Source organism: Mytilus edulis, chromosome 6, assembly GCF_963676685.1.
Source record: "Mytilus edulis chromosome 6, xbMytEdul2.2, whole genome shotgun sequence".
Classification (NCBI taxonomy): domain Eukaryota; kingdom Metazoa; phylum Mollusca; class Bivalvia; order Mytilida; family Mytilidae; genus Mytilus; species Mytilus edulis.
The window spans coordinates 22425524-22491115 of record NC_092349.1 but is presented as its reverse complement, the minus strand read 5'-3'; the positions used below and the strand labels follow the sequence as shown (position 1 = coordinate 22491115).

Here is a 65592-nt window from a genome sequence, read left to right as displayed (position 1 = left end):
AGGTTAGGACTACACCCATCTGTAGACGGGTTAAGGCATCCATTAAAAGGAGTCTCGATCTGCACTGTACATGTTAACACCAAAGTGGTGACTAACTACAGAGTAAAAACGAATACGTAAAACAACCTTAATCAGCACATGAAAAAGCACAGCAGAACAACGTATTATATGTTTGCCGAAGAGATCAACGCACAAAAGTGACGTCACATATACATTTCTAATTTCTTCCAAAACAAATAGGATAGACTTCAAGATGAGGTTTGTAATACCGATATAACAATGAAAATTACAATACTTAATAATATAAAATTATAGTAGTAATTATAGAATTAATTGAATTATCTAGCTTTGTCAGTATTTCTTCCAAATCAAACTGTAAACCACATACATCGTATAAATTTAGTTGAATCAAACTAAAATCTTAAAACTTGATACTTGATTTAAATTGGCTTTTAAAAAAATTAATCAATGCAATACCAACTCTTTTAATTTGTATCTTAGTTCGGACTTGGGAAACCTGGGTAAAGTGTAGAAAATGTCAAATATTTTTAAACTATTGCAAGATGAAAGAATCTTAGAATGCATAAAATTTGGAATGTTTTAGAATCCACATCTTATTCACGCCAACTATAGACAGTTTCACAATAACTTTGAAGACCAGTTTTCATTGCAGATAAAATGTATTTCAATATTTTAGAAAGAGGATTTGGGGAGCACTTGGAAAACTCAGCAACATACCGATGTATGCATGGGCCCTTATGTAGTTTGGGTATCTTATACAGTGATGGAAGATCCAGTTCTTCAGCTTTGGGTGGAAATCCGAAGTAAAATAAAACAAAACAATGATTATCCAGGATTTCCTCTTTAGTAAGTGTCGTGGGGTTCTTTTTCCAAGTAAATTGTCAATACCTGATTTATTTAGCTCACAGTTTATGTAAAGTGATTTATTAAAAAAAACAATGTTGTTTGGGGCTTTATCTTTGAGGACAACAACATATGCATGGAGGTAGGACAAATGTTTTGCAACATTTGTTCCCTTAAAGATTGCCGTAGCAAGGGTACTGTTGTACCAAGATAGATTCTCAATTCTGATTTGTATCAACGACCTCATAGCCTCAAACCATTTGGAAAGAATATCTTCCTCTTCTTTCTCGCGTTTATTCATTTGCCTGGCATAATTCTCGACTGAATCCATCAGAATTTTTACGTTGTGTTTCCAAATAATGGATTTAGGCTCACCATATTTCGGACCTTTGGATAACACATATTCGCACGGAAGTGTTATTGACAATGTTGAGATCAGTTGGATTATATATGAATGGGGAACTAGCACAGGCACAATCAGGAGGTTTAGACTTGAAGTCGTCAATATTGAGATCATGCAAAACGTGTATGAAATTGAAAATTTTTGTTGCAACTAGTTTGGTATAGGTATAAGAAAATCAATGATTGGTACAGACTGATTTTTAAAATAAAGATGTGTTTTTGATTGAACTGTTTTATGATGAAGGATATTGCCAAAGTTAACGGCATCGAGACTTGTGTTGCAAAAGGAAATTGTAAGAACGGATCTTTTCTCTTTTTCTGAACCAATTTATCTGACGTCAGTCTATTGTTCTTACTGTAGATTATTTTTCAAGAATCCACTGACAACAGTATTAACTTGAGGGAATTTGTTTTATAACTTTAAACTTTTAACGATATTTTATCCTCTTAAAAATGAGTTGCATTTGTAGGGTCCGAACTCGTGCCGATTTCTTCATAATCAAAAGAGGCTTGAAACCGCTAAACAACGAGGTCCAGACATAAATCATTATTTGAATAAATCTATTAACGCACTTAGAAGAAAATATATGTCATTAAATTGTAGATGAGTCTTATTGATAATTCGCTTTTTGTAATCTATTGACATAAATTATGTATTGGTTTGTTCATGTTAATTTATTTGTTTTATTTTGGGAGTAATTTTTTATTTATTTGAAGAAATGGATAAATTGTATACATTGTACAATTCCACGATAGAATAAACATCCATATACCCATTACACATCATTTTTAACGTACAATGACTTTTAATCTTCTACTGTTATCGTATAATCGATCAATTTTTCTTTGTTTGATTATAAATGGTCGAATATACGTCATCATTGAATGGACTATTATTTGAATAAAGTGTGTTAGATGAACCACGATCGTTACGCTACTTCTTCGGTCATGTTGACAGTAAAAACAGAAACAAAATCATAGCCATTACACGAAAGTTGTAGTGTCCGGCTAGAATCGTGATTTTTCGAGTGATACGGTTTATTTTTTTCGAGTGTAGTTCAGGCTTTAAAACATGCGATAAGTTAAATTAACTGCTATTTCATAATTATAATATTTTTTTACACTTCTACAATATTGTGGTCAAGACGGCTATAAACATCATAATTGTTAGTTTTTCAAATCAATACTATGAACAGCTTGATTTTAAGTTTTAAAATCAACATATTTATTCATTTAACATCCGTAGCAAGAACAATTCTGTTGGGGATTCAGAATGCGTATTACTGGTAATATTAGTTTATTGACCGGTTGACGATAGTTAGTAAATGTAATAACGCCTAAATAATATGGAACATCATGAAATTGCAGTCTTGTGGCGACAACGCTTCTATTATTTTTCTTAAATGAGCACGACAAAACGATAGCCAGTCTCTAGTTAAGTGTACACAGTGATGATAATAAAAGTTTTAAACGACATTGACTGGCTGTACAGACCTTACACGGTCGGGAAATCAGTACACAATGACAAGTTGCTCAATACTATACATATAACCTTCAAAGGTATTATTCTAAATGTTCAAAACAAGATAAACAATTCTGTATCGGAAAGTTGGAAAGACCTAATAATAATAATAATATTAGTAATCAGAACAAAATCTAAAGGTCTTTCCGCGGAAAGGTGGAAAGACCTGATAATAATCAGAACAAAACCTATAGGTCTTTCCACGGAAAGGTGGAAAGACCTAATAATCAGAACAAAAAATATAGGTCTTTCCACGGAAATGTGGAAAGACCTAAAAATCAGAATAAAATCAATAGGACTTTCCATGGAAAGGTGGAAAGACCTAATAATCAGAACAAAAAATATAGGTCTTTCCACGGAAATGTGGAAAGACCTAAAAATCAGAATAAAATCAATAGGACTTTCCATGGAAAGGTGGAAAGACCTAATTAAGTTCCCATTGATAAAACTCAATGTTTACATGAAGTTTAAATCATGCTTTGTCTACATGCAGTCGATAGTCGTTGTAGGCCTTGTGTAGGTTAAGTGTACACAAAACTAGGCATTCAGAACTTTAATTTTCCCATGTATATTTAAAAAAGAAACGATTTTTATAGAAAATTGATACTTATAACACTTATAAATAAATTGAAATATTTATTTGTTATAAAAACACTTTATGTAGCCTTAATAACCCCTTATCAAGACTCATCCACCATCATTGCCGAACACATAATTCATTTGAAATAGTCTTCCCGAATCGACTGGACGTACACACTGACAGAAATATTTGCCACTGGTCTTTACTCAAACACCGATTCACTCGTAAATGCATTACTGAAAAAGGGCGAGGTTAATTGTTTGTTTGTGTAGTATCTCTGACCCGTGAAAATAAAACTAGAAATAAAAAAAATATTGCCCCCTCTCTTTGCCAAATACTCCTTGGAATTTTTTTTTAAAACAAACATTCAATAGAAATGTAGTGATCCTTAACTTCGCAATTTTTTTTCTTCGTCTGTAAGCACGCTACGTTTTTAATGCGTAATCGAGACATCTTTAAAATACTGCATATCATCCAAAATGACTTTCTTTAAAAAGACCACTTAACTTTAAAAAAAAAGGAGGGGTTGAGTTTTTCGATGGTACCAATTCATTATTTAACACTATAATGTATGGGGAAACTTTGGATTCAGAATATTTGTTCAATCTAATCATCTGTATGACCCGATTTCTTTTAAATCAAATTGTGGAAAAATCCCTCCCTCCTTTTTTTAAGTCAAGTGGTCTTTCCCTAACTGCGAGAAAAGTTGTTAGAAAATTTGATTTCGGTTCTACGTAATGAAAAATTAAATGACATATACTATAGTTTACATGTGTGAACAAATCTTATGTACAGGTAGCTAAACAAGGTGTATAGATATGGACAAATTTGATGTGAAACTAGTGTACATTACATTAAAACAAATGTAAACATGTTTACTGTACACGGCGTTTGGTGTGAACACGGCCCTAAACTCGGTGATGTGTTAGTGTAATTCACACGTAAACTAAACACAATTACGTTCCCATTGATAAAACTCAATGTTTACGTGTAGTTTAAATCATGTTTGTCTACATGCAGTTGATAGTCAATGTAGAACTTGTGTGATTCAGTGTACACAAAACAAGGTATTAAGAACATGCATTTTACCATGTATATTTAAAGAAGAAACATTTTTCTTTAATAAATTTCATATTCATAACAATTATTTATGTAGGTTTTTTTGCGAATTATTTGTCTAAATAAAACACTATACATTAATTGGTTTGTTATATATATAAAAAGAAATTGAAAGCAGCCTTATTATGGAGCAACCTTTTAAGTACATGCGGGAAAGGGCTTATGGTTTTTATATTCGACACAGAGGGTTTTTTTTTGCGCATAGCACGAACATTTTTATTTAGTGTATAAGCTATCAATCAAAAAATTTTGTTTCAGAATTTTTTTTCTTTTTTTTTCTTTTTTTCAATCAAATCTTTATTGCCATAAAACTACATATTTATAGTATGTGACACAACATAACAAAATGAAAATAAAAAAAAACAAGATATACACAATAATAGTAAATATTTTAAGAGTCCTCAGTTCAATAGACTGTTTTAAAAAGGATCCTAGCTTATTTACCTGAATGTGTGAAATTGGGTTGAGTATATATGTTAGTTTATCTATGTCATTTAAAATCATAAAGTGGATATTCTCATTTATCCAAAAATCGAAATAAACTTTTCTATTATTATGGTTTCTATTACAATATAAAAAGAAATGAATTTCATCCTCAATTTGTTAACAGTTTTTGCATAATCTTTCTTCTCTTGGTATTTTAAGCTATCTTCCCTCTTCTATTAATAAATTATGGTCACTTAATCTAAACTTTGTAATCAGTTTTCTGAATTCAAGTTTTGAGCAAGTTATATATTTTTCTTCTGTATTATTTATTTTTTAACAAGTATTTAGATAGTGAGTTTGCTATTATCCTTTATATCTGATAGTTTCAATGATATCATTTACTAGTTTTTCATAAAAATGCTTCAATTTTAATTTTATTTGTTTTCTTATATTTTTAGTTTTCTTTTGTGTGGAATGTTTTTAAAGTGTCCAAATTCATACCAGTCTCTTCTACTATATGTTTTACAGATGAGAAGCAAGCACAAATTCCTGCCGAGTTTAAGTTTTGAGACAAAAAAATAATTCTTTTAAGAAAGGATTAATTTCATCAGAATGTAATCTTATAAGATACAATATAGATTGAAATTTAATATTAAGTTCCAGAGGAAGTCTCCCCAGGTCAGCTCTTGCACCTAAATTTCTGTCTGGTTCTGCTGATTACCAGTTACTTAAAACAGTTTCAATGTTCTTTTGGAACTCAATATCTACTGTTAGAAGATTTCCCTGATATTGGATATGTTTAAATATATTTTCTTCTCCCTGATAAATTTCAGGTATTTCTTCTTCTTCTTCATCTTTTAATTTTAATGATTTTAATATTTTCCAATATTCTTTTGTGTCTTTATCTATTTCATTTGTTAATAAGTCATATATCTTTTGTTTATAATCCCTTTTCTTCTTTTTAACAGCTTTTTTTAGTTGTTTACAAAGTAGAAAATATCTTGGTTTTAATAAATTTTGGTCTGGTCTATGCTTTATTTTATATCCTATTGAATTAATTTCTCTTTTAGTCTTTATAAATTGCTTCATCTGACAATGCTTGTTTGTATTTTTTCTTCTTGAGTTTATAAGGTTTATTAATAGTCTTTACAAACATCAGTTGAAATCTTCTCCAAAATATTAGTTAATTTATATGTATACTCCTCAATCCCACATTGGTTGTCTTTGCATGTTTTTAACTCTAAATCTATTACGCCCCTTTTAGCATTTTCTATTATTAATGCGTCAACTTATACATTTTTAGAATTTTCGAATCATTGGTAAGATTACATTTGTTGCCATTTTTTTTCCATCTAAGACTTTCTTTTTATCAAAATTTAATAAGCAGTCTATGTATAGTTCTATCTGTACATAATCTGACAAATATGTAAAATTATTTGACTTAAAGTATTTCACTGAGGACAGGAGACTAGCACTGACAATTGCGTAATCTACAGTACAATAACCATTGCTTGACATACAAGTAAAATAACCAAGGGAATCTCCTACATATCTACCATTTAATATGCGTAGTCTCGAAGATAAGCACAGCTCTAATAAATTTAAACACTGTGTATTTAGAGTTAAATCTTGATTTCTTCTATCAAGTTTATTATCAGATTTGTATCCATATGGTAGAACATTGTTAACATCAAATAAGTTAATATGAGGAGAGTCTTCTTCAATATAATCTGGATTTTTTGCTGTCCTTGCATTGAAATCTCCTATAGAGTCTTTTGTAGACGAAACGCGCGTCTGTCGTATATACTAAATTTAGTCCTGGTATCTATGATGAGTTTATTTTCAACCACTGGGTTGATGCCACTGCTGGTGGAGATTTATTACCCTTAGGGTATCACCAGCCCAGTAGTCAGCACTTTTTGTTCTGACATGAATTATCATTGATATTGTTATATTTATAAATTCACTGTTTACAAAATTTTGTATTTTTGAAATACTAAGGCTTTTCTACCGCATAGATTACCATAGCTGGATTTGGCAAAACTTTTAGGAATTTTGGTCCTGATGAGTCTTTTGAAGACAAAACGCGCGTCTGGCGTATATACAAATTTTAGTCCTGGTATCTATGATGAGTTTATTGACAACCACTGGGTCGATGTCACTGCTGGTGGATATTTATTTCCCCGAGGGTATCACAAGCCCAGTAGTCAGCACTTTTTGTGCGGACATGAATTCTCATTGATATAGTTATATTAAAAAAAATTACTGTTTACAAAATTTCGAATTTTTTGAAATACTAAGGCTTTTCTACCTCAGGCATAGATTACCTTAGATGTATTTGGCAAAACTTTTAGGAATTTTGGTCCTCAATGCTCTATATCTTCGTACTTCATTTGGCCTTTTTAACTTTTTATGGATTCGGGCGTCATTGATGAGTCTTTTGTAGACGAAACGCGCGTCTGGCGTATATACTAAATTTAGTCCTGGTATCTATGATGAGTTTATATATAAGTAGTATTTTACCTTTACTAGATAAAGAGCATATTTCTTCTTTTAGAGATATTAGATCATAATCGCAGTGGCTTGATTAAAAATGGTATATACACCGCACACATAAATGTATCTTGGGAGAACCCGAAGAATGATTTATCTAGTTTAAGCCATATGCGATTTTTGTAAATAGATGATTATTCTAAGATTACAATTCCCTTCCAAAAATGTTTTTAATGTAACTGATAATACCACTACTATGACGTTTTGCTTCTTTTTTTCCCCTGGATTTTGAGATAAAATTAAACCCTGGAATTTTGAACTCTGCGGTGTCTCCTTTCCATGTCTCAAATAGAATATTTATATCATTATTTAATAGATTGAAAAATATTTAGTCATTAATCTCTCTCAAGAATGAAATTGACAATTGTGTTTTTTTTTTTTTGTATTCATAGATTTACATTTTTCTATTGATCTGAAAGCTGATTTTTCTTTTAGAATATTTTGTCATCAATTTTAGAATCAGAATATTTTTATGGAAAAAAACGACCCCCTTATTTTAGTTGAATGGTCATTCCATGAACCCCTAATCCAGACTCAAAGCATCATAATTGTCAAACACATAATTCATTTGAAAAAGATTCCCCTGATTGACTGGACATAAACAAAAATATTTGCCACTGGTCAATCAACGATTCACTCATAAATGCATTTCTAAAACACGCTAAACATCTCAAGCATTCTTCTTCGTTTGTAGCCTACGTGATGTATTGCGTAATTAGTGACGGATTATTGAAATGTTCGTGGTCTCGGGGAGAACTTGAATGACGCTGAGAATAATAATTTAACTTTATAATATCTGGCCACATCCGAACCTTCAATCATTGCAAGAGTTTTTAATATGGAGAGAACCTTAATATATGGCATCTACCCTGAATACAGATAACGATATGTAAGTGTAGTGTCAAAAAATATCTAATGTATTTAATTTAAGTAATTAGATACTTTAAGCCCCTTTAGTAGCTTTGACAATGTGAAACTGTATAATTTATTGTACTTTTTTATATTACGATATTCCATACAACCGACGCCTGTGCGAGTGTAATAGGTGTTTTTTTCGAACCTTGACCTGGTCAAATATACAAGTTAATATTAGTATTTGATGGTGTGACGCTGCGGCGTTAATGACTAAATGCTACTAGGGCAAAAATGCCACACATGTGTCACGCATGTGCCTACAAACGCATATGTCACAGGTGTGTTACATGCGTAATACACATGTTTCTTGCCACGCATGGGAATCATGTGTAACACACGCATGTGAATCACATGTGTCAGAAATACACCTGTGTCACGCATGTGTTGGATAACGCATGTAACACATGCGACATTTGCATGTGTTACACATGCATAGTAAAACGCATGTGTAACACATGTGTAAATTACAAAGGCAAATTTTCTTGACATGAAGTTAAATTAAATTTTTCACATGATTTTTACGATAGATTATTCACGTAAAATTCACATAAAAAAAAATTAAATTAAAAATTAAAAAATTAAAATTGTTTATTAACATCTTATACCTTGCAAGACATGTAGTCCATTGAAAATCTTAACTTACTTTAAACATGTTAAAAACAATCTAATTTCAGTGAAATTCATGTGAACAATTCACAATAACAAACATGACAAAGTTCATGTGAAAAAGTTATATTTAATGTTAACTGAATTAAAACATGGAATTCATTAGAGAAATTTAACATTCTTGAGTTCAATTTTTGTAACATACAAGTATGAGATACAAATTCACCTGAATTTTATGTATTCCAATATTAATTACATTTTCTATTTGAAGAATTTAATCATTAATTTAAAAGCTGTTCACCTTTGTCTGAAGATTTTCCATAAAAGGGGCACATATAATCATCAAAAGATTTTATTACTAATCTTTTTATTTGGCATACATTATCTCCCTTGATAGTGGATTAGATGCAACTACAAAAAGTTTTATATTTATTTCTTGTAGAGGCATAAGGGTGGCATTTGTAAATATATATGTGTGTATACATCTTTGATTTCAAATTTCAGATACCTAGATTAATTTGAAGGACTAATATAGTAATATAGCTTTATCAGAATTAAATATCTCAATGATTTTAGGATTTAACATTTTTTTCTAGAGGTTAGTGATGTATAAACCAGGGTGATTTAACTCACTAACTGAATGAAGTCCGTTGGTAATGTTTGTGAGTTTGAAAAATGTCTTTAATCCTTATAATTCTTAAACCAAATCTGAGAATACTATAACAGTTACACATATTTATATACATGATATATATGTGTTATAGTAGTCTCAGAACAAACAGGTGCTTCATACAGTAAGTTATGGCACTTGATTATAGATTTGCATATCTTATTTAGGGTTTTCTTATTTGTAACCCTTGTGTTATAAAAATGACTGAATGTATATATATAACATTGTACATGCATGACATGTGAGGCTATCAAAATTAAAAATCACCTGGTTTGGTTGTTCAGTCAAACAAACGTGACCAATTAACATTGCCAATACATGATTGTTGATCATTCTGATTATCTGTCCAAGTACAAAACTATGCTAACAAGAAAATACACATGAGCATATAGAAAGTACTTCAAATTCAAAATGTTTCAGAGTGTAACTGTTTGAGGTCTGAGGTTATCTATCCTGTTCAATGCGGCTCATGATGTTTAGGGGAAAGAAACACTACTATCGTGTTTAAATCACGACAAACACTTAGTCTACATACTTCGTTCCGTACGGTACTGGATACCAATTAAAGTAGTAGTTAATTACAGCCATAAATGCAATAAATTGAGAAAAGTCAAAAGAATGAAGGATAAAACAACAGTAACCCGTTGGACTTACGATGACATAAAACTAAAACTAAAATTGTGCCAGTGACGGATCCAGCAATTTTCATAAGCAGTGGCTGATCTGAAAATTTTCATAAGTGGGGGCCCATTGGCTGCCTAAGAAAAAAGGGGGGCGCTCCGGTAATGCTTCAGTGATTCCTTATTTAATCAATCATTTTTTTTCTCAAAAGAGGGGGGGGGGATACATGAGTGAATTCAGGTACTGTGAATTATAAACAGTTAGGAACTTCAACATTTGGCAACTTATGTTTTAGAATATTTCACGGCAAATTTTGTAAGTAAAATTTTGATTTGATTGGTCATTTTGACAAACATGTGAAGATAAGAACTGGTGAGCTTTTTGTTGAATATAATGAGAAGATAGTGTTAAAAATGTTTGCATAGTTCATGAGTTGAGAATTATAAAACAAAATATATTGTTTAACCTTGGACAAACAGATCAAGTCCAACATTTACCCCCCCCCCCCTTTTGGATCCGCCTATGATGTAATTTTAAATGAAGGAGGCGAATGAGGCAGTAGGAATTTGAAACTTCTAGCTGTCTATGCGGTATGGGCTTTGCTCATTGTTGAAAGCCGTATGGTGACCTATAGTTGTTAATTTCTGTGTCATTTTGGTATCTTGTGGATAGTTGTCTCATTGGCAATCATACCACATCTCCTTTTTTTATATTTATAGGACATTTCCTAATAATATTACAAGGACAATCCAAATTGTCACAGATTCTTAACTGAACTTCTGTCAGATTTATAGTAAAATTCCTAATTCACTGACAACTGTTGGACACGGTCACAGGCAGGGGCGGATCCAGAATTTTAGAAAGGGTTGGAGCAAAGTTTTTTAAAGATTTATTTGAAGAAAAATGGGACTTTTTGGGGCTAAAAAACATAAAATAAGTGTAAAATGCATATATTTTTAATGGTTCCCTATTTGGGCATGTATATTTTAAAGTTGGTGTAAAGTGTAAGGGTTGGACATTTTAATATTTTATGCTGTATTCTCCCTATTAATTGTGTTTCATAAAATGATACATGTAGTATGGAACCAAAGCTAGGTACTCATATATAATTACATGTGGGAATTGTCAGTAAAAAATAGACATGGAAAACTCTCGTTTGTTGTATGTTAAGTTGGAATAACCTCACAGACTTCTTGTTGTAAACCAGATATACGCCGGGCTATTCGATGAAATTTACAATACGATCGACACGATTTAAGAAAGACAAACAAGCAATTTTTATCCAAATGTTTCAACCAACAAAATTAAGGGAAGCGAGGGGTTCCAAATTAACCAAAGGCTACGAATAAGTCTAAAATGACAACGAGTTTATGAATGACGATCGACAAATAGAGACATAAAGCCCACAACCACTGAGCAGCTGCTTACAGTATGGTCTTGAAAAAAGGTATTAAATATATCAGTTCGGCGAAACAAGTTGACATTCCAGTCACACATGCAAAACCCCGCCCCAAAAAAATATGCCCGGTTTTTTATTCATTATGTTTATTTAATGCTAAATAATTCTGTTCGAAATTTTCATTTCTAAAAGCAAAAAAGTAGACAAGATTATTGTTTTCAATCCAGATACGGCCATAATTTTTGTTTTTTAGGAAGCTCAGTCTCATTCATCTACCATTTGAATTGTATGGGAGAAAAGGGGGTGGTTGGGGGTTGGATGAAATTGAAATATCGAGGACTAGTTTTGAGTAAAAATCTAAAAGCCAGGACCCCCCGCCCCCAAAAAAAAGAGTAACGACAATGCAGGATAACATTTTCATCATAGCCCCCCCTAAACCCTTGAAAATCCAAGTGGGAACTACCTTACCAACTCACCCCACTTTATATGCAACTTTGGATCAAATCCAGTTAAATATCCAGGTTTGAAATTAGCAGGGGACCATTTGCCCCTAAAATTTGGAGTGGGCTTCTAAAACTTCTGCTTTTCTTTTATAGAACTATATAAATTGTGTAAAAAATATAAGATGTGGGCTACTATGCCATAATTTGAACTTCAGCTTTTATCCGACAGCTAATGTGTCGGATAAAAGCTCTACAGAGCTTAATTATGTTGTATTGTTATATGTATAACTGACTTTGAATAAATCTTTTATGCTTTTATGCTCATACTTCAATCCCTAATTATACTCCTGCCAACAGTCATGACAGTGGCAACTCACCTTACTTGGGAAAAATCTAAATGAATACAACATCAATATACAGTGCTCCAGCTAGAAATCAAAAGGGGCAGGGTGCCAGTGGAGGGCAGGGCACTTTTTTATGATAGGAAAAGGCACTGCTCATTTCTTTTGTTTACGTTTATGTGTGTATCACGAGTTCATATTCTTTTTTTTACTGTATACAGCATGGTACAGTATATGTTGTCAATAAAGATGCATAAGGTCTGAGACCGCAATTGTCGTCCCTTGATTTTCGTTATTCACGAATATGGTCCCTAGTGTTGACAGTGGGTGACTTGCCATTAATTTGTATACCCCTTCCAAATTTATTTCTCCATGTTTAATGCCTCAAATTGCAAGAAAGGGGGTGAAATTACAGTGTAAAAAGATTTGGGTCCCTAATTTTTTTTAAGAAAGTAGAGTTTGGTCCAGCTGAAAAAGGTTAAAAATTAGCACCTCGGAAGCTGTCAAAAGATTTCAAGACGCCCTATATATATATAAAATTGTCCATATTTTGAGTTAGAGCCGATGAAGTTTTCTATAATTTTGATATAATTTGTCCCAAAAGTAGTACAGCACACTGTACAAATTTCATTGAGAAAGCGCAGGTGGGATTTTAAAAATTTTATATATATGTTATAAAGGTCTGCCAACTTGCCCTACTTTAAAAAATGAAAACTTATCTACCCAGATTTAAAAAAAAATGTGACTGTCACCAGTAAAACTGCATTTGCAACCATCAAATCCACAATTGACGGTGACAACTCTTCAACTACAGTACTGGTATTCCGATTCTAATTCATTACAAAAAGATATAATACGATGGTGTTTAAAAAAATGTATAAATTTGACATACAAAAAAAATCTGTGAAACTTCATGAATGATTTTCGCGCAAAGACGTTATGGCTAAATATGACTTCATACAAATGAAAACTTACAAATTGGAGGTTAATAAGTTGCCTCTTTGATTCAAATTTGGATAAAAGCACTGTAAAACAGTGAATTGGAGATGGTGCTGTTCTATTAATGACAACATTGTAGTAACTCGAACCTTGTTTGATCCAATCAATTCAATATTGCGGCTCCCTCCTTAGTTTTGCCTTGTCAACTGGGGAAATGTATGTATTTATTGGAGAATACATTTATTTAACTACTCTTATATGCTTAATTTTTTTAGTGATTTGCCAGATAATTGCAAAGAAACCTGTTAATTGTATCATAATATATCTTATAGGTTTTTTAGCCAACTCAAAATCATGCTTTTAGAACCCCTTGTTGTACTGAGGAAGTAGACTGCTCAAGAAGATGAAAGGTAATATTGTAAATATAAAAATAAGAAAATGTAGTATGATTGCCAATAAGAAAAGAGAGGAATTTGTAAAAGTGAAAATTCACTTGTTTTCCAATCCTAATACTAATAAAAGTGTCTTATATTGTAATGTTTAAATTACCTAATTATTTAAAAAAAAAATTGTTTACACTAATGAGAAAAGACAACTCTCCATCAGAGATCAAATGACATCAAAGTTAAAAACTATAGGTCACCATACATCCTTTAACCATGAGCAAAGCTCATACATTATACCATATATACTGTAAATTCTGAAATATTGTGTCAGAGTTTGCGAAATCTTTTCCCCCCTAGTGGTCCTTGAAGAAAATCCACTGGTCCTCACTATTAATTCTATTGAAAAATACTAAAATTGTGTCAGTCCCACGCAAAATTTTGGTGGTAAAATCCTGAGGACTGACACTTTTCGCGAACTCTGTTGTGTGCATTTATTATTGCCACCATTGCCATTTTCAGTGGCAGATCCAGAAATTTTCATAAGTGAGGGCCCACTGACTGCCTAAAAGGGGGCCCGCTCCAGTCATGATTCAGTGATTCCCTATATAATCAACCAAATTTTTCCCAGAAAAGGGGGGCCTTGGCCCCACCTAAATCCGCCTCTGATTTTATCATTTAAGACTTAAACATGTTAAATGCAAGTTTAATTTTTAGGATTTTGAGAAAAAATCCTGTTAAATTCATAAAAAATATTTCAAAATGCGAGTTTAAATTATTGCGTTTACAACTAAACATTTTTAGCAATAATCATGCTAATAAAAACCTCACAATAATTTCTGAATTTACAGTAGTTTGGTATATAAAAAGACCCTAAATGAAAACGAAAAATTTGTAAAACAATTCAAACTGAATTACAGGCTTCTGACATGGGACAGGCACATACTAATTGAAGGATGTGATGGGGGCTAGACTATATACATGTAGGTAGCAGTTTGTGGTGCCAAACCCACATAACCTGGTACATGTATATTGATGTGAAAAGGACTTAACTCACCAGATCTATACAGTATACAAAAAAGAAATGCATCTAACAAAACCACACACGTACAAGACGTGTTTTTTTACAGTAAATTTATTCACACATTGTCATTGGCAAGATACATGTACATTGAAAGGTTGTTCTTTTGTTAAATGCCTAAAGTACGGATTGTAACACAAATGACAACAGGCCCGAGAACACAGTTCTTTCGTAGTGCATTAAATTCAAATTAAAAAAATCGCACCTGCTCTTTCTCAAAAAGATTTTTACAGTGTAGTGTACTACCAGTGAGACAAATAATATCAAAATTGTAGAAACTTCTACCAGCTCTAATGTTCACGAGTTTAGTCTTTCCTATATCAAAATGGTGTATTTTAACATAAATTATTAACTTAAAACAGCAAAACAAGATCTAATAAACATCTGACAGTAATTAATGCCTAGAATAATTTTTTAACTGTATACAGCAGAATAGATAAATTAAAAGCAGAAAGTTCATACTGTACATATATTTATTAGCTAAGCTGTTGATCTTCTTTCTGTTGTTTGCTTACATGTTCTTTGCATTCACTCAAAAGTAAAAGTACATATAGTTCTGTAAAGGTATAAATTAGTGAGCATCAGTTCAATATGTTCATACTACATCTAGTTTTTGTCTGGACTTCATGGACTTCTTGATTAAATAATTTAGATTTTATACAATTTTAGCTTGTTATCAAAAGAATGGAAAGTACAGTATTAAAACCATTTATTTATTTAAACTGGTGAACATGTACTGTACATGTAGGTGTGAATGTCCTGCAAAAAGAACTGATATCAAAGTATGTTCATCTGCAGAATTGCAGTAAATATAAATAATTTGATGCACTCTGTTCTCAAGTACAATTGTACATGTACACTTGCTTATTTTTCTCTTTTTCCAATGTCAAGTATGCTACAAGGCATCCTTACCCTGATCCCCTCCTGCTCCACACACACACACACACTCAGAAGTTCAAATAATCAGCATTTATATTACAAACCTACCTAGTCAGACTGGCCTCTACAATGTTACGTATATTATGAACTGACAAGTTGTTCTTGTTTTGAATACATAAAATATTTGCCACTGGACATAGTTTCCGTACAATAACTTTAGTTTAAGTAAATGGATCTCTATCTCTATGAAATTTAAATACAAGGTTTGAACCTACAAAAGGAAGATTGGGATTGATTTTGGGGTTATGGTCCCAACAGTTTAGGAACAAGGAGCCCAAAAGGGGTCAAATGAGTATTTTCCTACACAACAGGCCACGTGGATTTTGCTTTTTCCACGTGCCCACCGCGGACGTCCATAATGGTTCCAGACAATTACTTGTGTATAAGTGTATGGATCTTTCTGAAATTGTACCACAAGGACTTGAAGGTTCCATACCAAAAAAAAAGAAGGTTTGGATTGATTTTGGGGGTTATCAATGGTTATGGCACAAACTGTTTATGAATTAGGGGCCAAAAACAATACTTCTCTAATACTTTGTATAAGCTGCTTATTTCTAGACCAATTTCAATGGGGTTTTATTTTTGAATTCTTGGGGTTCTTTAAGATGCTGAATCAAACCCTGTATTAAGTTTTTTTTAATTTGGTCCCCGTTTTTATACGACTGCAAAATGTTTGCGTTCTTATATTGGTATCACGTTGTCGGCTATATAAAATGTACAATATACAATGCAATATTCACTTAACTACCAACTGATAAATTAAAGCAATCTTCACCATTCAGTGATTACAAGCACTCTGATTACCATTCTAGGGTTATGCCCCTTTACAAGTGGAAAAGTTGAAGAATTTTTTAGTTTCTGTTCTCTTAACTTAAGTTTGTCTCAACTAAATTTAATGAACTGTGTATATAATGCTTATTACCTCTAAACTCAGTTTAAGTTCAATTTTTGGCAGCTTCACTTTTACAGTTCTTGAGTTATGTCCCTTTATAACGTTATATGCTAGCGGGGGCATCATCTGTGTCCTTTTGGACACATTCCCCATCTATTTTGTTAGAAGTTACTATTAATTCTAACCATGACCATGATGACTGTATGACATTTTATATTTTAATATTTTAGGATGTATTTAAATGAGTAGTTATTGTTGCAAACTCCATTAGAATTTTGAATTGAGATCATTTTTGGAATAAGAGAAAGAGGGATCTGGAAAAAAATTTGGGGTGGGGGTCAATTTTTTTTTTCTCATTTTAGATTTCAGAATTTAAAAAGAAAATTTCTTCAAATATTTTTTCTTTGAGAGGATTAATATTCAACAGCATAGTAAATTGCTCAAAAGCAAAAAAAAAAAAAAAAATTAAGTTTATTAGACCACATTTATTCTGTGTCAGAAACCTATGATGTGTCAACTATTTAATCACAATCCAAATTCAGAGCTGTATTCAGCTTGAATGTTGTGTCCATACTTGCCTGAACCTTCAGGGTTCGACCTCTGCAATCGTATAAAGCTGCACCCTGCGGAGTATCTGGTTAAATTGGTCGCAATTTAGGTCCAAATGCCATACATATTATATACACAGGTAATGTGTAGTACACATGCATGAATAGAGTTAGTTTTCATTATTTAAAAAAAAAAAAGGAAAATATGTAGTATCATTGCCAATGAGACAACTATTCATCAGGTCAAAATGACTGAATGTTAGCAACTAAAGATCACTTTACATGTATGTACAGCTTTCAACAATGAGCAAAACCAATACAGCATCAAGCAAGCTATGTCCTGGAATGACAGATGTAAAACAATTCCAAAGAGAAAATTAAGGGCCTGATTTACATAAAAGCGAAAACAACAACCGTGATAAATACATGTAGCAAAAACAACAACTATTATTTCTCCACTCCAGTTGTTCACACGATATTTATTTATATATATATGTAAGTTTGGTAAATCATTACTTATCAAATTTATGTTATCATTTTTGCTTGATTGGTAAGCCAATATTTTATGGTTATTTTTTTTTTAATTACAGCAACTGTATTCCAAGAGTCTGATGGCTGATAATGTATTACAGTATTTTATCATTCAAGCAACATCTTAGAAGGATAAGTAACAATGTATGAAGGAAGCCGTGGGTACAAATAGCAATTACAGCAGATACATGCAGGAGAGAACTCTTAAACAAAGACATGATATGGGAGTGATGTATTCAAGAAATCTCAAACACATGGAATTAAATATTGTGTATATTTTTTCAAACACAAGTACTTTCAGAATATAATACAATCATGACAATTCAAATTCAAATTATTGTGTCAAAATGACAATTATAGTCTAAAAATGAATAATGCATGTTTTAAACTAAATTTTATATAAATATTACAAATAACAAGAACTTTTATATTATTGTGAAGCCAAACTTTGAAATTTTCTAATGGTATAAAAAAAAACTCATCATAGATACCAGGACTAAATTTAGTATAGATATGTTTGTTGTATGTCAAAATTTGTTTTGAAATAAAAAGGAAACAGTTGTAAATAACTGTAAGGCATTTAATATGGCATATCAAATATATTTAACAGAACCTTTCTATTTCAATTTATTAATATAATGCGAAATGAGGTATAAATCAATCAGACAGCTACACAACAACAAAAACATATGAAAGGCATTAAGGTGCTAACATACAGTCCTCAACAATAAATAGTTGTCTTAACAATGTCATGATCTACTTAATTAACCAGAGTCTATACCAATCAAAGAGCTGCTTTTAACACAATTTTTTTTAGATATGCTTTTTATTAGGATGAGACTTAAGACAACCACTGAAACCCTGGCTTAAAACAGGCACACGAATATGTGGCAGGGTAAACTACTTTTTTTCTTCACAATTTTAAAAGAAGCATTGGCATCTTGCAAGTAAGACAATTTCCACAATGGGATTGGATTGTCTCATGACTGATAACCACAAAATGACTTAAGCCCCAGTCCCACTAGACCACGATCGCACCACGCTCACCACGATCTAAATTAAATTCAGATCGTGGTGAGGTCGCGGTATGAGCGGCATGAAAATGTAAATTTTAGTTGCTTTCACGATGCTACTACGTCCTCATTACGCTTCTACAACGATCCCGTTACGATTATAACACGTTCTCATCGCGCTTATTCTGCGACCTTACTACGCTTATCAAGATCTTGCTACGCTCTTCACGTTCTCACTACGACCATACCACGAGTTATCCGATTGCAACACGATCTTACCACGCTTCTACTGCGATTATAGGACGTTCTTACCACGATTACATTACGTTCAAACCGCGATCTTACTACGCTCTCAGCAATAACGTCAACATCGTGTTCCATATCAATACAGTATCATTCCTTCAGTTCTATTTCTAATAAATACGTAGATTTCTCGAAAAAAATACAATCAAGCCACCAAAATCTACTAGAACACGTGGGCGTGGTGTTCGGGTTGATGTAGATGCAGATGGAGCTCTGATAGTAACGAATCTTGATCAAGTAGAGATGTCGGAACGACCAATCCGACCTAGATTACAACCTATTGCTGGTCCATAAAGCTGAAATGACGATATTTTAGTGAACGATAGCAGATATGAAACAGATGTGTCAATAGATATAGGAAGATGTGGTATGAGTGCCAATGAGACAAATCTCAATCCAAGTAACAATTTTTAAAAGTAACAATTATAGGCCTAGATACGGCCTTCAACACGGAGCATTGGCTTACACCGAACAGCAAGATTTAAAAGGCCCCAAAAATTACTAGTGTAAAACCATTTAAACGGGAAAACCAACGGTCTAGTCTATATGAAAACAAGAAGCATGGTTCAGCCGTTAAATAAAATGGACAAGAAGTCCCAATTACATACAGACAAACAAAACCTGGAGAGAATTAATATATTTTATGGGAAAATGACAATGAGAATAATGGTCGTAGAATGAACGTAGTCAGGTCGTAAGAAGAGCGTGATGAGGACGGCAAGGGCGTGCTAGAATCGTACTATGGTCGTGAACAGCGTTGTATAGTCGTAGTGGAAGCGTAGTTTGGTCGCGGTGAGAACGTGATGATCGTAGTGAGGTCGTAATAACGTCGCAATGAGATCGTAGCGCAGTTTCTCCGAATAGAATCACGCTTTCGCTACGCTCTCACTACGATGGTACAGCGACCTTTGCGATCTTACTACGATTGTAGTGCGCTCTCACTACGCTTCTACTACGACCTGATTTGGCCACGACCGCACCACGATTGTTTTGAACATGTTCAAAGATGGCCACGCTCATCACGATCTTGAAGACCTCACCACGACCGTGATACGACCTTACTGCGATCTACACGATCGTACTACGATCATCAAAATTTTCATTTTTTTCACAGATCGTAGTGCGATCGTGGCCTAGTGGGACTGGGGTATTATATATACATATTAAAAATGAAATATTCATCAGTGCATACATATTCTATAATTGAATTACCAATCCTTACATCACTTTTTAAAAAATATTGCGACTTGAACATAACCAACAAAATGCTAAGAGTGAACTTAAGGTGACCTGGATATTTGCTTGCCTTCTTTGTTTTATTACATCTTGTCTCTTGCATTGGAGATATTGTGAGTTTGGATTTGTATTGATAAGGATCAATAAAGTAAAATACAATTGAAGTATGAACACATAGTCAAGACCAAGAAGAATATTTATTTATATCAAAATAGAATGTGCACTAGATTAGCATTGACTTATCTAAAAATATACTCAAATACTGTGAATTTGTGTGATTGGTGCTCAATTCACCTTCATTTCATTTTAGAAAAATTAATACGAATGCTTGATTCAGGTTAGCCTCACATGAAAAATTTAACATGAATTTCATGTTAGCTGAACTCAATTCACAATAATTGAACGCGAGTTTCATTTATAAGCTTGTTTCAGGTGAATCTCACGAAATTTACCTGAACAACATTTGCCTGTGTATATATATGGAAACCCCATGTATAACCCATTTAATTCACATTAGAACTTCGATACATGTCAATGATCATGGCAATTGGACAAATAGGAATACATTTTGAAAAATATTTAATACAGGCACCATGCCTTTTACATGCCGAAATCACGCATGTATCACAGGTGTATTTCCTTACACATGTGATTCACATGTGAAACGCATGATCACATGTGTATATCATGCGTATCACACATTTTGCAAAATTTTTAATACAGGCACCATGCCTTTTGTATGCAGAAATCACGCATGTATCACAGGTGTTTTTCCTTACACATATGATTCACATGTGAAACGCATGATCACATGTGTATATCATGCGTATCACATTCGTTTTTCACACATGTGTCACATGTGTGGCATGAAACGTCTCTTTCACATGCGTGCGACACACATGTATGTGAAACGCATGTGTCACGCATGTTCACATGTGTGGCATTTTTACCAGTGTAATACTGGTTGGCTCAGGGTCAGAAAAGTGTCTAGGCATGGTAAATTTTCTTCCTGTGAACAGTTACCTTGGGAATAAAAACATTCTAATCTCTGTGTCGGTATAGCGATGAGCCGCTTGTAACGGCACCGACATGACATAATGCAAAAAAAGACCTAACAAAGGCCTGAATTTTAAGAACGGAATGAACGTTAAAAAAGTACTACAGTTAGCAAACTACGACAACCGCTGCAGTACAACAAAAGACAAATGGTAAGAAAAACACCGATTGTAGTCTAAATTGTATCTTGTTCCTCTTTATGAGAATAGAATAATATGCTGAACAAATACACAGTGTGGTATTTCATGTGTTTTTACGTTGACATAGAGAATTACCGCTGCCGTTTACATGTGTGTTGATGTATTAATCTTATCAAAAATCGTATTGTAGTACATAATAAGAATATGTTGTTAGCCTTATTAAACACTTGGTTTTCCGATGGGAGACTTTTAAAAGTAGTAAAGTTGTCATATTTTTAGACATTTAATATGAAAAATATTGGTGTGACTGCTATTATCATTTGAAACAATCACAAATAAATGCTTTGTAAGATCGGGTTTTTTTGCAGATGCTATATGTTTGGGCTTATTCTTGGACGAAATTTAAGCCAAATGTTCAAATTTGTATAAAAGTCCGGCATTACATTAAACATAATGTACATTTTGTATATTCAGGTCAAATACGAATTTTACGATGAAAATTGATTTTATGGTTATTTTAATCAAATAAATCAATGAAATTAAAATGTATACTACATACCAATATGGTGTGACTGTATCTGTGAAATGTATTACAAAACTGCGCAAGTTAAAATTGCATGACTGACTTGCGTGAATAGTTGGTAACAGGTTGTAATGTATTTAAGTTTAATATTTACAGTAAAGTAATTCTATATTTTGTAGGTTTTAAAATATTTATTGCATGTTTTATTTTCTTTCAAATATCAGTAATTTACAAATCAATATAATCATCTACTTGTTGCTTCTGTACACTAATCAAATTGTCTTCATATTATGAATTATGAACTGCGTGTAAAGTGAATCGAGTTTTTGTAATGCATAATATCAAAAGTAATATGTGTACACATGTATTACACTGTAAAAATGTTGAAACAGTTGTGGTGTTTTTCTCTTTTTTTTTCAATTTTGTTTTGTGTTTATAAAACAAAACATATAAAACTGGCTGAACCACTCGAACCCAACCGAAAACTGCGCGTGATCCTAGGTGCTCCAGAAGCGTATACAAAAGTACGTCACCGAAAATATCTTGAAAACAGAGTGAACGTGCAATATAAATAAAACTGCACCCTAATCCGTCCCTTATAAAACAAACTATTTGTCTATTTAAAAAAAAAAAAAAAAAATTAAAAAAATTAAATCTTTATTTCAAATATCAGCTTGTTCCAATATCCTTCCGGAGTCCAAGCTCCTCCTGATGTTCCCTGTTACATTCCACTAATTACACAGGGAAGTAATTAGTTGTAAGATTCACATTACATGTACATTTATACATCAAATATATATTAAATAATATCACTTATTTTTGAATATTCATATGATTTCTAATAGTTGATAAAACATTATTAATTGTCAAACATGCTTTTCTATTGAACTCATTAAGAAAATTTGAGAAAACATTGATGTTTTTTGTCTTTTGATCAGATATGTAATAGGCTTTGTAGGCTGAAAACCAACAATTGCTAAAACATAGTTAACGTCAAAATATTCTTCTTCCAAGTTTTATATCCAAATACCCAGTGTCTCAGTTTTATTTTAAAAGTTATTTTACTGTTCTTCAAAACTTCATTCATTTTATTCCAAAAATGTTTTACGGACAAAGTATAAAGAAGTGATCATAATCTTCTTCTTGTAGGTAGAATATGTTGTAGTAATTTCCATATAAAAATTTTATTTTATTTTCATATATACGCAGTCATATTTTGTGTTCAAAAGCTGGTTCAAATTAACTTTTTAACTATATAAAAGTTTTTGATGGTGATCTAATTTAATAGGTAAGCCTTCCAATATAACAAATGTATAAATTGGTTTCTTTTTATATTAACAGCACATTTTTACAGAACTTTCTAATTTTAAGATTGTTTCCCAGTCTGTTGGTATTGATTTTTTTATTAAATTAATTTCAGCTATCCAGTTTGATTTTTTGTTTTGTTTATTTAAAATGATGTCTTGGCAAATACAGCCTCTTTCATCTATGATATCATTTACATAAATAAAATCGCTTTTAATCCAATTAAAAAAAATTAGCTTTGTTTTCAAATTTAACAAATGTATTGTTCCATAATATTTGTTTTATTATACATGTATCTGTAAATGTTTCTGGTTTTTTTCGTTTGACCTCAGATATCAACCATTATGCATAACAAATGTTTAAATATCGCTATATAAAGTCTTAACCCATCTTATAAAAGAATCATTTAATCTAAAATGTTTAAAAACTAAAAACATAGAATTCCATTCTAAAGAGTCAAACGCTTCAGAAAAATCAATAAAGACTATAGCCCCCCCCCCCCCCCCCCCTTACTTAATTCTATTCAAATCAGTGAAATCAATAATATCTTGTATCTGTCTAAGATTAAAACCAATATCTATTCTTAACATATCCAGTCTGGTCTTCGTTAACAAGTTTTGGTAGGATTTTTTCAATCGGTGTGCTAGAGCGAACGATAGAGGTTTCATGTTAATATTTAAAAGAGAAATAGGACGGTCATTATTTAGTGACAATGGATAACTTTTTTTTTAATAATAGCGTAAATACACTTGTGCGCTGTTATTATGTACTAAGTGTTTGATCTTGATATCCAATATTAAGAATGTTTACTACTATGAACTTTAATTTATCCCAAAATTTTCTATGAACTTCAACTGTTATATAAAAAAGAAGATGTGGTATGATTTCCTATGAGAAAACTATCCACAAAAGACTAAAATGACACAGACATTAACAACTATAGGTCACCGTACGGCCTTCAACAATGAACAAAGCCCATACCGCATAGTCAGCTATAACAGGCAACCACTGAACAACAGGCTCCTGACTTGGGACAGGCACATACATAAATAATGTGGCGGTGTTAAACATGTTAGCGGGATCCTAACCCTCCACCTAACCTGGGACAGTGGTATAACAGTACAACATAAGAACGAACTATAAAAATCAGTTGAAAAAGGCTTAACTCATTAGATGGACAAAAATACAAGTAGACGTGGCCGGGTAAACCATCTAATCCAAGAGATTTATTAAGTTTCATTTCATAAATAGGAGCAAAGCATTCTTCTAATGGTATATCCCCATCGCAGATTCATTAATCATTTCATCCATTTTTTTCTCATGTTTTGTCTCAAATATATATTTATCACTTGATGTTTTATCAGGGCTGTGCGTCGAGTATAACTTTTGATAGTACTCTTTAAGTTATACATAATGCATATTTTAAGGTTTTTCTTGTCTTAGAACACACCGAGGGGTGTCAGGATTGATCAAATGAAAGACCGACCGGAGGGAGGTCTTAGGCTATCTTTGAACAATCCTGACACCTCGAGGTGTGTTCTACGACAAGAAAAACCTTTTGAATAGCAATACATTTTATTAAAAGATAATCAGGATATAACTATATATCCTCCGCACCCGACCCTTTTGTGAGTTACGTTAATGTTATTTAATAGAATATAAGATTATCTTATTAGTATTAGTTGATCATTTGATAGAGTAAAAGGTATACATAAATTTTAAAAAAGTTAAGAACTGACACGGAGACGAATATAATTGAAGGTCACAGTATGATTCCCTATTCAGTGTGCATCGTTCTGAATATGCATGAAATATTTGCCACTGGACGTTAAGCAAGCAACCAAAAATCAATCAACCTATTCAGTTTGTCTCAATAAGATTTTCAAATCTTACACACGAATATGTTGAATCTGGATTAATTTTATGAAAGTCTACATTAAAATTCATCTGACATATTTGATGATGTTTCTTTATTGTAGCGATAAATTAACAAAACTTCACGTACTTCACGTTATTTATTTCTAAAATTAAAATGCGGGACTACAATGACTGTTTCTTTTACACCTATCATCTATTGATTTTTAAAAAATAAATTTCCAAATCGGCAACAAAAAACTATTAAACGAATAAAGTTTTGAGGTAAATCATAGATTGCATGTTTATCAAGGAAAATAATGACCTCACACAGGTCATTATTCTATGCCTTGGAGCATATAGCATTGAAACATGGTATCGTCCGGGTTGATTCTGAAAAAGAATGACCTGTCGTTCTAAAAGAAAATAACTCCATATAGGTATATAATACTACATAATATATCACTTTAATCCGTTAAAATCTTATCATTTACCCGTATTAATTCATTGATTGACTTTTTTACCTGTCTCTGTTTTTCTAAACCTATAACGTACGAGATATGTTTTCCCCCAAATTCAACCACTTTCTATCGTGATCTTATTTGAGCCGCTTTAGCCTCTTGTTCATAAATTTTTGTTATACTATTTTCAAGTTCTTCAATATCTTTATCTAAAACATTATTCTCAAATTTTTTTCTCATCTCTAATTTTCAATTTAATTTCTAATTTTTTTTCAAGAGTTTTCTCTTGTAAATTTTGCTTTAGATTTACAATAAGCTATAGTTGCCTCCCTTACCTTTATTTTAAATATATCCCATGCTAAATCAAGGTTTTTTAAATTACGATTACCCATAAAGCAGCATTCCGTTTCTGTATTAACTAATTGTATGTAATCATTATCTTCTAATATAGAATTCCAAGTCTTTTAATTATAAAAGAATAAACATAATTTGAATTCACTTGGAATGTCTCTAAATGGGTTTCATTTAACTTAAGGTATATTATCTCAGGAACGCTTACCTTACTTTTATTACAGGGCCGTAACTACATTTTCTAGGGGTGAGCGATTAGCCGAAATTGGGAGACAACCCTAGAGTTCAGTTTTTCTGTTCCTATTTTCCTGCAGTCAAAGGTTGATTTGAGCCAAACCGCTTGTCTCAGACATAATAAACGTCCATGCGTTGATATTGAAATAAAATTTGATACATAACAACATTCGAATTTTCGTTAAATACTTATTCAAAAATTCAAGCATGATGATCGTAACTAAAACATCAAACTTGTTTAGGATGGTCGTAACGTTTATCTGTGATTATGGTAACTGTTTAACTGTTATCGCACAAGGCAAGTCAAGAGTTTTGATTTTTTTTTACATACAACGTTTAATAAAGAAATTTTGGTCCGTGTAACACTGATCAATTCAAAAAATTTAAAAGCTTAAATCTTATTTTCTGGGAATTTTAATCAAAGTTTGAAATATCAACATTCCAAATTTTGATATTTTTTTTGAAATTTTGAAATTTTCACTAAAAACAGGGTGAAAGAAGGGTAACTGTAGATTGCGAGGCGGAAGAAAAGGGGAAAGAATCTAAAGGAAAAAAAAGTGACATGAACGGTCACTGTTCCGTAAATATTAAAATATAAAAATTAAACCAAGAGTCAACTACATGTAGTTGTAAGCGGTAAATTCATAACAAAAAAAATGTTTCTCAAAAGTGGAGAATTCATTTTAAGGTAGCACTACAGTCAGAATTTTCTGACTCCAATCAACACTCCAAAACTTCTCAATGGATTTTTTAAATCTTTAACTTATTTTAAAGCTGAAATAATACTCTTTCTTAATTTAAATATAAATTTTAGTTTTGGTTTGAATTATCTCAAAATATAGCTCATTAATTGCCAAAAAAGTGGTCTTCCAACTTGAATGAAAATGGCACATTCATGTCAAATGGTAGTAAAAATTTGTTTGCATCCCTGTAATCAACCATATACAATCTCCAAAACCGTGTCTCAGATTTTTGATATATGCCTCCAGTAAGAAGATATATTGATTTAACTGCTGGGTGCCAAACCTCATTTCACCTTTCATCTTTGGAGACCTATAAATTCATTTAGAAACAAATTATCCAAAAACTGGGACATGGTATTGTAGAAAATACACCCTTTAATCTTATATATCAAAGTCACGTCAAGGGGGTACACATAAAGTTTCTATTTTCATTTTTTCCTTACAATTCTCATGAAAAATCGTTCTGAGAAATAACCTAAAAACTGAATTTCCCCTTAATTTTAATTTTAAAAAAGAAATAAACTATGTCTGAAATTAGCTAAAAATTAAAAGTGTGCATCAAAAAACATGTTCATAAAAAGATCAAGACCACCCTTTTCTTGAAAATACATTTAATTTAATGGGACTGAAAAAATACACATCAACTGAAAATTAGTTAAAATTCATAAAACTGTATTTAGATGAAGAAGACCAAAGAGAAGAAATTTATACAGGCAGTCAGAGGCTTTCAAAAATACTTCCCAACTCTTTTCCATAGTACTTTTTTTCTTTTTTGGTAGATTTTTTCCCTTTAGTTTTTTTTCTTTTTCTTTGTTCACTTCTATGTTATATAAATAATTTGTGTTGCAAAACACGGTGCATTACGTTTGCGCGCATTAACATTACATTTGCGAGCAAAAATCATTACGTTTGCGCGCAGCTTTTCATTACAATTGCGCGCATTTATTTGACAGGTAAACTCAGGTAAGCTTAGGCAATAACACTTATTTATCTATAAATTTATTCAATTATTTTTAAGTAAAAGTACCCTTTCCGTTATAGTGTGTGATAACATTGTGTGAGGGAATTCGACGTTTGATGTACCACTGTTCACTCCAGTGCAATTTATGACAATACCACTGCATCAATCAGAATTATTTTTTTTGCAGTGTTTTAAGAAATGATTTTGCTTTGTTGTCGCGTATTATTTGTGAAACATTCAATGTTTTAAAAAGGCGAATTTTCTTTATAAAGTCAATGATTATGTTGACTTTTGAAGGCCAAACTTTCTACAGCCTTAAATACGCTAATGAAAGATCCAAAAACTATACCAATACATAACGACATGATTATGAAATTATAACAAATCTATTGGTTAACAAATTTTTACTCGTTATTGCAAAATAATGAACTTAATATATCTGACATTTTCTCCCTACCCAGTTTACCCCTATACATTTTTATGATGTGGACTGGTCATTGTTATTGAATCGTAGGCAATTTGATTGGATTAAGTTGTTATTAGTTTACCTTCAAACTTGTTTGTGTTTTTCATACATGACTATTGATTAATTAGAACGTGCATGAATGTGACCGGTAACTAAAATGACCTTCAAACTGGACACTGGACGAGTCAATATTATGTTTTATCAATGAAAGTTAAGGTATGAAAGGTAAGAATTGCCACTTATTCGATTTTCACAAAAATTTTGGAATATACAGTTGGAAAGGTTATTTTTTAAAAGCCTATTGTGAAGAGTAAAGAGAAAGTTTACAAATAATACGTTTTGTTCCGTTAAACAAGTCATTTTCGTAAGAGAAATACCGAAATATATTTTACGCACGACTACGGCAGGTTAAATTATTATTTATCATAATAAAAAAAATCATTTTTCAGTCTCATTGGAATATGTTGAGTACAATTAATCCCAAACTTAAGAAGTAAGTAACTAAAGTCAAAATATGTCCGATCTGCCTATTTCTGCACATCAAAAGTCAATACGATCGTTTTAAAGTCAATTTCGTCTACCTCACAAAATCTTGTTAGGCACTTATAGTCTAAGTGACCTTCTCACCCACAAGGAGGTAGAAATTGGATACAAGCAGGATAAGTCGGTTGCATTATATTCTATCAATCCGGAAAGTTTAATACTCATCATATACTAATGATTTTACCCCCGATTTGCTATAATAAAAACATCCTCAAATGTTCGTGCCTTGACAAAACTTTACAAACTAACTTAGATTATTTAGAATTTTAAAGAGATCACTATTCGGGGTACTTGCTCACCCTGAAAATTCGCAATGATGTTACATGTATGCCTTTAGTTATAACAGAATTAACCATGCACACTTTATATTTTGTCTTAGAATACAATATGAACAATATATGATTACAATATATTTTCAAAGTTAATGAATTTTTGTATAATTTATATTTCATTATGTACCCTTTTTTACCTGAGTTTACCTGTAAGATAAATGCGCGCAAATGTAATCAAAAGCTGCGCGCAAACATAAAAGATTTTAATCCCCAAATGCGCGCAAACTTAGTGCGCCCGCAAAACAATGAGATAAGACTACAATATTTATCTTGTGGTCAGGGATTAACAGCTGGACACTGGTATCAACAGATGATTGACATATAAGCCCCTCCCAAATGCCTATATATTTAGATTAATTACCACGTGCTTTTATTTACATAAATTCATTATCAATTTACTCCCTGTTGTGATATGATAATAACTTTGGGATTTTTACAAACTGTGCAGAATAATACTTATTTCAAAATTATGTGATAAAAAAAATATGATCAAAAAATCATTGTTAGACTGTAGTGCTACCTTAAAACAAGAAACACAGCTCTGGTTATGATCATTCTTAGTTAGGAATATAAAAAAAAAAAACACGCATTGTATCAAATCAACTACAAAATAAATGATTTAAACAAAAAAGCGGTTTTTTTCTCTAAACAAATTTGACAACACATGAATTAACCGTATCCTGAATCTCTGGTTTTTAGATTTTAAAACTATTCAGGATGTACTAAGGTGAAATAAAAAAATATTCTAATATTTAGAATTGATACTTTAAGTAGGAAGAGCATTATCTGGGAATCAAAATAAGCTAAAAATATTGATTGTCATTTGGTAATGTCAAGCTGACTATAAGGCGCACGGTTATTCCCTGAACAATGTTCAAGGTCTGATTATTATCCGTGGTTATAGCAAATCCTGAATACACTACTTTTTCCTAATAGCTGGTATTTCTCCTTACTTCAGCGTGTATAGCGTGTAGCAGTGTAAAATATACATCAACAACATTTAATTTTTGAGGCTAATACTATCGTTCATTGCGACATCATGGATTTGGTCTTCCTTCCGTACCAATACTCAGAACTAATATCAATGATAAAACGCTATATGATCGTCATGCAATCGATAAGTAATAAAAACAATATGTTACAAACTGTATGACTCCAACGTGTATTTCTAGATTGACCTTCACCAGGAACGATTAAAAGCCGAATAGTTGAAGGTCAATGATTAATAAGAAAAGCAATAGTTGATTAAACGGTAAAGGTCATATAATTTAAGAATCAGGAGTTATTTTCATTAATAAATAGGCAAGGTGAGCCTTTTTAATTCTTTTGATTTTGGTGTGGGGGTATATGTAATAGTTATCCCACGAGGACGCGGTGTGTTAGTGTGATCTTACACTGACACATCAAGTCCGAAGTGGATAACTATTTTACATCCATGCTGTTTTAGTTTAGACGACAAACCATTTACAATTAATAAAAATAGTTTAGTACGCCACAAAACCATTATAATATACTTTATACATTTTATTTTACTATATAATATATATCCTTTATGAACCCCGAACACGATGTTAAAATATAAAACCATGTCAATTCGCCCCACTGGTTAATCGGCCCACACAGAATCGCAACTTTCTAAAACAATCGCCCCAGTCTTCTTAATCAACTCACCCCATTTATGAAAAAGGATAAAATCCCATTTTAAAACAGTCTGACAACATGGACAACTCGCCTTATTATGAAAAGAGTTAAAACCCCACTGAATTAAGGTCAGCCAACTCGCCCCACTTATTGCTTCCTTTAAATATGTTAAATTAATGAGAATTGTTATCCAGTCAATCTTGTATAGGGCTAGGTGTCGTGGGTTGATATGCTAAAGGTCTTGAAATCCAATCTCAGCATAGACAATTGTTTTCTACATAAATATTGAAAATGTGTATCGTGGATTGGACATTCCCACCAAATTGTTTCAAAACAAAGGAATCTTGCAAAACGAGGAAACTCAAGCTGGGGTGATCTGGTAGGGATGATCCGGCTTAGATCACCCTTGCTAGAACAAAGGAGCTGAGATGAATAAATGTAAAATGAATAGATCTATTGGTACGAATAACAATGGATTTTGTCAAATGGTGTGACGAGCGAAGTTTCTTGAAACCACTGTTTCTACGTCCCGCAAACAAAGTTCATTGTTTTTCATAACAACAGAAATTGATTATTATCTAAATAGCATGATCATCCAAAATTACCAATAGTGTTTACTACAAATTGATTCAAAATATTAAAAAAAGCACAATTTAGTAGCGAATAAATAATTTTAAAAAGTAAACATTTTTTAAGGAAAAAAATCTTTTGATATCTCCTTTGTTTCAAGATTTTCTTTTATTCCATTCGTATCTCATTACTAAAGCATTGATCTTTAAAAAACAGGTGGAAATATTTACTCCCGGACCACCCACCCACACACACACAAAGAAAGAAAGATCCTAAATAATCATTATGTATTTTAGTATCAGGTCGCAGAGTTTCTAATCCATTCACACGGTTATAGCTATATAAGCGGGATTGATTTTTGTTCTTCGGTATAACTTCAATTAACTCAAGTTTCTTTGTAATACATATACTAGTAGTAACATGGGTATCGTTTTTGGGGGCCTGTATAGTTTACTTTTCGGTAGGAGCCAATGCTCCGTGTTAAAGACCGTACTTTTGCCTATGATGGTTTCTTTTGCAAATAGTGACTTAGATGGAGAGTTTTTTTTATCGGCACTCATACCACATCTTCTTATGTTCTCATCATTAGTCAATGTTATGTTCTAATTATTCAATCATTTAACTTTGCAATGACTACAAAGGTAATAAACTTTAATATATACAGCCTCCTCAATTAATAACTGCTGTTTCGTTTGAATCTTGAATAAGAAATAAGATAAAACAAATGTTTGCGTTATATTGCAAATGTTTGCGTTATAACGAAAAAGGTTTGAGTTTGCGTTTTAACGCAAACATAGGAAGAGATACTAAAATGAAAGTTGTGTGGCGCTAATACGCTTACGTATTAAAGTGTGATTTTCGGATTTTTTACTTTCTCATTTTCAAACACGGGAACGCTTATAATAAATTCCCGAACAAAGATATCATCAAAAAATTGGTATCAGATTAAAGAGTGATGTATCAGCTTTTATTTTACATCAAACTTTAATATCAGATGAACATATAAATTGAGTGAATTGGACGATTTTCAAATGTATGTAACATTTTTTTTAAATCTTACCGTCAGTCAAAGTATATTACATTTCTAATATTATATATCACCAATAATAAATTTTCACACAAAAAGGTGGCACAACAAATTCGTAAGAAATTTTGATACATAAAAGTTTGATATAACATACAAACCAACTTTTACAAGCAGTTTTATATAACTCATCACATAGCAGTATTATTACTCAATTTTCACCCCAATAAGTCATATAACGTTCCTTTTTTCCTTTTTTCCCCTGTCATATGAAATGCAATGAACTTGATATGCATTTTCTTAAGTTTCATTAACGAAGAATATTTGTATCAATAGTTGTGTCTATGTGCTTGAATAAGTACAGATGCTAGGGTTTAATAACTTTTGGGGTGCTTTTATTCTTGATTTTCGAAAAGACTAATTATTAACCTTTTAAAACAATCGGGTCCAGGACCAAATCAGTATATCTTATCATAATCATTCGTTTTTAATTCAATTTGCTTTGTGCATACATTTAGTATAATTAAGAGCTGATAAGCTCAGTGTATGATAATTATTTCCGGTTATGGAATACTTTCTTCTGCATTTATGTTCATATTTTTCTAGAAATTCACAATTGCATGTTTGTAGTGTAAATATTGTGTGTGTACTAAAAAAGGGTGTTTCGGTTATGGTCTTGTATACCTAGGCTTATCCGCATCAGGTATCCCCAGCCTATATGCTTCCTCCTTTGTAATATGTAGAATAGTTCCAATTTGATTTCTCTTATGGGGGTACGACACCTGTTCATACGTTTTAGTTTGTTTGTTTCTTTTTTGTTTTTATCTGTTTTTTGTTATTTATTTCTCTCTTTATTTTAGCAGTTCTATTGTGTGTGATATTTTTATCTTTTATTTGACTTTATATGATCACATCATTGTAGAATTCCTTAAATATTCTTTTAGATTTTTATGCCTTTTGTACGTGGTGGTTTTGTGGTTTTGGAAACATATATTTTGTATTTCTGTTTTGTTCGATTAGTTGCCAATGTTTCCTTAAATCACTTCCGATTCCTTTAAATGCCTAGTTAAATCTTGTCGCAAAAATGAGTGTTGGAGCCGCTTTCTTATTTTTATAATTGTATTTCAAAGTTTGTTTTCTTTCTTGTTTTGTTGTATTAATTATAATGTTGTCAATTTCATTTTCGTAATGTCCTCTTTTAAAAAGTATAGACTTAAAAAGTGGGACTTCTTTACTAAAACGTTAATTTCTGAAGTAATGAATCCTTTAAATACGGATGTAGGGTGGGTTGATGTTCGTTCCAGGTATTGGAAATTATCAGTTGGTTTTCTATATAGTTTGACGTCTAAAATTTCGTTTTTTTCCATCGTTGACAGTTATGTCTAGAAACTGTATACTTTCTGATGATATATCATGTGTAAATCTAATTAATGGGTGTATAGTATTAGCGATGTCGAAGAAAGTCATAAGATTGTCTTCACTGGAATCAAATAGGACAAAGCCATCGTCCCGATGAATTGATAAATGAGTGATATTGTTTTTAAACGGTAATCGATCAAGTATTTTAAAATTATCTCAAACATTCTGATATCAGCTGAACTAGGACTCATTGGGTTTCCCATAAGAATCCAACATCTCTGTTTGAATATTATGTCATTAAATTCAATTCATTATTTGTTAGCACGCAATTCAACAGCTCGAGTATTTCATTTTTGGATGAAAGAGGAATATCATATTTAATTTCGAGTATTTTTGGCCATGCTCTATCGACCGCCTCAATTATTTCTTTGTGTGTGAGTGAATTGTACAAACTCACAATATCAAAACTGCATGATAGGATATTTTAAAGCACTTTTACACTTTCAATTTCGAACTCGGTCGTGTCCTTTGTATATATCCAAAGTGTGCTCACAACATGATTGAGAAAATAGTCTATAAATTGACCCATTCTTTCAACCGGACTGTTGCATAACGAAACAATTGGTCTGCCAGGGATTTGAACTTCATTTAAATGTTCACTGTTTGCTTTTATTTTGTCTCGATCAGTTTGACTTAATTTGTGTATCTTTGGTAGTATATATAATCTTCCTAGTCTTTTATTTTCGTATCTTGTTAAATACTCATATGTAGTGTTATCAAGGTAATTATCATCTTGTAATTTTTTCAGCATTCCATTTATAGTTTCTGAAATATTTGCTGTATGACACTCCTGGATTTGTTCATAATGTATGTTTATTTAGTATAACCATTGCCTGTTTAATGTATGATTTCTTATCAAGAACGACTGTGGATGAGTTCTTATCAGATTTTAATTATAATATTTTTATTCGCTCGAAAATTTTTTAAAGCTATTCTTTCTCATCATTAGTTAGGTTTTTTTGAGTAAAGATATCTATGTAATTTAACGCTTTCTCAATTTTTGCATCGTGTTGATTGTTCTTTATAAAATGTTTTCTCCTTCTATTATGAGTGTTTAATTTACTCAAATATTGTTTTGTTTTGTTTTCCTTTTTTCTTCTTCATTGCTTATGATTTCAGTACTTTATTTGAGAAATTTAGTATCTTGATTTGTTATTCTATTTGAGAACAACTGAACTAAGCAGTCTCTATTTGAGCGGTTGCATTTCTGTAAATATTGACAATGCAATTTCCCATAGGAAGTCCTTTTACGGCTAAAATTGTACCACTTTTACTATGAAGTTTTGAAAAAAAATCTTATCCTAGAATTGAAAGTTCATATGCACCACAATTTTTTTCAAAGGTCAAAATAAAGGGCTGTGTGGCACGTTTATATGCCCTGAACTTCTCAGAGTTTAAACTAACACTAATTTTTTTAACTACCCCTACCTCGAATGAAAGGTTACCACAGCTTTCAATGTAAACAATATGCACATGTTTGTTTACTGGTAACATTCCCAAGTTATGTCTCTGTGAGATGGAACACAGAGAGTATAACTGGGAACCTGTATGTAAACAAAATAATTTTCTATGAATATTCAAGATCTCCCCAAAAGAGGCGTGTTTTGAGAAACAGCTGTAGTTACAAAGTGCAACCTTAAGGTATTACTTTATATTTGTTATTTTTCTTGAGTATAATATATTTTAATAGTCTCTATTTTAGAGAGTTCTATATGGTGTTATCCTTTTTGAGAATAGTTTGTACTATCAGTCTCTGTTTGAGAGATGATTGTTATTCCAATAAGATTTACAGCAGTTTCTTTCGCTTTCTATGTTATAGCGTTAAGATAGATCCTGCAAAGTGTAGTAGATAAGCGTGTGTATTTTTTAGAGTATTTAAAGCAATCAGCGAAACGTTTTACATACAAATCAACATAATAATCTAAAAGAGTATTTAACATGTTTAACGAATTCAAAGAAGAAACATATATAAACAGACGAAATCAATAAAAAGTAAAAAATATCAAGAACAATAAACTATTTGAAGAGCTTATCAATAAAAAAAAGAGAGAACAATACCTAAAAAAATAGACAGAAGAAATTTAAAAAAAAAACCGATTGTATAAACAAATGTCGTATCCCCATCAGAGAAATCAAATTGGAACTATTCTACATATTACAAAGGAGGAAACATATAGGCTATGGATACCAGATGAGGATAAGTCTAGGTCTACAAGACCATAACCGACACACCCTTTTTAGTACACACACAATAATTATACTACAAACATGCAATTGTGAATTTCTAGAAAAAATATGGAAATAAATGCAGAAGAAAGTATTCCATAACCGGAAATATTTATCATACACTGAGCTTACCAACTCTTAATTGCTCTTAATGTATGCACATAGAAAATTGAATTAAAAACGAAGGGTTATGATAATATATACTGGATTGGTCCTGGACCCGACTGATTTTAACGTATGCACATAGAAAATTGATATAAAAACGAAGGATTATGATAAGATATACTGGATTGGTCCTGGACCCGATTGATTTTAACATCATCCTAATAAGTCATGTAACGTTCGCCTTTCCTATTTTCCACTAGCTGGCATATGAGATGCAATGAACTTGATATGCATTTTCTTAAACGAAGAATATAATTGACGCCCGACAAGCAAAAACGACCCTTATGGCAAAAATTATAAATTATCAGATTTTTTATTAATTAAACAGAAAATACTTATGCCAACTCAATGTAAAAAATTTGAAAACGATCGGTGAAAAATTAGTTGAGAAATTTCAATTCTGGTAACACATGAAATGTGCTCTAACGTAAAATTCAACGTAACGTTGAAATCATACACTTAAACGTCGATTTTTTGCAGCAATTTACTACTTTACTCTTCTCCTGGTACTTGAAAAAATGTAGCCTGATATTCCTTCCTAGCATATGGACGATTTTTTTAATATAGATGTTCCTACCTAACACGTGCAATTCTGTCTGCAGGAATAACTACAGGACGAGCCAACTTATCGAACTATTATAAAGGACGATGAAGAGTATCTATTTCTTTTTATTTTGTTCATTTTTTTTTTGTAAAATTAATTTCTGATTTATTATGAGCAACGATGAAATAATGGTTCTTTCTGTTACCATAGAATAGGTTAAATCAAAACAGATAAAACTGGTTTCTAATCTCTCCATTTTCTAAGTAGTTTCATCGTTCTTTTGCGTACAATGTTAACCGACTTATCTTATTGATGATGATTTTTGGAAGAATTCTGCCACATGCGATACAGTATCACAGTTTGATCGATCGTCAATAACTTTTTTTAGCTTGACAAAATCTACCAAACGTTTAGTATGACCATGATGACCAAAGGCTTATTTTTCTAATATCGTCCAGTTACATGTAGCACACACAAAGCAAGATAATCAGTCATATACCGATTTTTTTCTCCTACAAAAACAGAACAATAAAGACTTCCATTTGTTGGATTTCAAATATAAAAGAATTCTTTTTATTTTGGTAGCGATTTCAGTGTTATCTTAAATGTAATAAAAAAAAAAACACACTGAAGTGTGAACTCCTGATTCTTCCAGGGCACTATTTGTTTTTCATGGGGTTCGTGTTGCTCAATTTTTAAATTTCTGTGTTATTTTTTGTTTCACTCGTTTGATTTTAAGACATGGTCATCTGAGTTTTCTGTTTATGATTTATGATTTCACGCGTGGTGTCTGTTTGTTTTTATTTGATATTAAGGATCTGCAACTTGACTTATTTTTACTCTTATTCGATCTTACTAAGGTTTAGATTGAATCAATTCATATTGCCAGTTAAAACAGTTTGGCCATTCAAAATCAAATTGACAATAAAATTAGAAATGAAATATAGATTAAAGGAGCTCAATGTGGGAATTTGTCGTGGAAGGTCAGTGTTTTGAACATTTAATCTAAAGGAGTGGAATATATTTTGCCAATAGGGCGTTTAATACTTGTATTAATTTACAGCCGATTCTACTGAGTGTAAAGGCAAAGGTAATATCTTTGGTTAGCTTGATTCGCGGCTAGCTTAACCGTGAAGTCATTTTTAAATTATGACATGGATGGTGAGTTTTTTCATTGGCACTCATACTCATCTTTTTATATCTACACCCAGTTCCATTTGTCTGAAATGCTGATACATATGTGTCAAAACCCGACTATTGATAACACAATCTGAGGTTCAGAGTCTGACATGTCTGTAAGAAGGTACTGTTTGTGGTAAACCATGCAGACTAGCATAATTTTTCAAATATTGTACCAATGAAAATGTATTTTTTGGACGTCTATTAAAATTTTGATATTTTCTTGGTATTTCTTTTACTGTTGATGTGTTTAATCAAAGATTTTAAACGGGACTCTCGAATACTATAGGTAACAGAAATATATCTCGACAAACTTACCTGTCGTCAAAAGTTTATGCAAAATTTTGTTCGCTTTCGCACGCCGTATCTAGAATGGGATTTATCTACGCCGTTTTATTTTAATTTACCCAATAAAAACATATCTTTGCCTTCTTTGAATAGTTCATTTCTACATGTATTATCTTCAATGTTATCGTTAAATGAGAACTGCAGCTGCGTGTGCAATTTCATCCGTTTCAGATATATTTCTTGCAATATATATATACGCATGTCAATGTTTACAAAACAAACTAAAATGCACGTTAAACTAAAAGTGATTAAAACGAAAAATAACATTTTGAAAACTTTATTAAATAACATTGAAAATATATCTCAAGTACGAAATTTCAATCTTTCCGTGTTCGTAATAAATATCAACTATTTGTATGTATTACTATAATTACAATAAGTTTCGCCTGGATATCCTTTATCAGAGAAATTTGATTCGAAGTGAACTTGAAAATTTCAATATTGTGCAAAAGTAATATAGATTGTTTTTTAACATCTAAAGTATGACATTTCAAGATTGAAAAAAATATGAAGAACAACAAGTTTATTTGATGTGATCTAATTATATGTTGTTTTTTTTTTCAGCTTGTACTTCCTCCATTAGTCCTTGCCTCATGTTTACAGATCATTGTAATATATCCAGCATCATCTTTTTTTGAAAATAAACGCAACATTGCAAAATTGCATTTGTTTCTGTTTCTGATTTTACATGGCGTTAAAAAATACTATTGAAAGTTAATTATCGGATTGTTAACCTTATCTATCCGTGAATTTAGAGATTTACACGACGGGCGATACAGTCAGTGACTCCTGATCATTAAGTCAAAATTATCAATTTAAAAATTGTCTTCTCGTCGTTGTATAACATTTCATACTAGAGTTGCATATTTATTTCAATCAAGTTAACAACTCAATTTAAGTCAAACAATATCTCGCATCTCATTTTATTCACAATCAAAGAAAATTAATACAACGAAATTGAACTGTCATTAAATAGTATACATATATTTGACAACATTGTAACAGTGACTAACCAGCTTAAACAATCTCGTGTATGCATCCAAAATTGTTAATCATTTTTCGAATTAGCTCAAGCCTCTAACATCTTTTATTTTCTAATGATTATTGCTGATTTTTCTTCCTTTCTTTGTTGTTTTGTTTCTTCATGGCCTACCAAACAGAGCATTTAAGAATAAAAGATTAAAAGATTTGTTTTCGAATGGAAGCAGAACACCTATATTTTGTTTACTTTTAGAAAATGTAAAACAAGAATTAAGATAAAACTTGTCCTGAATAAAATTGAGAAAGGAAATGCAGAATCTGTCAAAAAGACAACATCCTGGCCAAAGAACCAAATTGTAGGTTTATTATAGTTTGTGTGCCGTATGAGCCGAGTTAATTCCATCCCCTTTCCACTTAGAAAATGAGTGGCCGGGACCTCTAAAGCCGATTTTGGCGATTTTAGTAGGAGATTTAAGTAAACTTCTTAACCATTTAAAACAAGTGAAACATTGAGTTTCTGCTTACTGATGATACCCCCGCCGAAATATTTCGGTAAACAGGAAGTTGTTGAGTGATGAATCTGAAAACGCATCCGGCACCATATAACTGAATTATATTAACCCTGAAACCAAATTTCAGAAATCCTTGTAATGTAGTTCCTAAGAGATATGCGACGAAAATATTCATGGGACGAACGGACGGACTGGCGGATGGACAGACAGAGGTAAAACAGTATACCCCACTTTTTTAAAGTGAGTGATATAATTATGAACTGATATTTATTTCATACTAACAGTTTTAAACGCATTGCAAAATTTTATGCCCCACCTTCGATAATAGAGGGCATTATGTTTTCTGGTCTGTGTGACGGTCTGTTCGTTCGTTCGTCGTACCGTTCGTCCGTCCGTTCGTTCGTCCCAGTTCAGGTTAAAGTTTTTGGTCAAAGTAGTTTTTGATGAAGTTGAAGTCCAATCAACTAGAAACTTAGTACACATGTTCCCTATGATATGATTTTTCTAATTTTAATGCCAAATTAGAGTTTTTACCCAATTTTCACGGTCCACTGAACATAGAAAATGATAGTGCGAGTTGGGCATCCGTGTACTTGGGACACATTCTTGTTTGATATATTTTCTGATAAAATACTCATAGAATGTTTTCATTTGAACAAATTGGTTTATTGTTTTATGTACAGTAGTAAATATTGCGGATTAATGCGTGGCAAAATAAAAGACGAAAAATTTCATACAGACTTTTTTCTCTGTCGTACTTAATTTCTTATAAGCAAACTCTCTCGTGTGATTAACCATGCAAGATTTTCCGCATTTGGCATGCATAATGTTGCGCCAAATATTAAATTATTTTCTTAGGTTCTTCATACAATAACTTGCCGTATTAAAAGTATAAAAGAAATCTACATTGTCTAATTGGCAATCATACCTCATCTGTTTTTTTTTTATATTTTCTGCAGGGTTTGTTACTCGTGCTGTGTGGATTCAGTAGAATGTGTCCCCGTGCCTGTAGTGTATGCCATTATATTTTTACAGTTAGGGGTTTTGTGCTTGTGAGAGAGCTGTCTACTTATTCTATTATCATGGTCTTTTGTGGATAGTTGTTTTATATATTTAAGTGGGTTTTTTTTTACACAAATTTGGTATTGTTTATATATTGTAGAAGGTTAATACGTGTATCATCACATATCGTGGTACTATGTCATAATGTACGGAAGCCGATAAGGGCCATTCAAAAAAAAATAATTATGTCGTTATTACGACAAAGCATGTCGTAATTTCGACATAACATGTCGTTATTACGACATCGCTATGTCGTAATTTCGACATAACATGTCGTAATTTCGACATAACATGTCGTAATAACGACATCGCTATGTCGTAATTTCGACATATCATGTCGTAATAACGACATAGCTATGTCGTAATATCGACATCGCTATATTTAAAAGAATATGTATTATGATAGGCAAAAGACTAAATGACAAAGAAATTAACAATTATACGTCATCATAATGTCCCCGATAATTAGAAAAGCCCCCGCATGGTCAGCTATAAAAGAAGAAAGCTTCCAGAGGGAGAGTCTCCGAATTGCTATGTGGCAGACAGTGTTATTATTCAATTATTAGCTCCCTTGGTAAAACTCCAAATTTCATATTTAATGTATTCTATTGTTAAATAATTTACATGAAGCTTAATAAGTATATATTTGTTAATTGCATATGCTTTTGCTATTTGAATTCATTGGTTAAAGATATTTATTTATATTGTAAAGTTTAATATTTGCATCGTCGCAAAATCTTTGGATACCTTCTTAGGATACCTTCAGTGAGAAATTTATATATGTTATAGATAACAATTTAGGTAATCATGGCCCAGAGTGCTATGCTGCTCAGTCAGACAAAGTCGTTAAGATTAACAAGCTACCGGTCGTAGAAAAGCTATGCAGTCACACATGTTGGAAGAATGAAATGTGGAATTATTAGAGGACTGAAATTGTACAACCAAGTCAAGCCAAGCTTTCCATCTCCCTTTAAATGAGCGCAAACTACATGGCTTCTTGGTATAAGGGTGAATTGAAGTATTGATAGCTCTATTTCTACTTTCAAACGTTGGGCACGCGCGATGTTCCTACAACCCCAAGGATTTAAAACAGAATCTTCGAAATTTCATCCGCAAAATAAAATAAAAATGTTAGAAAACACGAACCAATATTATAACAAATTCAATATATGTTTTGAATTATGTTTTTACAGCTCTTGATCATCTCCTAAGTAATATCTAGTATATTTGAGGATTAAAAAAAGAAAGCTATGTGAAAAAAAACGGATGTCCCCATCCAACGTTACATTTATGAAAAACTGTTTTAACTCTTATGTATAGTGATCCTATTCTCTGATCTTCTTGATTCTTGACAGGAACAACGACATGTGTCGGTTCTTTGTGGCGTTAAAGCCGTTATTTTACCAAATTTCATTTGACTCGACTGCATGCATATTATAGTAGAAAATGAATAAAAATAGAAAGACAATAATAAAATCTAACAAAAGTACAAATATTTGCCTCATGTGAGTTCAAATATTGCTGATTCAATAAAATCTTCTCTACACAGTTGTTTTTCAAACGGTAGCCATTTTGTCCAAGTTGATATTTCGTTTTTCAAAGCAGTTAAAAGGCGTATTTTTTTATAATTGGTGAAAACAAAAGTTAGATATACGAAGAGTAAAAAATGCCAAGATTCTTTCCTTATTAACTACATATTTGGGTCTTAAAGGAATAAAATGCTTCCATACATTACAAAACGGTAGCCATTTTTTAAAATGTGCTAAAGTTTCAATTAAATGTTTATGATAATTAAAACAAATCGTGTTATGAAATTTGGAGAAAGATGTTAATGATTGCTGCCGAAAATATTTTTAGTGCATGTTGCTAAAGACTCCGCCCGGGGAAATAGGTTCGACACAGGTTAAATTTTGCAATTTTTATTAATTGTATAGCTTTTAATGATTTATTTAAAAGAATTTGGAAATGGGGGAAAATCCCATTTTATAAAATAAATTGAAATTTATGTTACGGAAGTACTCCGAAATAGACCATTTAAAGTCGTCACTTCAGTTAGGTGCAATCACCAATATCAAAACACTTAATACCAGTTCACGGAACATTTTACTTCGCGATTTGTCCTGCTATTTCGTGATGAAAGTAATATTTGTACTAGCGAAGCCGGAACTTTTCGTAAATATAAACTTGTGCATGAAATGGAGGTAATTGAAAGACGAATCCCAAACAGCAACGAAAACCGTTTCATCGAATTAAAAAAAAAAACGGGATTATATTTGTATTTGCCGTTTTCGCGGACGACCCAGAATTAGATTACTATATATTAAAATGTATATATCTGAAGATGACTTGGGAAATTATTCTCAAGCCAAGGTTCAAGTAATTGAAGGGGTGTATTTCGACAACTTATGTGTCAGGGAAAATACAATTCTATTCAAATTTAGCCAAGGGTAAAAATGTTCGATTTACTTGCAGAGATATATTTGTATTGGGGATGAATTAAGATATAGAAATTTTACAATGACAGATGATATGCAACTTGAAAGGTAAACATCCTATGATAAAAAAAAATATGAAAACCGTATACTGTTACATGTACTTCCGTCTCATCTTTCCTTCCTACATTACTTGCGACAGTACTGCATTTTAAGTTGAAATAACTTAAAGGGTAAACATTATTATATCGATTTCAACAACTCGAGGTAATTTTTTGATAAAATGACATCACAAAACGAACAGAACCAGAATCAACCAACAATATAAAAAACCGAATAAAACTTGTAAACTCTTCGACGTCGCATTTTGTTGTAGGAAAATCGTGCCCAACGTTTGAGAGTAGCATTAGAGTAATTGATACTTTAATTGAGGGAGATGGGATGCTTAGCTGGCAAGATAGGCTCACTTATTCACATAGTATTATATTACGGATTACAAATGTGTCGAGGTTTGTGATTGGATAACAACACAGAGATGTCAGTATATATTCAGGAAACTGCCGGGGTATATACGACGTTTTTATCCCCAATTGGAACCTCAAAAACGTCATCATATCACCGGTTACTATGTGACGTAGTCAAAAGCTATCAGACTGTCAGAGGCTCACAGAGGGAAAATAATGACGTGCTTCAGTCAATAATACATTTTTGATACAAAATCACGCATTTTACACTTTTAATACTTAAATCTAATGTTAAAAGTGTTATTATAAATTATTACATACACGATAAAATTATGTTCACAGCAAATTAGAAAATCCTTCACGGATGCCGAACATATCAGGTTGGGTTTTTCAATACATATGCGTTGTCAACAAATACCTGCACTGGAAAATAACATTAAGTCAGGTGTAATCCGTAATATATGTGTAATTCAGGTCTCAGAAAGGGTATATACTGTGACATTCCCGGCTTAGGGCTTATATCCCCTTCGCCTTCGGCTCAGGGGATATAAACTCTAAGCCGGGAATGTCACAGTATATACCCTGTCTGAGACCTGAATAACATATAATCTTCCTAAACTGTCTGTACAGCTATTTGTCAATCATTAATTTATTATCCTCAATCGTGTTTTAAAAAATATATAAGTTTCTCACTGAAGGTATTCAAAGAAGGTATCCAAAGATTTTGCGACGATGCAAATATTAAACTTTACAATATAAATAAATATCTTTAACCAATGAATTCAAATAGCAAAAGCTATGCAATCAACAAATATATACTTATTAAGCTTTATGTAAATTATTTAACAATAAAATGTATTAATTATGAAATTTGGAGTTTTACCAAGGGAGCTAATAATTGAATAATAACACTGTCTGCAACACAGCATTTCGGGGACTCTCCCTCTGGTATCTTGCCTCCCTCTTTTATAGCTGACTATGCGGGTGGTTTCTAATTATTGGGGGCATTATGATGACGTATAGTTGTTAATATCTGTGTCATTTAGTCTTTTGGCAATCATAATACATATTCTTTTATAAATAGCGATGTCGTTATTACGACATAGCGATGTCGTTATAACGACATAGGGATGTCGTTATAACGGCATAGTGATGTCGTTATTACGACATGATATGTCGAAATTACGACATAGCGATGTCGTTATAACGACATGTAATGTCGAAATTACGACAAAGCGATGTCGTAATAACGACATGTTATGTCGAAATTACGACATGCTATGTCGTAATTACGACATAAATTTTTTTTTTTGAATGGCCCTTATCGGCTTCCGTAATAATGAGACTTGGTGATGTGTGGGATTTTATTATATTGTTTATAAAATTTAATCATTCCTCTCAAGACAATAAGAATATGTATCGTATGTCAAAACAAGCATTTGAAAAGTTTTAATAGAAATTTATCACAAAATTAAATTTTAAATCGTAAATACGGCATTAGTTTACAGAAGTATTTACATGTAATATAAGAATATACTATTCAGTTCGCATGGATAATGTTTAGAAAAAAATATCTCAATTTCAACGTGCAATTTATCGGTTTGTTTTACGTTACATTCTAGCGTTGACTACCGATAACGACGTCAAATGCGATAAGGGATATATAATCATTGTGAATACTATTAAATTATTGTTTAAACATTAGGTTGGCAAAATTAGTTTTAAAATATAAATTCTGCAATACTATAAATTTTGACATAACACGTATAGAATGATACTTTTGTGTTGCCATATTGAATCATTTACATAATGTGTTTAATCTTTTTTCATAACAATTTCTTTAAATTTACTGTCTTCAATTTCTGCTAATTATCATGTTTGATATCTATATTTCCTGTTACTGTCAGCAATGTTGTGCTGTTTTTGAAAAAAATATTTTATGTTGTATATTGATACAAAGTTATTACAAATATGGGTTCTTTAAAAATTCTATCTGTTAATTGTCAGGGACTCAAAGATAAAGTTAAAAGAAAAGATGTCTTTAATATGCGGAAGTTAAAAGCATGTAATATTTACTGTATCCAGGATACACATTTTACAAGTGATTTAGAAAATAGTATTAGATCTATGTGGGGATATGAAAGATATTTTTCTTCTGTCAGTTCCAATTCTAGAGGAGCTGCTATATTATTCAACAATAATTTTGAGTTCAAAGTGTTAAAAGAAAAAAAAAAGATATAAATGGTAACTATTTAATTTTAGAAATTTTGGTAGAAAATCAAAAAATTACTTTAGTGTGATTATATGGACCAAATATGGATAGTCCTGATTTTTGTGATAATATTATGGGCATTGTTGATGATTTTGAAAATGAAAGTTACATAATTTGTGGTAACTTCAATCTTGTACAGAACCCTTATATAGATTGTAATTATAATTTCATTCGTTTAAACGGGCAGTGCATTAGAACGAAATTAATTTCTCCTGGGTGTTTCATCATATGTAGCATAGAGGGCGTCATGTTTTCCTGCTTCAAAATTATTTTCGCGGTTTTTTATTGCCTATGTAATTATTCAGCACGACATCGTCAATCTAAGCAGTCGAATTTTCTTGGTAAATTTTAATTCTGGTCAAAGTTTATTAAGCTTTATATTTGGAGAGTTTTTTGTTTAATACTGACGTTTGAATAATATATGATATGTGTATATATATATATATATATATATGTATGAATAGTTTTTATTTCTTATTGAATATAGAGCATCGGCGTTGTCGTGCAACTATCCACTTTATAAAGTCTTTGGTATTTTTTATAGCCTTTTATGGCGTGTATATTCAGAGTATTTATGTATACTTGGATATTTGGTACAAGTATTGGTTATACTTGGATATTTGGTACATGTACAAGTATTGATTATAATTGGTTATTTAGTGCAAGTATTTGTTTTATGTCTACATTGATGGGTGGTTTATACCAGGAGAACTACAAACATACTAATAATCCTAAGGCTAGAGATAGTATTTTAGGAATCATGGAAGAAAAAAGTTTAATAGATCTATATAGGGAGCTTTATCCCAATGTCCAAAAGTATACTTGGAGAAAAAGAACTCCATTTAAACAGGCTAGATTGGACTTCTTTCTTCTTACAGATAATATGTTAAATAGTCTCAAAAACTGTGAAGTACATCCAAGCTATAATCGTTCAGATCATTCTATGGTATTACTTGAACTGGAATTTAATCCTTTTATTAGAGGAAAAGGTTTATGGAAGTTCAACAACTCCTTACTTTATGATATAGAATATATAAATACAGTTAAACAAAAGATTAGTGAAATCAAAGCAAAATATTGTGCACTAGTTTATGATTTTGACAACATTGATGAGATAGATAATGAATTTATTCAAATGAGAATTAATCACCAACTTTTTCTTGAAACACTATTAATGGAAATCAGGGGGGAAAGTATTTCTTATTCCAGTTACAAAAAAAGGGAATCTGAAAAAAGGGAAACAACTTTACGAAATGAAATTGTACAGTAAGAGGAAAATGTTGACGAACTTTCAGTAACTAAACTTGAGAGCAAAAAAATTGAACTTGAGCAATTACGTATTAAAAAATTAAAGGGTAAAATAGTCAGATCACGTGTTCAATGGATAGAGGAAGGTGAAAAACCAACAAATTATTTTTGTGGACTGGAGGCAAAAAAATTTATGAGTAAAATTATACCAAAAATTGAAAGAGATAATGGGGAAATACTTACTGATTAGAACAAAATTTTAAAAGAAGTAAAACTTTTCTATGAAAATTTATTTAAGAAGAGAGATAATTCAAGTTCAGTTGCTGTAAATGTTCCAATACTTTCTAATGACGAGAAGGAGGGTAAAATCACAGTAAACGAGGCTGGACAGGCATTAAAATATGAAAAATAATAAAAGTAGTATAGTGCGAGCAGTATGAGCCCCCAAACCTCGGACGCGAGACGCGCGCTCGCGAATGCGCTGCGCGCATGCGCTGACGCTATATTTTGGCCTTAGCGTGGACACCGTAGTTGACTCTGAAATCTAAGGGTATGACTCACAGGCCGACACTATATTTGGGCCTTCGGGCGGACGCGAGCGCTATAGTTGGACCTGAGCGCGGACGCGAACACTATATTTGGGCCTTCACGCGGACATCGGGACACCAACTCCATATTTGGACCTGAAATCGGGACGCGAGACGTTATAGTTAGACCTGCGCGCGTACACTCACGATATATTTGAGCCACAGCACGGACATCAGAGTTGGACTCGACATGGGGATGCATACCTAAGGATATGACTCACACGAACGTCGTATGTGGGTGCAGAGGCTATAGTTGGGCTTAGGCGCGGGCGCTATACCTAAATATTGGACCAAGCTACCCTCCAAGGTGGACGTTACGTCACACCCTTAAACGTGGACGGTATACCCTCCAGAACGGACGCGAATTTTTCTTTGCTAAACGCTTACCCAACCCCTAGATAATAAGTCTGTGGTAATTCTGAAGAAGAAAAAATTCTACTTCTTAAAATAGTTACTGCTTATACATGCTTATAACAACTGTAAGAATTCTCCAAGATATACTATTTATATAAATCAAATTGTCACTCAATCCAGTAGGCGGTACTATAAAAACATGCACGTGTAAAGATACTTGGATCAAAAATGTTTGATTACTATACTATATATAAAAATATTAATTTTCGCGAACCATTTAGGTCACGGAAATTCCAAAATATGGCATCAGTAAGGAGAGTTGTGCAAATAATGCGAATACACAGAACCCCCATCCAAATTATGTTTAGCTAAAAGTATTCATCATTTTCTATTTTATATGTACTAACAACATTCCATTTTTCTATGATTTCGATTAAAATATTCCAAAATCTGATCGAATGCCCAAAATAAACATTGTCTGATTGGTTGAAGTACTGCGGCGTCGATGATTAGCATAATAAGCCTCGATGTAAAGCCCACGCTTCACAGGAATAAGGAGAGTTTTACAAATAATGTGAATACACAGATCCTCCATCCTATTTATATTTTGCTGGAAATGTTGCAGTGTTCATCATTTCTGTTATGATTCTGCTCACAACATTTCATTTTTTCTATAATTCCGATTTAAATATGTGGAACCCGCAATAAAAATAGATGGCTTCAATCACGTGGCCTCAATGATTTAATAGCAACACAAAAAATTCCGTTAATATAACCATGTTGTACCTTGACCTTGAGTTCTACACAATCGTAACTACTCGGCCATTCTCGCTATGCAGTACAGTTATTTCTTCGTGCAACCAGAAAGGCCGAGTAGTTCCGATTGGAGTTCTACGATGTTACATAAACCAAATCACACATACAGATCTTTGCGCTCAGATGTAATTCTTGGTGAAGTATACGGGTAACTTCGTTTACGAAAATTTATACACACTTTATCATCAACATATTACCAGGCATTTGCATATTCACGTTTTTTTATGCTGAACTGTAGTCGAATTCAATTCTATACATTTTTTTTTACGTGAAGCAATAAGAGTAAGAATATTTTTTCGCGCCAATTTAACCAGCTTCGTCACCATCAACAAAATTATTTACCGGTATTTTTGTGAAATTTCAGTTATATAGTTTATCAATTAGAGAAATTTTGGTAAGTATTACTTATTTATGTTAAGGTTCTACTAATGTGCTTCTCTAGACCTTTTTGACTGACCGTTTTATCCCATTTATCTCAATACTATCTCCGATGACAGAAATGTCAACTCGACCTATTCGTGTCGAAAGTGAAAATCGCATCTATTTGATGAAATATTTTCTTCTTCAACGGTTCATGCATTATTTTGTATTATTTGATAACCAATCACATTCACGTTGCATGTTTGCATGAAAATGGTTATGTATTAGTAAATTGTAAAGGCGATGCAACATGCGAGGTCAGTGCGCGATCACGTGACATTAGTATTTGTAAACAAACATGCTCCACGTGTAACACGTGTCTGAATTATCCTTTTAAAGTGTTATGATTTTTCAATCAATATTTTATGATATATTTCTTTTCGTTTTTAGGTTTGCATATCGGTAGTCCAAGTGGATTAGAAATAGTTGTGTGGTTTTTTTTCTTTCTAGAATTAGAAGGTAAGTCTACATAAGTTATATTTAACTTAAGTTTAAAAAGATGACTCCACTTTCCCTCTACATTTAAAACCTGCTTACTAATTCAAACAGCATTTGCTCCCCTTGAACGCTAATTTGCCCCTTCCCCGTCATTTCCCTTTAAATTTGCGCAAAAGTTAAATACTTTTAGTCCATTTACATTAACGGCTGATTTGTGATTTTACCATCTCAACTGCAGTTAACATATTCAACACATTCGACCATTCAGAATGAGTTCCCATGTTTTTTGTCTTATATGAAGGAGGTTTTAGGTAATGTTTTCCTAAACACCTTATTGTTATTTGTCTGTCTGGATTGTTAAAACCACAAAATCAGATAGTGATGAATATGCAAGTTTTCAACAATCCCGCAAAATTGACAGATGTGTGTGAGAGGGTGAAAATTACCCTTCTGATGTACTGATATTTTTAGCACCCCAAGTGAGAATCTAACTCAGGACCTTCAGCACTGAAGCCATCGGCATCGGTCTCAACCACAAGACAACAAACTCACATTTGACGAACTAATTTCTTCTAAAACCGTACATGCATTAATTCTGTATTATTTGATAACCAATAACATTCACGTTGCATGTCTGCATGATAATGGTTTCTGTATGAATGGACTGTAGTGTATTGCAAAATCAATGCAAATTGTGGCATCAGTGCCCCTTCATGTGACATAATTATTTGTAACCAAACCGGCTTCTCATGTAACACGTATTTATGTGTCTGTTTTTAGCTTTGCATATCAGGTGATCAGTAGTTGAAGTAGATTAAATATAGTCACTGTGTCATTGTTCCTGTTTTAAGTAGTGATTTTTTATAATAGAATTAGAAGGCAAGTCAAAATAAGTCATTATTTAAGAGTGGGATCGAAGTTGTCCTGATCCCGAAATCATGACATTAAAAAGATGAAATACTTATAAAGTCCCGCATTTAGAAAATATCAAATCCTGACTTCCAGATTGAGAACTTCAAAAATAGACGCACCCCGGATCCCGAAAGGGTCAATAGAACATGGTTTTTTATGTCGGGTTTAAACGCATCCATGAAATCTCTAGTCTAAAAATGCCAGTGATAGAAAGATAAACAGGTAAGCAACTGTCTAGGACCAAGTAAGGGAGGGGAAAAACAGTATTAGTACTACATGTATTTCGCAGAACGATAAACAGATGCATAGACAGACAACGGGGATGTGGAAAATTTAGTTGATTATATACATGTAAGAAATCACTGAAGCATGATGGGAGTTATGAAAAGTTCTGTATCCGCCTCTGATATTTGCAGGTTTTCTTAGTAAAGATACCTTAAAATATCACCAACTCTGACTGAGCACACAGTGTGATTCATTTTAGCTCATCAGCTGGGCTCATTTGCTAAAAATGTTCATTGCGGGTCACTGGCAAATATTTTATGATATTCATGTGTAGATAAGCTAAAAATCTATACATCATTGTACATGTGTGCGAGGCAGAATGATAAACAGATTATCAGTTTTTCTTCGTATAGATCCCTTAATATATCCCCCACTGAGGACACAATTTGATTCACATTAGCTCATTAGCTACACTCACTCGCCATTAAGTTCATTGCGGCTCACTGGCTTATGTGTAGAAAAGCTGATATTAAACATGTACATACATGAGGGTGATATACTGTCAGGTGCAAACAGTCGACTCATTCTTGGCTACCGTTAGGCCACGTTTTTTTAATTTGTTGGTTTACGGATTTTCTCCATGAAAAAGTCGGGTCGGTCAGTCGGGAAAAAAAAGAAAAAAAATCTTTCAGGACAGAAACCTGATATGCAAAATAAATATAGATTTCACCTTTCTAATAATGTTTGACCTACTATTTTGTCATTCTTAAATTTTAGTTTGATGAAATATTATTGCTCAGCTGTAAACATCGAATGGAATTGTCTAATAATTTCCTGTAAAAAGGGGGGTACACGGTCAAAGACGAAATTAAATCGTCATTTCACAAACAAGAACAACAGATGAACGTCCGAAGCTCTTTATCAAAACTTGGTGAATAATAATAAAAGCACTATAAATGATAAAAATAAAATGTAAAAACATCGTACCAAAATAAGTTTCAACACGCGTGTCAAAAACGTAATAGACTTGTCCACTGGTAAAACGAGAATATCAGGTTAAATAATCTGTTGTCATGCATTCCGTTTTTTTTTTTATCCAAATGGAAGATATTTTTTATTATCTATGAAACAAGAAAATATGAAATGATTTGTTAAAATTCAGTACTTTAACTTGATGTCTTGAACTTCCACCTGTCCACATTTGCACAAGTCTATTTCTATGAGAACATGAATATTACAGACTGGTGACAAATAAGGGAAACCAACTTATTGTGTAATTGGTTTTAAACACAGGTTTCGTTCTGCAAAATTATTTGCGCAAATGACTTTTCAAGGTCATTGATAATTGATTTGTCTATTTTTTGAAACGTTAACTGGAAGTGTCATTTTTTCACAACAGAAATTGTCATCACTTCTGTTAGTGGTTTATGCATTTCATTTCATAAAAAAAAGGTTATTTTAATTATTTTTCAGGGTTAATGCATTTGTTAGGGCCGGGGAGAATAAAAAAAGCCTGAAAAGTCAATTTTAGTTTTATTCTGGAAATCAGCAAAATCGGGTCGGCGGATCCGTAAACCATCAAATTAAAAAATCCTGGCCCTAGCTTCAAATTAGTTTTAATTAAATCACTGTGATTAGTCAAAATATCCTGATCTCAAATAATAATCATTACTATAATTTTTGGAAAACAAATAGCGTGATTTGTTAATATCAGCTGATTTTTTTATCGTCTGAAAAAAGTGAACATGTCATGTCTTAAAATTACCGTTATCTTCTTTTGGCAATATCTTCATTCTGTACAATAAGGTACCCCAGTATTACCCTCATACATGTACATGTGTTTTCGTATGTCATTTGAATTTGTACTTTGCATGCCTTTTCAAATGAAATTGTGACGCCAGAATGCATTCTTAATACCACAAATAAATAACTGATGAGAAAAGGCCACACATGCCAACCAAAATTTTTGCAGCCACTTCAAAATGTGTGAGGACACCATATCAAGCTTGCGTTCATGTTGTGTTAAAACTGTTTTAGGAAGCTGAAAAATACCAACAATAGAAAAATCAATAGATAATCGGTATTGAAAAGCCAATGATCTTAGTACATACATGTATAAGTGTATATACATAAATATGTCAACCATAAAATACAACTGATTTAATTTACACCACAACTGTTGGAAAAAACCTTTATGCCTTTTTTTTAACTTATCTCATTCTAGTCCATTCATCTGACAGAATCGGTGTAAATTTCATGAATTCTTTAATAACATGTATAATTCTGGACTATTCCCTATACTAGCACTTATAATCTGTTAGCCATGTACGGGTCTTTTGCATTTAAAGTTCAGTTTTAGTGGGTTTATTTTGCGAAAAAGAACTCAATTTCGAGACCATAGTTTTTTTGCAGTGTTAAAATGACCTAAATTTAAAGGACAGTATATAGACCCAAAAATGGTACATCACATTCTACACATCAAGATTTTAGCAGGAAAGACTTCCATTGGAGTATTTAACCATAACGACTTTTTAATTTGATCTCCTCCACTAATAGAAGTCGTTGAAGTAGAATATTTAATGTAGGTTTGTCCACATTTTGGTATATTAATATATGTATAGAAATAATGTTGAGCCTGTTCCTAGATGCCTGTTATAGACTTCAATATTTATTATTTATTGAAAATAAATAGAATCAATTCTTTTTGAAAAGTTTTATTCTATGGAAATGTATCCCCCCCTTTTATAAGTTGAAAAGGCTACATAGAGGTCAATATACAGTCTCCAACAGAACACCAAAGAAGGAAAAATATAGTGAATTTTGGAGAATTAATATTTAAGAATTGAATGCTTCTTTTTGTAAATTTATTGGGTGGTAAAAGCGTTAACTGAAGTACATTTTGTATGAAGCGCGGAAGTGCTTCATTCTAAAAATGTACGCACGGTCAACGCTTTTACAACCCTATAAAGTTTCAAAAAGAAGTATTCAATACTTATAATTACATTTTTTTAGTTAAAATCATGAAAACACGATTTTTATCCAGTTTTATTTAATTCGCCTGTGCACTTATTTGTGGGACCTCGTGTCATCATGCATGATAAATGTTATTGTCTGATGCAATTGTTTACGGAATAACATGTTGGCCAATCAGAATAACGTATTATAATGAAACTTACATCTAATGTAATTATTATTAAATGTACATGCATTTCAAATATTTTAGATATATTGTTTCAATTTTGTTAGTTCAAGGTTCCGCGTAACTACCATTGTAGATAACTGGGATTTCAATGCTAAGCCTATTAGAGGGATATTTGATTTTCATTGGTAGTAGATATGGAATCTTATTCAGTGGCAATGGTAAATAGACACTGACAAGTCTTCGATAACATTTTATATAGTTTTGAATTTTTCTTCGTCAGTTGACTAAAATTAGGTGGAGGTGTGTTCTAATTTTCCAACAGAGGAGCAGTCAACCTTTATCAATATGTGCATGAAGCAAATTGATAGTTGCTAGATACTGAATGATTATACCACAGTAAAGTTTTCACCTGTGCATATATACTTAAAATACGATAAAAAAAAAAAGTAATGTCTTTTTCAGGACTGAATCCAATCATGTAGTATGGAATGTTATTGAGATATGGTTTTGGTGCCATGGTGGATGGATGGTCATGAAGGACCTGTAGTACAAAGTATATCACTGGATTTAGCTCTTTGTCTAAGTGTATTATTAAAGTACTTTGCTTTGAGCTCAGTTCATTGTTATGCAATTCATTCTTTGTGAAATTAAGATTTGACAGACAACTCTCATGGACAAGGATTTGTCAAAGTAGTATCACTTCTATGTACAATGTAAGTATTAGGGAGATAAAAGCATTCTATTTTGATTTGAACCAAACATTTTATAAAAAAAAAGTGGGAACAAATTTACCCGACAATGCTACTCCCGCTACTAGCAATATGATGCTAGGTTGTTTTAATACATCTGTACTGCCTGCTGATGACTCTGCCCTGAGTGTAAATGGTCCTTCAATAAGGAGGAAAAAATCATAAGGCCTATCTAGTCTAATCGATTTCTAAAACTATATTTCATTGCAGATGTTCAACATTTTTATACAACCACAACAAATTTTGCGGTCTTAAATTGGTATCCTGTCCGAAATTTGGATGGTTTCCGGATAATAACTTTAGTATAAGTAAATAGAAATCAATAAAATTATCACACAACGTTTATAACGTCAACAAAAGCAAGCTTGGGATTGATTTTGGGAGTTATAGTCCCTAAGGTTTAAGAAATCTGGGGTACACAGGTGTCCAAAACAAGCCTTAATCTAGTGTCGGTATAAAAAGTTGTGTACAAGTATTTCAATTGTTCTGAAATTGTACCACAATGTTTAATACCATAAGTAGAAGGTTGGAATATATTTTGTTGGTTATTGGACAAACAGTCTAATAATTAAGGGCCAAAAACAAACATTTTTATACGACTGCAAATTTTGAAAAAAATTTCGTCGTATTTTGCTATCACGTCGGCGTCGTCGTTGTCCGAATACTTTTAGTTTTCGCACTCTAACTTTAGTAAAGGTGAATAGAAATCTATGAAATTTTAACACAAGGTTTATGACCATAAAAGGAAGGTTGGTATTGATTTTGGGAGTTTTGCTCCCAACATTTTAGGAATTAGGGGCCAAAAAGGGCCCAAATAAGCATTTTCTTGGTTTTCGCACTATAACTTTAGTTTCAGTTAATGGAAATCTATGAAATTTTGACACAAGGTTTATGACAACAAAAGAAAGGTTGGGATTGATTTTGGGAGTTTTGGTTTCAACAGTTTAGGAATTAGGGGCCAAAAAAGGGCCCAAATAAGCATTATTCTTGGTTTTTGCACAATAACTTTAGTTTTAGTAAATAGAAATCAATGAAATTTAAACACAATGTTTATGACCACAAAAAGAAGATTGGTATTGATTTTGGAAGTTTAGGTCCCAACAGTTTAGGAATTAGGGGCCAAAAAGGGACCGAAATAAGCATTTTTCTTGGTTTTCGCACCATAACGTTAGTATAAGTAAATAGAAATCTATGAAATTTAAACACAAGGTTTATGACCATAAAAGGAAGGTTGGTATTGATTTGCGGAGTTTTGGTCCCAACAGTTTAGGAAAAAGGGCTCAAAGGGTCCAAAATTAAACTTTGTTTGATTTCATCAAAATTGAACAATTGGGGTTCTTTGATATGCCGAATCTAACTGTGTATGTAGATTCTTAACTTTTGGTCATGTTTTCAAATTGGTCTACATTAAGGTCCAAAGGGTCCAAAATTAAACTTAGTTTGATTTTGACAAAAAATGAATCGGTTGGGTTCTTTGATATGTTGAATCTAAAAATGTACTTAGATTCTTGATTATTGGCCCAGTTTTCAAGTTGGTCCAAATCGGGGTCCAAAATTAAACTTTGTTTGATTTCATCAAAAATTGAATAAATGGGGTTCTTTGATATGCCAAATCTAACTGTGTATGTAGATTCTTAATTTTTGGTCGCGTATACAAATTGGTCTACATTAAAGTCCAAAGGGTCCAAAATTAAACTTAGTTTGATTTTTAACAAAAATTGAATTCTTGGGGTTCTTTGATATGCTGAATCCAAACATATACTTAGATTTTTGATTATGGGCCCAGTTTTCAAGTTTGTCCAAATCTGGATCCAAAATTATTATATTAAGTATTGTGCAATAGCAAGAAATTTTCAACTGCACAGTACTCAGCAATAACAAGAAATCTTCAATTGCACAGTATTGTGCAATAGAAAGAAATCTTCAATTGCACAGTATTGTGCAAAAGCAAGTATTTTCAATTGCACATTATTTCGCAATAGCAAGAAATATCTAATTTCATAATATTGTGCAATAGCAAGAAATTTTCAATTGGAGTTATCTTTCTTTGTCTAGAATAGTAGTTGAATCAGCTTAAATCATTGTTTTATACAATATACAATGTATATTCACTTTCACTGCCAACTAATAAATTGAAACAATCTTTACTATTCAGTGATAACAAGCACTTTTTTTACATTTTAAAATTTTATGATGTATTTAAATGAGTAATTATTGTTGCAAACTCCATTAGAAATTTAAATTGAGATCGGTTTTGGAATAAAGGAAAGGGGGATGTGAAAAAAAAGGGGGGGGTTAATTTTTCTCATTTGAAATTCTATCAGATTACTTTTGGAGCAGTTATGAGTTTTTGAAGCATGCTAACAAAGATTCTTTTGGTGAATCATTTTCATATTGGTCAAAATAATTTTCTTTGCTTCGACCAGCTTTGTAGGAGATATAATCAAAGAATTGATATAAATCAGCACATAAGTTTATTTCCTAAATCGTCTATCCCCAAGCATCATGTCTGGCATTGTCATTACTAAAAACCAATAAATGTATTCTAATCTGAGGAACTATTTGACATTTTAACAATAAATTTTAACTTATGATACTGACAATCCACCACAAAGTAATATAAATAGAACCATACCAATAGTAAGCAAATACATATAAAAGAGAGGTGGTATGATTGCCAATGAGACAATTCTCCACAAGAGACCAAATAGACACAGAAATTAACAACTACAGGTCACTGTACAGCCATAAACAATGAGCAGAGCCAATACTGCATAATCATCTATAAAATTACCTGAAATGACAATGTAAAACAATTCAAGCGAGAAAACTAATGGCCTTATTTTAATTAACAAAATAAAAACAAAAAACTAATATGTAACACATAAACGACAACCACTGAATCACAGGTTCCTTATATCATGTTCTCAAAACTAGATATCATCTCCCATTTAGAAAAAAAAGACGTGAAAAAAGAACCTATTATGTGTTGCTCTCCTAGCTACAAAATGTATCCAAAATCAAACATGTACAACATATTCTATCATAATCATTTGGTAACTAATGTAATTACTGTCTCCTCCATGCCGGTCTTGAACATAAAAAAATACAAGAATGTGTCCAAAGTACACGGATGCCGCACTCAATCATTTTCCATGTTCCATGGACTGTGAAATAGGACAAAAATCTACTTTAGGGAACACGTGTACTAAGTTTCAAGATGATATGACTTCAATTTCATCAAAAACTACCTTGACGGTTCAATGAACCGTGAAATTGGTGTCAAAAGTCTAATTTGGCTTTGAAATTTGAAATTAGAAAGATCATATCATATGCAACAAGTGTACTAAGTTTCAAGTTGATTGGACTTCAGCTTCATCAAAAACTACCTTGACCAAAAACTTTCACCTGGAACTCCCACTTTCATTTTCTATGTTTAATGGACCGTGAAATTGGGGTCAAAAGTCTAATTTGGCTCTTAAATTAGAAGGATCATATCATAATAAACATGTATTCTAAGTTTCAAGTTGATTGGACTTCAGCTTCATTAAAAACTACCTTGACCAAAAACTTTAACCTGAAGCGGGACAAACGAACGAACGGACCCACAGACCAGAAAACATAATGCCCCTCTACTATCGTAGGTGGGGGGATAAAAAATTTAATGAATAACACTCATAATGCTCAGATTGGTTGTCCTCTTGCAACACAGTTGATAACACCATATAGGAAAAACAGAACTCATTTTGTCATAAGACACTGTCAAACATCCATACATACTATCCACACTCATCTGTGTCCACACTTGTATCAATACATAAAATATTTATCTTTTTTATTTTTTATTTTTTGGATTGCTTATCTTATTAACATGACAATCGTGAAACATTCAGAAGTATTGCTTTTCTATTTCTTTCAACCATTTAATTAATATCATATGGTGCTGATTAAGATGACACCTCAAATAATTAGATGAAGAGATAAAGCACATCTGGTGATTAAAAAATCAGTATCTTTATACACTTTCTTTCAATAACATGTTTACAGGTGTACACAGGTTTTTATCTGCTCCTAATTAACAGACATAAGCAACAGTTATAATAATATCGTCTGTGACATGAAATATTTATCGTTTTTGAAGTTTTTCGATTTCTTATCTCCGTGAAACATTCAGTAGTATTGCTTTTATACTTCTTTGAACCACTTTATTAATATCATATGGTCATGATTAAAATTTTACCCCAAACGATTAACTAAAATCCACACTTTGTCATTAAAAATTGTTTCTCATTTATTAATAGCTTATCGTCAACGGCCGTCATTGATTTTTTATCTTCACAAATACACGGATAATGTATTTAATCTATCTATACTTATATACGAGGTTTTGATGGAGTTTATAATAATGAGCATAAATAAATAAAGAATATAAATAAAAAAATAGAGAATAATGGACAAACAAATAAAGAAATAAAGAAGAAAGAAAGATTAAAAAAAATATTAAGAATAAATGTTGCATGCTAATCTGTATGGCATAGAGAAATATACGGCTGCAAAACTATAAGGAATAAAGAACTATGGGCTGTAAAATTATATAAAAAAGAAAACAAACAAATATGAATAGTATGCTGTAAGATTTCTCTTTACTTATCCTTTTAGTTGTTGTGCACGTGAAGGAATTATGTCTGTGCAGAGAAACCAGAATCGGTTTGAACCGGTTTACATGAGACGATACTGGCTCTGTAGTTAGGCGGCTCTTAGCATACGGTCCAATTAAACAATTTCTATGTCTATATATTCCTCTACATAAAACTGTGTTGAAGATAACAAAATGTTAAGGAAGAGAGATAGGTCAGGACGAGTACAGAAACCATAAAAGTTGTATTTATAAATTTTTTCAATCGTTTTCCGGTAGTCCAAATTTCCCTCGCTTTATCACAAGACCTATACCTATTGTATTTATTGTTAAATTGCATGAACTATTTGCCACTGGACGTTCAGCAACCAACTACTTTTTACGTTTATTTCTTAACTACGGGATTGGGTTGAATAAAGCTATAAGAGAAAAACTAAAGGTTAAACTGAAATGAACATTATGGACCAGTTTTGTTTATTTATTAATAGCGAAGACTCGCTTTCAATGTTTGCAAACAATGTAGGTGGCAATTTCAAAGTGCAGCTGCCCAAACGGTATACGTTAGATGGATCGTGGGAATGTGCATTATTGGAGGTGTCGTTCATACCGGAATTAGAAGCCTCAACGAGACGTATGTATTTCTGTTCCGATTTCGTGCACCAGTCGTACGTGAGGGAAATGGCTCTCCCTATTCTCCAGTCGATACGGTTATTGAATGAAGATATCCGGAGCACCTGAGATCACCCCTAGTTTTTGGTGGGGTTCGTGTTGTTTATTCTTTAGTTTTCTATGTTGTGTCGTGTGTACTATTGTTTTTCTGTTTGTCTTTTTTATTTTTAGCCATGGCGTTGTCAGTTTGTTTTAGATTTATGAGTTTGACTGTCCCTTTGGTATCTTTCGTCCCTCTTTTGAGAAACCAATCTATTTTCCGGTCACCAGGAATGAATTGTATCACATCGAATTTGTGTTGAGAGACGATCATTTGCAAATATGTCGTCTAAAAGATGACCACGTATTTCTCTTGCTACATTTTCGTAGGAAGAATCTATAAGAGGAAACTACACATTCATATTTAGGACATTTCGAATATGTTTAATTGCAATATTTGCCGTAAAGTATATGTGTGGCCGCACGATCTTCAAAGACATATGAGAAGTAAGCATTCTTCCGATGAGTCACTATACCAACCAGATGTTACCCAGCAGCAGCAGCAGCAGCAGGAGCAGCAGCAGCAACAGCAGCAGCAGCAGCAGCAGGAGGCTTTCGTGTTTAGACACCCTTTTACCATGATCGTGTCCGGTCCCACCTCCTGCGGAAAAACTCATTTTATGAAAGATGTGCTTCAACACATAAAAAGACTGTGTAGTCCCAGTCCAGAAAGAATTGTTTGGTTGTATAAAAGGTGGCAACCTCTTTATGAGGAAATACAACGAACAGTGCTTCCACGCGTTGAATTCATTCGTGGAATTCCTTTTGATCTCGAAAGGGACGATTTTTTCGATCCCAACATTCGAAACATGATCCTATTAGATGATCTCATGTCGACCTCGGCCAAAGACTCCAGAATAAATGATTTGTTTACGGAAGGGAGTCACCATAGAAATTTATCGGTCGTCGGTTTAAATCAGAATTTATACTTTGGCAAAGACCCCACCCAGAGACGAAACTGTCATTATCTCGTTCTCTTTAATAACCCCATTGATCGACAACCCATCATGACGCTGGGCCGACAGATGTATCCTTCTCGAGGGGACTTCTTTCTCCGGAAATTCGAAGAGGCAGCGAGCACACCTTTCGGGTACCTTCTGGTTGACCTAAAAGCTAGAACCCCGGAAGCCTCCAGATTGCGCACAGAGGTCTTGCAGATCGGCCAGGGAGAGACACCAGACCGAGATATGGAGGACACTCGTCTCTCCGAAGACGAAAGTTCGGTCTCGTCAGACAAAGACATGGCCGACGAGACAACAGACCTATCGTCAGACGATGCTGAGAGACGAGAAGATCTCATCGCCTGTCGGGATTGTGGAGTAGTGTTTGCTCACTTTCGTGGATTGGAAGCCCATAGTCAGCAAGGGTGTGGGAAGAAAAACGGCATTGTTCTCCCGATGACCGGGAAAGATGTAGAGGATGCTTTGAGCGGATTAACCGTGACCGTGTGCTGTGCAGAAGACTTACCTAGCTATGTGAACGACAGACCTAGAACGTTTGTGGTCAATACGGACAACTGTGACCAAAAGGGGAGTCATTGGGTGGCTTTTCATTTTCCCGCATCGGGTCCACCCGAATTTTTCGACTCCTTAGGACGATTTCCGGAAACGTACCAACGCTATTTTAGAAATGTACTCATCGTGAATGGACCGGAATACTGTGTGGTTGGCAATCAAATTCAACCCGATGATTCAAATACCTGTGGCTTGTATTGTATTTATTACGTCAAATTGAGATGTCTAGGACTCGAGATGAAGGACATTATCAGTACCTTTTCATCCACTGACTTGATCAAGAATGACAGCAAACTCGTAGCCCTATTTGGTTAAAAAAAAAAATAATAAAAGAAAAAAAAAAATAAAGAAATAAATAATAAAACAGGAAAAGGAAAGAAAAGAAAAGAATCTTAAACCACCTACATGTATATGTAGCAGGTCTCAAGTCCTGAACCAGACCTGGTATCTGGAAGTGTGAGAGAGATTTAGGTGTTCGTGTGAGACATATCCTTAGGTATGCATCCCCATGTCGAGTCCAACTCTGATGTCCGCGTGAAGGCCCAAATATAGCGTGAGTGTACGCGCGCAGGTCTAACTATAACGTCTCGCGTCCCGATTTCAGGTCCAAATATGGAGTTGGTGTCCCGAAGTCCGCGTGAAGGCCCAAATATAGTGTTCGCGTCCGCGCTCAGGTCCAACTATAGCGCTCGCGTCCGCGCGAAGGCCCAAATATGGTGTCGGCCTGTGAGTCATACCCTTAGATTTCAGAGTCAACTACGGTGTCCACGCTAAGGCCCAAATTTAGCGTCAGCGCATGCGCGCAGCGCGCGTCTCGCGTCCGAGGTTTTGGGGCTCATACTGCTCGCACTATACTACTAATAAAACTCCTGGCTCTGATGGCTTTTCTACTGAATTTTTTTTTTTAATTTGGAAAGATCTCCATTTTTTTGTGGTTGAATCTTTAAATTATGGTTCAGAGCAGGGAGAATTGTCAGTAACACAAGAGCAAGGAATTATTACTTGCCTTCCAAAAGGAAATAAACCACGTCATTTAAAAAAAAAATGGCGTCCTATTTCATTTTTAAACACTGTCTATAAAATTGGGTCAGCAGTTATTTGCAAACAGATTTAAGACTCCTTGAAAAACTTATTAATCTAGATCAGACTGGTTTTATCAGTGGGAGGTACATAGGAAAAAATATAAGGCTTTTATATGATATCATGCAATACACAGAAGATGACGAAATAACTGGACTCTTGTTGTTAATTGATTTCGAAAAGGCTTTTGATTCTATTTCTTGGGATTTTTGGCTAAATGTTTTAGAGTTCTTTAATTTTGAGGAATCAATTATTAACTGGATAAAAGCTTTGTATAATAATATCAAGTCTGCAGTTATACCATCTTCGCTAGCCAAGGGTTACGATCCACTCCCGCTCTCTCCACCCTTGGCGGATTGAGCCGGATTTTGTTAAAACAATGCTACGCCATCTAGCGATAAATAGATGACACGCCCACTTCTACTACATCATTTTTGACCAATGAGAGCACTTGTAATATATGTAGTTTGGTTAATAACAAAAATGGCTGCGCCCAGTATTTACAAACAAATATGTGATAAATTTCAAATTTCTTCTCTGACGGCTTATCAGGAGAAACCAATAGACAACTTTCGAGTTCGATGCATTTCCGTTAAAAACTCTGTTTTTAGTGAACGTCATTTATGCGTTTAGGGGCGTCGTCACTTTCATTCCAATGTTGAGCGAGTGGTTGGAAAACTATAATTCTATATTGTACGAATTATACGACAAATTTAATTCTCAAAATTGACAATCAGCATTGATATATGTCATTAGGGAATTGTCATTAAGTACTTAAGAACAACCATTATTTCTAGTTTATCCTGCACAGTGACGATCACCAAGACGCTTGATGAACGTAAATAGTGCAGGGATACAGGCGACCCCCTCTATCTGGTAAATGACGTCATAAAGGCGTGTATAATTGACGAGTTTTTTCCGGTGACGGATGAACTCGAAAGTGGTCTATTAAAGCAATTTCGGAGGGAAATGATGTGTTTGTGGGAAATGATCAATGACATACGAGAGTTTTGCCGTGATTAAACCTGGATCGACGGTTTTAGTGATTGCTCCGCTGTTGTCAGAACAGTCTGAGAAGTTACAAAAGTTAACATTTAAAGCTACATATATAGGCAAAAACGTATCCGAAAATGAAGCAATTGAACAAGGAAAATATGATTTCGTTTTTGGAAGTCCTTAGGTTCTTGTCGGAGACACCAAATGGAGAGAAATATTGAAATCCGACGTATACCAGAAACATATGGCATTGATTGTGGTTGACGAGGCTCACACGGTAGTACAATGGTAGGTTGTTTTAAAACTATAAATGTTCAAATGAGGCATTATTTTTGTTTCATATATATAATGTGATAAGAAAAGGGGTGAGAAAGGAAAGCTACATGCAATATCACATGTGAACCATGTTAAAATAAGGAGATGTGGTACATGTACAACTAATTTTATAGGCATCAATGCCTCCCCTCAGTCTTCAACATTGAGCAAAACCAACAGCATATAGCCAGCTGTTACAAAGTCATCAACAAATAAAATGAACCTAAATTATCAACAATAAATAAAAAAAAAAATATTTTGTACCACAAGCAACAACTGCTAATTGATTTACGGGCTACTAACTTAAGGACTGTTTTATATTAGTATTAGACATATAGTATTGTTTTATTTCTAAACCCAGAAAATGTTAAATTGTAAATACATGTACATGTATGTCCTAAAACATAAAATACAGCACTAGCATCTTTGCTAGCCAAGGGTTACAATCAGATACATGTATTATAAAAAAAATATTAAAATATTAATATATTCTGACAAATTACCTAGCTGTATATCATATTAATTTTATTTCAGGGGAAAAAGTTATGACACAGAGGAACCATTTAGAGAATGGTTTGCAAGAATTGGTGAATTGCGATCTTTATGTCCAAATGCATCAATGGCTGCATTAATTGACCGCCACATCAGGAGCAAGCCAAAGGAGAAAAATAACGAAACTGTTGTGTTTCCGTGCACATTCTGAAGTTATTTTGGATTCTCCAGATCGTGAAAACATTAAGATTTCCTCATTATGTATTCCCAATAAAGACAATCTGGAAAAAGTGTTTACTTGGTTGATAGACACTCTAAAAAAGTCAAAAAGAAAAAACTGAAAGGCACATAATATTTTGTGAAAGTATAGCAGAGGTTTCAAAAATCTATGCAATGTTCATTTAACAATTTGGTCATAACAGCCAACTTTTTGAAATGTTTCATAGCAAAACAAATGAAAAAGTAAAGGACAAAATCCGAACTGATATGACAGTTGACGGAGATATTAGTATATTTATTTGTACAAATGCTGCAGGAATGGGCGTTAATTTCTTTGGGGTTCATAACATTATACATTTCAATTTGCCTCGACTTATTGATACTTTTGTTCAGCAGATGGGAAGAGCAGGCAGGGATGGAGAATTTTCTAATGAACTAATTCTGTATAGGAATCATAAGAGTCACCTGAAGAAGGTTGAAAATGACTTGATTAGAATGGTAAAAGATGATAGTAAGTGCAAACATGAGTTACTTTGTGGTGCGTACTTGATTTCTCACCAAAAAAAATGTTCCTTCTCATAATTGCTGTGACACATGTGCAAAACAA

General features: G+C 32.7%; 1 long non-coding RNA gene and 1 pseudogene across 1 annotated transcript; both read left to right on the top strand.

Moving 5' to 3' along the window:
* Positions 1-15585: 15585 nt before the first annotated feature.
* Positions 15586-18096, top strand: LOC139526027 (uncharacterized). The gene is made up of 2 exons (XR_011665094.1): positions 15586-15646; positions 17834-18096. It is a non-coding gene; the product is annotated as an uncharacterized lncRNA (long non-coding RNA).
* Positions 18097-64803: 46707 nt separating this feature from the next.
* Positions 64804-65592, top strand: part of LOC139526277 (ATP-dependent DNA helicase RecQ-like) — a 1311-nt pseudogene continuing 522 nt past the window's right edge.